This window comes from Polypterus senegalus, chromosome 3 (genome assembly GCF_016835505.1).
Source record: "Polypterus senegalus isolate Bchr_013 chromosome 3, ASM1683550v1, whole genome shotgun sequence".
NCBI classification, from domain to species: Eukaryota; Metazoa; Chordata; class Cladistia; order Polypteriformes; family Polypteridae; genus Polypterus; species Polypterus senegalus.
The window spans coordinates 155,991,128-156,063,216 of NC_053156.1; positions in this window are offsets into that span (position 1 = coordinate 155,991,128).

Sequence of the window (72,089 nt, forward strand, 5' to 3'; positions counted from 1 at the left end):
TAAAGGGTCTGATATTCTGAAGACAGTTTATGGATTTAATTTAGCAGAGACCTTAGAAAATAATACTGTAATAATTGAAATAATGCATTAATAATGTATATAAAGGGCATGTGCAAAAAATACGGTAAACAAAAATACCAAATAATACAAATTATCATCTGGGTGGCATTTGCACATTGTCCCACAATTGTGTTTTGGGTTGGTTTTCTACCAGGTACTCTTGTTTTTTACCCACATCCATAAAGACATGCTCTTTTGTTTGACTGCCAGTTCTCCATAGGAGTGTGATTCTGGGTGTGCACATATGTACAGCCTGTGATGAATAATTTAATATGTTAGTATCATGAAATTAACTGTTCATTTAAAATAAGACACATTTTATAAGGGTGGTGAAATCCATGTTCCAAAGCTGTCTATACATTTTAAAGGGGCACTGAGAAGACAGGAACAAAGCAAAAGCTATCTTGACAGGAGACTGTCCATTGCTAATAAGTTGCTTATGGCAGCAAACTCTGGGCAAATCAGTATATTGATTTTGTTCGATCTTAGTGTAGAATTTGATATTGTCAAGCATGATATTCTTCTGTCCAGAATGGAGAACATTCTCAGTATCTCTGGCACTGTCCTACAATAGTTTAAGTCCTATCTGACTGATAGGCAAGAGCTTGTTAGTCTTGGAAACATCAGGTCCAGCTCAGCACCAGTCACACAAGGAGTTCCTCAGGGCTCTGTCCTCTGCTGTTCTGAATCTACAGCCTTCTACTTGGCCATATTATTAATAGTTTTGGAACTGGCTGTCATTATTATGTAGGTAATGCTCAGATCTATTTCAGCACTAAAGGTGAAAGTTTGCTCCTCTCACAACTTGCCTCAGTGAAATTAAAACCTGGATGGAATACCAAATATAACTCTTTAAAATTAAATTGTAGCCAAACTTAAGTCAAGCTAATTGGAACTAACGCTCATCTTGAGAAAACAAGCTCTTTTCAATCAATTTTGGTGAGGGTGTTATTAGACCTTCTTCTGCTAGGAATCTTGGTATCATTTTTGATTCATCTTTTTCTTACTTTACCCACAGAAACATTATTAAATAACTGTCTTACTGCCACCCCTATAACATATCCTATCTTTAATCATTCCTCTCCATTTCTAATGCTAAGAAAATTCTCCATGCTTTTATTACATCCCACAATGTCTGCTGTAGCTGTGATGTCCTTTGCAATCATTTAGCACAGCTCCAGCTGGATCAAAATCCTGCTACAAGACACCTTACACAGACCCATAACAGCAAGCACATTATATCCAATATTGCTCCACTTTCCTTCTCTGTTTACAGGACTGAATATAAAATTCATTAAATATTATATTCTAATAATAAACTATACAGCTTTAAATAATGCCCTTGCACCAGACTACATTAATAACCTCCTCCATCACTATGCACCTGCTCGCGTACTAAGGTTCACTTATTCTGGGATTCTCATTGTGCCCCATACTAACCTGTTCTCTGTGGGTGACAGAGCCATCAGCTCTACAGCACCGAGGCTTTGCAATGACATCTGTAAATTAATGAGATCATCTGACTCAGCTCATTCTTATATATAACGTAGAACTAATTTTATTAGGAAATCATTTAACTTACCTTAATTTTCTGACACCTGACTTTGTCCAGATGTTTGGGAAGATTTGTGTTTGTATCACAAATTATGTCATTTGTTCATGGATTTCTTGTAGCCTTTGTATTTTGTATCTTATTCTGGTTTATGACCTCTAATTCTGTTTCAATGCTTTGTATATTCTGTATTTATGGTTATTTAGTTTTTCATGAGGATAAAACTTGTATGCATTGCTGTATATGTCCTGTTGTTCTTTCTGAATTTTGGTGAAGTACTTTGAGCATAGGAAAAGGAGCTATAAAAATTTTATGGTAACATTTTAGATAACATACTGCAAAAATGCATCTATTACTCATTTACTCTTATGTAACAAGACATAAGATGCTTTGTAAGTGTTATGAACACTTTGCTAAGGTCTTGTTACATAACAGTAAATGAATAATAGATGCATTTTTGCAGTACATAATCTAAAGCGTTACCGAATATATTATTTATTACTATTTTTATCATTATTTCTACAAGACTTTGTGAAAAGTGCCATTTTTTTAAAAGATGCCAGCTCTATTTCTTTCTTGCCTAAAGACCATATAAACCAAAGAACCCGGGCTCATTTAGCAGCAGGTTACAATTACTGCTAGAAGGGCACACTGACACATTATAGTTTCTCAGAACACATTGAATGTATGTTTAAAAAAAAATGTTATCCATCCATTTTTTTTTTTTAATTTTATTAATTTTATTACAATCCATACATAGCAATCAAGTTTTTACAAAAAAAAGAATTATGTTAAGAACAGATCGATCCATTTTCTAACCCGCTGGATCCGAATACAGGGTCACGGGGGTCTGCTGGAGCCAATCCCAGCGCACAAGGCAGGAACCAATCCTGGGCAGGGTGCCAACCCACCGCAGGACACACACAAACCACACACTAGGGCCAATTTAGAATCGCCAGTCCGCCTAACCTGCATGTCTTTGGATTGTGGGAGGAAACCCACACAGACACGGGGAGAACATGCAAACTCCACGCAGGGAGGACCCGGGAAGCGAACGCGGGTCTCCTAACTGCGAGGTAGCAGCACTACCACTGCACCACCGTGCTGCCCACAAAATGTTATGCGTATCATTATCACTAAGCTCAAAAGCAGAAAAACTCTTCCTACACTGAGTTCAAGTTTATTTATAGCTTTAAGTATGCAAAATGATCTGAAATCCTGCTCTGTTTTCCATCTCTCCCAGCATACACTACTTATCTGTTCAGCCTGACCAGATTTCATTACAGGCTAAAGGCCTATCACCTAAGATGTGTTAGTTTAAAGTTCCCCCAATACAACATCACATCCTGGTAAAGCCTTGCAGAAGGTGGTGAAGGTAGCCAAAACATTAGCACACAGCTTTCTTCAGGACATAAACGACAATCTCTGCCTTAGAAAGTTAAACAGTATAATTAAAGACCTCAGCCATCCTGCACAGTTGCTTTTCTCAGTCCGTCACTGTGTACACTGTGGCATTTGCAGACATCAATTCAGGGACAGTTTCTACTCAAAATTCCTAAAGTAAGTGAGCAGTCAATCACAAGAACAAAAATAATCTAAAAAGTGTTTTGTGTATATACAGTATACTGTCACAAATGGGTGTCTGGGGGTCCCCTGAGACGCTTGAATAAGGTAAGTACTACCACTTCAGGGCGAGAGATGACACTATCACTAATTGTATCCTCTCCTTTCTCCACAGGCTAAAGAAGATGCCCAATGAGGACACTTCCGCCTGGCTGTGATGTCTGGAACAAGCATCTCAAAAAATTACAATACTGTAAAAAAGGTCGTTTTTTTTTTTCGTAATTTACTTCCAAAAGGTAAATCTTCATATTGGCTATATTTATTACATTTAAAGTGAAGTACTTCAAGCCTTTTTTTGTTTTAATGTTGATGATTATGGCAGATAGTTCCTGAAAATCAGAAATCTGTCATCTCAAATTATTAGAATATAACTATGATCGATCAAAAATAAAAGGTTCCAGCCATGGAAGGTGGCATCTGATTGCCAACCAGGACACAAGTATGTTAAATGCTACAGGATGAAGAAACAAAATAACTGCTGAAAGCGCACTTGGTTGATATTAGTATCAGTGTCTTTTCAGTTGTGCATTATGCACTTATGTGTTTTTGTTTTCTGTAATGATTAACATATTGACTGCTGAACCATTTATTACTAGGGTGCTGCGGTATAGGTCTATGCATATTTAAAAAATAATCAGCTCCATCAAACAACATATACAATGTAAAGAAATGCATTACAAAGCAACACTTTTATTATCATGAGTATCTCTGTCAAAAATATAAAGAAACAGCTAATTACCTTATTTTCACCAGCAACACAGCTAAAGGTCTGCATTTGAATAGAGAACTTGAAGAGTGCCACCATGAGTACAGGCTTAAATGTACATGTGTGCCGAAGGTAACACCTTTCCTTGCACTGTCCACACCTACTGCACACAAAACATTGGGAACTGTTCGCTTGCAATAGGTGGCAGAATATCCATGCATTGCCATCCTGAGATGGACGTCTTGTCATGAAGAAACACCTTGGGGGTAACTATCTGCATCAGTGCCAGAACCTACAGGATCCACATCTCTCCATCACCGTTATTATCATTAAAATATTAATCTTGCAATAAATCTATTTGTTCCAAAACAACACCAGCTTTTTTACCTTTTTCATGATGACATAACTGTCTTTTTACAGCACTACTTTTCGCAAAAGTACAACAAAAAAATCCACTAGATGGCAGCACTATAGTAGATAACTGAGACACAGCTGGCTGTGTTTATAGTGGCTGTATACTAACATACAACTTCTCTTGTATGTCGTGTTTTGATAATCTCAATGAGATACGACTTAACTCGTACCTCGCATTCAAAGTGTTAAAAGGGGTTGCCAGGGTGGTACCCCAACATTTCTTGCAGTACCTCACTGCTTCCTTGCCAATGGTGACAATATATTCAGTTCATATTGCTTTTGATGAAATACTATCCAAAACTTTGTAATACTACAAGATTGCAGAAAGCAAAGTGTTACATTCAGTTCCGAGTAAAGCTACCTTTATTACAGGATGTGCTACTGGGTCAAATTATATTTTTACTTCAAATTCTCATTACTCCTACTAATTACCTGTTTGAATTCAAAATAATACAGTTTCCTGTAAAATTGTGGTTTCCAATGACCAGGAAAAGCCACAGTCACAAGAAAAAGAAAGAATTGATCTACTGCATGAATGTTTTACTCCTGGACAATTGTATGTAGAATAGTTCAAGAGTAAGAAGCTCTAAGCCTTTACCAAACTACAATAAGCTGAATTAATTCAAAAATAATACATTGCAACTTCTTTATTTTTTCCTAAGAATGTACGGTTACATAATGTTTATCACTGGACAATTCTATCCAGTGATTTTTGGAGAGAGAATTTAAAGAGGTTTTCCATTTGTCTGCACTAATGAACAATCACCTATTTATTTCATTTTCATGTATTTGATATCACAATTAAAATAATGCATAGTTAAAAGAAATATATGGGGAAAAATAGCTAAGGGCCATACTTACTTTGCTTTCAAATTAACAATCTTGTTTACTGTACTATTTTGCCAAAGAACCTCTTTTAAAAAGTCCAGTATTTTCGAATAGTTTCAGACTGGAAGTACTGTAATAATTAGCAGTAGTCTACACCAAAATATGCACATAGAGCATCAGACAAAATACACAAATTTAATATTTAGATTGAATTACGTGGTTTTTTTTCCTTAAATGCAGTTGGTAAAAAATGTAAACAATGAGTGGCTGATCTTTTCTGAAGAATAATACTTTTAATCTTGATAGCTTCCATGTTCTTTCTCTCCCTTTCTACATCTAACTTATCAGTGTAAGACAAGGGTCTTAAAATCTCCTCTTAATGGGACTGTGTTGGGTTCTACAAGCCAGTACAGTCTATGCCTAGGTGAGATTGTAACAACATTAGAAGGCGATATAGATTTACATAAAATTGTGTAGTGTAACGTCTTTTTTAAAGAGCTGCAGGTATAATGCTTCAATGCAATAGCAAGCCAGTTGTGTATGTTTTTCTGCACAGCACTTTCTGACATCTGCTAGCTAGCATTACATGTATTATTTCAGCAGATTCCAATGAAAACCATATTTGTAAAGTTAGTTTGGGAAATTCAAAAGGCAAAGCTGAAATATATTAGTTATGGTCACTGTCAAATGTGCAAAACAGAAAACAAACAGTGCTTGTTACTAATGAAATAATGTAAGTCACATTCCAAATTACAAGAGTTGAATAATGCTTAATTTTATAATACTTTTTCCATGCCATATGAGAGGAATAAGTCTCAAATAAAGGATAAAAGCAACATGAACAATACAGATCATCATCAAGGACCACATCTGAGATATTTAATATTCTGATGTTTGTTTGTGTACAAATTGAAATGGACAAATGTGTTATGCTTGTTCTGTATCAATTTCAATAACCAGCGTTAGCCATTTTATTTTATATTCAGATCATTAAAAGCCAACAAGCCAAATGCTTCTTAAGAAGTCAATTTTAAAGTCTAATTCAAAACTGCCTTTCCAATCAAACAGAAGAGAACAAGAAAGGGATAATGACAGTAAGATATAATGAACTAAAAAAGCAAAATGGATTATTTATTTAAGCATTACACTTTTGCACAATTACATTCACACTGTAAGTGGTTTCAAAAACACAAAATAAAATGAACTGACCAGCACAAATTGGTTGTTTTAAACATGTAATACCGTTTTGATTTCTCTCTGTATGGAAAGTTGATATATTGTCATGAATGTGAGCCAAAGAGCTTCCCGACCAGTTCAGCCGAGGTAAACAGTTCCACTCCTGGGTGAGAGGGGACGCTGTCATTAATAATCTCCTCTCCTTTTTCCATACTGAGGGCAACCAAGCCCGACAGTAAAGTCAAAATGAAGTTCCAATCCTTCTGGTCCCGGAGACATAAAAAGTGGAATCTTGGGGAGGTGGCATTATCTTCAGAAGGTCATGGAGGAGGCAAGAGCTCATATGAGAAATTATGTGTATAAAAGCAGATTTACATTGCTATTATTTCAGTGTTTTTGAAGTCTGTGTTATTGTATTGCCATGACTGTTTCTGTTATGTTATTGTTTTCATCTTTCTTTTGAGTTAAGAAGCAAACAAGGTAGTATCTCAGATTTTTGCATTGTTTCATCTGCTTCCAGGCCAATGGTCTGGCAAGTCCTGGGGTAGAACAGTTGCAATTTATGGAAATCTACAGATACAAACAAGCATGTAAAATCCACTCATTCTTCTTTTCAAGTAATCTTCAACTAGCAGCATGTTTTTTTTTACTTCAAAATTAAGTACTTTAATTTTAATATGATACAGAGCAGCCATCGGTAACACTGAAGTGTAATATAGCGTGGTACGTACTTAGTCACCATTTTCAATTACATGTCTCACAATCATCAGTTAGTCGTGGATTTGTGCCACCAGTAAGCCCCCAAAATGTGCATCAATTGAAAGTGAATGTGGAAGAGATAAGAAAAAGAAAGTAATAATTTTGGAAAAATGGACTTTATAAAGCTTGCAGTAAGTAAAGAAATATCTTCACAAATTCATAACAATTTAGGCTATAGCTGATCACTGTTTATTTATTAATAAGTACAAAACATTTTTCTGGAAAATAAGTAATTTACACATTTTATACTTTTAGACATTTTCCATTAACTGACATTTTTTAGTGCAAGTGTTGGCATACATACAAAATCAGATTATAAACAGCTGCAGGAATGGAACTTGTTCATAAACCAAGACCCATTTGTATCCTTTCTATTATGTTGGGACCACTGACATTCCTAAAAATAATTTGAAATCACTAAAAGATAATTCATGGGCGAAAGCCCTCAAATGCTTAACTTTTCAAAGACTAAAGCACCAGGGTGGCTGGAATGTTACAAAAACGAAATGCAAGGAATAAAGCAAAAGGTGCAGGTAGAAGTAGTATAAAAATGAGAAGAGGCAGAGGTAAAAGTGGAAGAAGAAGAAGAAGAAGAAGCAAATTCCCAAAAAAAGATTTTGGCCATGGACCATGAAGGAAAGCTAGGCAGAGAGTACAACCAAATTTATAAAGTTTTACTTTGGCCTCAATTATTCAAACATTCAGAACAGAAAAGAGAGGTTCAAAGTACTCATGAAATATTTGTCTTCTCCATCCAACACTACTGTATTATGAAACCACAACAGTATTTTCTAGCATCAGTTTCTCGATTGTGCTGCATACCATATTAAATTTTATATGTAGAGATAACACTTTGTTGTGGGATACTGTAAGAAACGAGATGTAAAATACACAGTTCATGTATCAAAGGTTACTAAAATTGTAAAATTTGAAATACTGTACAATACAGTACTTTGAAAACAGCAGTACCATTAAACCACCAAATCTTGTTAATCTCCTGTCTCACAGTTAACTCCGTTTTTTTGACACAGTTGATAGACAACCACTTTATAAACCTGTGGTAAAGTGCATCAGGGTCTGTATTTTATGTAAAAACAGTGTGGCTCGTGATTTGTGGGTGAGGGTATGGAAGAACAGTGAATGAATAAAAGAACCAATGTGTGTAAAATAGGTTACTATAAGCATGCATAAAAAATGTTTTGGGTTCTACTGCATAATTGTCACCATACTGTGATGCAGACTTCACTGTCTGGTACATTTTTCTCTAATTCAGATAATACATCTACAATATCACCAGACAGAGAGAATATACTGTAACTGCATTGGTGAGGCTGGATTCAAGATAAAATAAAACTGGAGAGGGGGAGTAAGAAATATCATTGTAGAGCTATAGTGTGTATCTCTGAACTATGTCAGGGAAGTAAGACTTTGTGTACAACAATCAGCATAAAATCCACTTTCGTGGTGCAAGCTTTGGCCTCTATAACTCAGCCCATCTATTCACTTTTCTCAGTTATATTGAGAACACAATTTTTCAATTCCCAGTTAGGCCAAAGCAGTCCTTTTGCAAAAAGGAAAACATCGGCTTCATGGAGAACTGGGGTCTTTTCTGAAAGAGTCAATGATTCATCATACAGTATATGAAGGCCTGTCTTTGAAAAGATTCATTAGAACATTCTAGACAAGAACAGGCCACTTAGCCCAACAAAGCTCGCCAGTCCTATCCACTTAATTCTTACAAAATAACATCAAGTATAGATTTGAAATTCTCTAAAGTCCTACTGTCTACCACATTACTTGATAGTTTATTCCATTTGTCTATGGTTCTCTGTGTGAAGAAAAACTTTCCAAATGTACCCTTCACAAGTTTACAACTGTGTCCCCATGTTCTTGATAAACTCATTTTAAAATAACAGTCCCTTCATAATTTTAAACACTTCAAGAATGTCTCCTCTTAATCTTCTTTCGCTTAAATTGAAACGGCTCAGCTTTTCTAATCTTACTTCATAATTCATCCCCTGTAGCCCTGGAATCAGCCTAGTCGCTCTTCTCTGGACTTTTTCTAGTGCTGTTATGTCCTTTTTGTTGCCAGGAGACCAAAACTGCACACAGCACTCCAAATGAGCCCCCAACCAATATGTTATCTGACCTTATTTTATTTTCTAACTGTGTCTTTTATTCTTCTGTTCTTCATTATGTAAAGCACTCTGAGCTACATTTTTTTGTATGAAAATGTGCTATATAAATAAATGTTGTTGTTGTTGTTATTATCACCAGATTTACCTTTAAAGACTTACATTATGATATTTTCTATAAGAATACTACTCTTCGACTAGTTATATACCTGTTTTATAAGATCATATCGATTTGTTTTTTCTTTGTTACTTATTAATTAATATACTTGACTAATTTGATTTTTTTTCGTGCAACTGTCTCTTTGACTTCTTGTAAAGAATTTTGAGCTACATTGTTTGTATGAAAATGTACTATATAAAAAATGTTTTTCTTGTTGTATTCCACACATCAGGCTATATACCCTAAAATTATGTTTGCCTTCTTAGTGGCTTCTGAACAATGTCTGGCAGTTGATAGTGCCGAGTCCATGATGACTCCTAAATCTTTCTCATAAGGTACAGTTTTGATTTTCAGACTTCCCATTGTACACTCAAACCTAACAATTCTACTTCCTACATGCAATATCTTTCATTTACTTAAATTAAATTTCATCTGTCACATATCCGTCCATCTGTAATGATTCAATGAATTCTAGATTATCTGCCTATCCACCTACCTTGGTATCATCTGCAAATTTAACCCGCTTGTTACTTATATTCCTGCTCAAATCACTCAATATATATATATATTAAAAAATAGCACTGACCCCTGTCTGATTCTGATGAGGTTTCTTGCACCATAACCCTCTGCTTCCTGTGTCTGAGCCACTTTTGTACTCATCTACAAATCCTGAACTCCCACTTCTTTTTGTTTGATGTTCAGACATTTATGTGGCACCTTATCAAATGTTTTCTGAAAGTCAAAATAAATAATATCATATGCTCCACTTTAATCATATTCTTTTAGATTAGATAATATTTATTAATCCCATGGTAAAAATTCAAATGCATACAGCAGCAGAAACATAAACAACAGGAACACAGATTCACAGGACAGATAATAATCCAATTAATCAATCAATCAATAAATAAATAAAATAAACTTCATGAGTATATTGGGTACAAGCATTAAATTGCCTGATTGCAGTGGGCAGAAAAGACCCCTAGAAGTGGTTCTTAGCACACCAATGGTGAAATGAGCCTGTGGCTAAAAGTACTCCAACAGAATGCCTCCTGGAGGGGATGGTGGGGATATTTTCATGATGGCATCCAATTTTGCCATCATCCTTTTTTCCACAACAGCTTCCAATGTGTTCAGGATTCACAGGCTTTCTTGATAATTTTGTTCAGGCATTGTTCTTATTTTGTGCTCAGGTTGCTTCCCCAGTAGACGGCAGTGCAGAACACCACACTGGCTAGTATGGACTGGTAGAACATTTCCAGAATTGTTGCACACATCAAAAGACCAGAGTCTCCTTAGCAAGTACAGTCTGCTCTGGCCCTTTTTGTACAGCACCACTATATTGTCAGACAAGTCTAGTTTGTAGTTAATGTGAAACTCCAGGTACTTGTGGCTCTGCACCACTTCCACATACTTCCTCTGAAAGGCGATGGGTTTCAGAGGCTTCTTGGCATGTCAGAAGTCCACAGCCACTTCAGTTTTGTTGCTGCCTCACAGAATTCCAGCATGTTAGCAAAACATGACCTACCTCTTCTGAAACCATGAAGACTGTTCAGTAAGATTCCTGTTCTTGCCATGTGTTACTAAATCTTACCCTTAATAATTCCTTCCATTAATTTTCCTGTGATGCACGTTAAGCTGAATTATATTATGGTCACTTGAACCTAACAGCTTAATCATCACTATATCCTTAATTCTCTCCTGATTATTACAAAATATTAAATCTAAATGGCTCTCTCCTGCATTAGTGCTTTAATATACTTTGTTAAAAAACAGTCACTGGCTACTTCCGCTGTCACGATCTACTATTTGCCAGATTATCCCAGTTAATATTCAGGTAGTTAAAAGTCCCCTATAATATTCCCCTGTAAACTTGCCCTTTTAATTTTAATAAAAAAGATGTTATTTGAAATTATTGTCTGCATTGGGCAGTCTATAACAGACTCTTACAATAAGGCCTCTTTCCCTAATGCTTTCCAGATAATGTCCTCACTAAGATGTGGCTCATCGCCCAATTAAAGATGACTTGTGTTTAAATTCTGTTTGACATAAAGAGCAACCCCATCTCTTTTTCTTTTATGTCTATCCTTCCTAAAAATATGTATCCCTCTATGTTATACTCATCTCCATCTTTTTTATTTTTCCAGGTTTCAACACCTGTGTCCTCTAGATAAACAACTCAAAGCTGATGCAGTATTCATGACTACCTTTATGCTTAGTGTTAGCCATGAACTCATCATAAAATGTGAGAAATTTGCAGTGGATTCACCTGGGAAGGGTCACTACATTGACTTTATAATAAAACAATCATAAATTAATTAAAAAGTATAAAAAAACAGTATACAATGAACATTAATAACATAATTGACATGTCAAGTTTCCTAACACTTCAATTCAGCAGTGTCCTTCCAAAATCCTCAATATAGCTTTACTTAAAACTAGAACATTATCTACCATACTGTATATGCTCACATATAAGTTGGGTCTTAAAACCCAAAAAATTGATCATAAAATCAGACCACAACTTAGACGCCACCTTCAAAAATATAACACTTATTTATTTATTTTTTTTTACATCTTCTTGCTTCCTCCAATCTCGTACTAGTTTCTCAGACGCATCGAATTTTGTTGCAGCAGCACAGTTACAAATTTCTTTTGCCACTTCAACAACTTTAAATTTAAAACCAGCTTCATATTTTCATCTGATTGAATGCTCCATCAAGCGATGATCTTACGTTAAAGGTGTGTGCAAACATCGCTCCGGCCTAGTTTGGGTATTACCGTGTGGTCGCATAGGTACAATACTGTACATAGAAAAAAAAGGCAGTGTGCTCCGTGGTTACTCTCTCAGGTGGGCATTAGCATATTAGGATCAATAGTTTTTTGCATTTGACTGATATGACCGACATTATAAAATACCAGAAATTATACAGTAAAAATAAGCCCTGACTTATTCGCAGGAGAACTTAAATGCGAGTATATATGGTATTTAAGATACTGTATTTTACATAATGATCTTATTACGGATAAGAAAATTATTTTTCTGTTTATGTGTGCAATGTGTATCAGTAGCAATGGTGCTTCAGGTTTAATTTAAATAGCCCTTTTAAATTATAACTTTGTTCATCCTGTTCAAAGAAAGTAAGGTAGTGGCTTAATGAGGATCTTCTGGAGCTGTTTAAACTGTAACAATACCAGTACTTTCATGACTTTTCAAGTGCCTTGCCATAATTATTCAAGAAGTATCACCTTTTAATTGTCTTATGGACTGTTACTGATCTCCAAAATATAATTTGTCTGTTATGATTAAATTGTAAGATTTATTTTTTATGCTGTACATAATAATAATTAATTAGGATAGGTTCTTAATAGTAGGAAATTTCCATTTTTAAGTACAAGAATTTATTAATTTACTGAATTTATTTGATCTCAGTCAACACATCACCCAGCCAACACAAAAGGGAGGGTATATGCTAGACTTAGTTATTTTAAATTGATTTAAAACAGGTGCTATACATAGGTATATCTGGCGATTTCTGCATTTTTTTGATATAGAAATTTAGGGATTAGAACTAAAAAGCAGTGTGTTGTTAAAATATTTTCTTTTGATGTCGTGGCTGCTTCAAGGTTTACTAAGATTCTGTATAGTTAGACTCAATTGAGTCCTCTTCCTAATAGACAGTAATACAAACAGTAAGATGGAAAATTTGCATGGTATGCTGAAGGCAAAAGCTTATATAGTAGTCCCTGTGAAATCTTTTACTATTAAAATACCATGGAAGACCAAAGCATTCTCTATACTCAAAAGAAAATGCCAGAAGGCAGAGAGAAAATGAAGGGAAACAAAATTAACAGTCCATTATGAAATACCAAAAACTCATACAACTTCAACACAAATTCAACACAACAGCCCACCTTGGGAGACAGTCCTGCCTTTCTAAAATTATAAATGAAAATGCAGGAAATCTGAGAATATGATTTTAAACTACTGATCATCAATTAAACCCAGCTACATTGATGAGTTGGCTCCTGAAAACTTGAGAATAAAGTGAGGTTTTGCAGCATTTTTAAAGACAAAATAAATAACATTAGAAGTACTATAATACATTCCTGTAAAACAAGCCCTGTTGAATCTCAGTGAGCTCATTACAGTAACTTAAATTCCTTTATTAAAATAGGAGTACCTAAACTTAATTGAATAATCACTAGGAAACTGTCCTTGGTCCAACAGGCTTTTTGAAAGGTTCTGGTGTGCTGATTGATAGCATGCTAGAAATAGTCACCCGTTCATTAGATTCTGGTATTTTCATTGATTTTGTAAACGTTGTAGTAGTTAAACAACTGCTTTAGAAAGATAATCTTAGCTTCTCTGTTTTCAGTAGTTAAAGATTTACATGAATACAAAATTTGTTCTTAATAAGATTCAGTCAGATTTTAGACCAAATTGTAGTACAGAAACTATGACTTGCAGGTTAATTATGGTACTAACACCTTATCTATTTTCTTACATGATAGAATAGCATTTAAAACCATAGATCATAACATTCTCTTAGTATACTGCCGGATCTCTCCTGCAGTGCCTTAAACTGGTTTCAGTCTTACAGACAGGTAGAAAGTTCTTAGTAAGTTGTGACAATTGTATGTCAGAGGCCCAAGATATTATATATAAATATCAGTTCTTTGCCTGCTGTTATTCTCAAAATACATACTCCTGTTAGGCCAGCTTATTTCAAAACACAAACTACCACAACTATGCAGAGGACACACAGCTTTACTTATAGCATCCAAAGACCCTGAAAATGTGTGTCTGATACAATGACTTCTTATCATTATAGAATGGATGAGTAGTAATTTCTTCAAACTAAACAAGGAAAAAAGTTTAAAAAAATATATAAGGATCTTATATTGAACAGGCTTTTTAAATCAAATCAGAAGTAAAGAATTCAGGTGGTAATATGGACTTGGATCTAAAGGTCAAGTCATATAATTGTGATTGCATTTTTTCATTTAAGTACAATTGCAAAAGTTGGACGTTTTGTAACTTCTCAAGATGCTAAAAAATTGGTTCTTGCTTTTGATTCAGCCAACTGGATTACTACAATGTACTCCTAAAAACACTACCTAAGGGAGATATAACTTAGTTGCAGTTACTCCAAAAGGCAGCAGCAAAATACTCAGCCATCTTACTGGCTTTAGAATTGTATTATTAGTTACATGCAAAGGCACTCATTACACAGCTAAATGATTACTTGAGTAAACATATTCTTGACAAGGTTCAGTCAGATTTTAGAACAAATCACAGTACAGAAACTGCACTGGTTAAGTAGTAAGCTACTTGCAGGTTAATGAGGACAGAGGCCGTATATCTGTTCTTGTTCTCTTAGACTTGAGCGCAGCATTTGATACCACTGATCACAGTATTCTTATAAATTGCCTTAGTCAATGGGCGAACCACTCTGGACAATGTCTTAAATTGGTTTCAGTGTTACTTAAGAGGTAGAAAATTCTTTCTTCGTTGTGGTGATTATACTTTGGAGACCCATATTTTATATTGTGTACCACAAGGATCTTTTCTGGATCCACTGCTCTTTCCAATCTACATGCTACCATTAGGTCAAATTATCTCAAAGCACAAGGTGAGAAACTACAGCTATACCAATAACACACAGCTATAATTATCAATAGTGCCTGATGACCCTGATGCTCTTGGCTGTCTGATCCTGTGTCTTAGTTGTATTTCTAAATGGATGAACAATAATTTTCTCAAACTAAATAAATAAAAAACAGAAATCTTAGTTACTGGCAAAAATGGATATAGTTAGGGTATTAGAAATAATCTTGATCCTTAGGCCAAAAAGTCAAGTCAGAGGTAAAGAATTTAGGGGTAACTATTGACTCTGACCTAAAATTGAAACGACAAATTAATCAGATTACTGGGACTACATTTTTTCACATAAAGAATATAGCTAAAGTAAAACCTCTCATAACTTTACAAGACTCTGAAAAATTAGTTCACGCTTTTGTTTTCAGTCGACTAGATTACTGTAATGCACTCCTTACAGGACTACCGAAGAAAGATGTCAATCGGTTACAGTTAGTGCAGAATGTAGCACATTTCACCAGTTTTAGCATTGTTATATTAGTTACGCCTCCCACGTAATTTAGTGCCTGCCCATATAAGGCCATCCGTCAGTGGCAATTCAATAGAAACACTGCCGATAAATATTCACGGGTGAAGGACTGTGCTTATGCAGACGAAGATGAGATGGTCAGGGTGGTGTTTGGCACAAACTCAGCGAAACTGCGAGAGAAACTTTTAAGTGACGGGTCTTAGCTAACATTAAATACAGCTGTGGACATCGCACGAGATGGCACCAGCACAGCTGGGAACCTTTGATGCATGTACACCGAGTGGCTCATGTGAACTGATGCAGTGCACAGACAAAAAGCAACAGTTCCAAAGAGTGCTGAACAAAAACCGAATTACACAATTGAGAAGGCAGCAAAAAAATATGAAGCGTGTGATACATACAAGCATATTCATAAGTGCAGCTACTGCGGAAACAAAGCACACGGTGGAAAAAGTCAATGTCCTGCTAAAGGAAGACAGTGTAAAAACCCGTGCATGCAGTGTGTCACGTCTCAGATAAAGAGGAAGACAAGCTGTTTATTGATGCAGTAAGAAACAAATCGATGAATGAAACCCGTTATCTTTACAACGATTGACAAACACTGAATGTAACTTGAACACAACACATCCTACAAATACGAACCTGATTGAAAGAAATAATGATAATCAAATCCTTGATGACAACAACACTCAGTAACACTCACAAAACAAATACTGTATATTGACAGTCATGTTACGTTATTTTTATCCGATATGGTGTTCCACAAGGCTCTATCCTGGGTCCGCTGTTATTCTCAATCTACATGCTTCCGTTAGGTCAGATTATCTCAGGGCACAACGTGAGCTACCACAGCTATGCTGATGACACACAGCTGTACTTATCTATAGCACCTGATGACTCCGACTCTTTCGATACACTAACACAATGTCTTACTGGTAATTCTGAATGGATGAATAGTAATTTTCTCAAACTAAATAAAGAGAAAACTGAAATTTTGGTAATTGGCAATAATGGATTCAGCGAGGTTATCAGAAATAAACTTAATGCACTAGGATTAAAAGTTAAGACGGAAGTAAAAAATTTAGGGGTAACCGTTGACTGTAATCTGAATTTTAAATCGCATATTCATCAGACCACTAGGACAGCATTTTTTCACTTAAGAAACATAGCTAAAGTTAGACCTCTTATATCATTGAAAGATGCTGAGAAATTAATTCACGCTTTTGTTTTCAGTAGACTAGATTACTGTAACGCACTCCTCTCAGGACTACCCAAAAAAGACATAAATCATTTGCAACGAGTGCAGAATGCAGCTGCTAGAATCCTAACTGGGAAAAGAAAATCCGAACACATTTCTCCAGTTTTGATGTCACTACACTGGTTGCCTGTGTCATTCAGGATTGACTTTAAAATACTGCTTATGGTTTATAAAGCCTTAAATAATCTCGCTCCATTTTATATATCGGAATGCCTGACACGTTATATTCCAAATCGTAACCTTAGATCTTCAAATGAGTGTCTCCTTATAATTCCAAAAGCTAAACTTAAAAGAAGTGGTGAGGCGGCCTTCTGCTGTTATGCACCCAAAATCTGGAATAGCCTGCCAATAGGAATTCGCCAGGCAAATACAGTAGAGCACTTTAAAACACTGCTGAAAACACATTACTTTAACATGGCCTTTTATAACTTCACTTTAACTTAATACTGATACTCTGTATGTTCAATTCTTCATAATAACTATTCATGGTGGCTCTAAAATCCATACTGACCCCTACTCTCTTCTGTTTCTTTTTCCGGTTTTTTGTGGTGGCGGCCTGCGCCACCACCACCTACTCAAAGCATCATGATGCACCAACATTGATGGACTGAAAGCCAGAAGTCTACGTGACCATCATCATCAGGTCCTTCCATGAAAACCCTAAATACAAAGAGGACTGTTTGACTTATGTTAGGTAGAATGCCCAGAGGGGACTGGGCGGTCTCTTGGTCTGGAACCCCTACAGATTTTATTTTTTTCTCCAGCTTTTGGAGTTTTTTTTTGTTTTTTCTGTCCACCCTGGCCATCGGACCTTACTCTTATTCTATGTTAATTAATGTTGACTTATGTTTATCTTTTATTGTGTCTTCTATTTCTCTATTCATTTTGTAAAGCACTTTGAGCTACATTTTTTTGTATGAATATGTGCTATATAAATAAATGTTGATTGATTGAAATGTTCCCTTTTCTTTTTCATAACTTCTTTAACCCACTACTTCTCCGCTGGAGCGGTATATATATATATATATATATATATAGTTATATATATATATATATATATCTATACTAATAAAAGGCAAAGCCCTCACTGACTGACTGACTCACTGACTGACTGACTGACTCATCACTAATTCTCCAACTTGCCGTATAGGTAGAAGGCTGAAATTTGGCAGGCTCATTCCTTACAGCTTCCTTACAAAAGTTGGGCAGGTTTCATTTCGAAATTCTACGCATAATGGTTATAACTAGAAGCTATTTTTCTCCATTTACTGTAATTGAGTTGAGCTCGAAAGCCGTGGGGGGCGGAGTTTCGTGTGACATCATCACGCCTCCTACGTAATTACGCAGTACGTAGAAAACCAGGAAGTGCTCCAAAAAGCGCTTAAGAAAACATGCATTATATAATTAAGAAGGCAGCGAAACAATTAGAAGCGAACGAGTGACATATAAAACCATATTTAGCGGCTCACGTGAACTGACGCAGTGCGCAGACAAAAAGCAACTGTTCAAAAGAGTGCTGAACAAAAACCGAATTACACTGCTACGCTCAAATAGATAAACCACATGCCGTGGCGCAATAGTAGAGGCTTCACCTCTAACGCCGACGTCTGAGGTTCGATTCCCGAGAGGGGATGCATTGAGTATGTACGCACGCATTTTTATTCATTTTAACTTCGCATCCCCTTGGTTCGAGACGTATGAAAAAATATGTGGTTAACGCAGAAAGACAGATCACCAATTGAAGCTTTATGAATAATGGATACTTTATTTGCGATCAATGATTGTTTTGGTAAAGCCATACTCAGTGTATTCATTAGATGAACGGTAAAAAAGTAAGAGCGAAGGGAGGGTAACTTATTGAGGCACGCAGGCAAAACCACAATAGCACGCGGGCTCGATGTACTGTAGTGCGCGTCAACTCGATCTGAATTGAGCGATCACATTCGAAAAAATATATCTTTTCAAGTTCTACTTAGTCCATATGTGTCAAACTCAAGGCCCACGGGCCATATCCGGCCCGGCGTGTAATTAAATTCGGCCCGCGAGATCATTTTATATACTGTATTATTGTTATTAATGGCCTGGGGAGATGAAGCGCTGGTAACACAATAAACTACAGATCCCATAATGCAGCACTTCAGCTGCCTTGCCGAACACTTACTGTAATGAGTGTATTCCTTTAAGAAAACGTCATTACGTCATAACGTGTGTTGTTAGTAAGTCGGAAGCAAGACTAGCTGTTCTGTTCACATGTGCTCCGTTTCGAGTGAAAATAAAGTGACTCCTGAGCTCTGTTAAGACAAGTGTGTGTGTTCATTCAAAATCATTACATGGTGTCAGAAGTGCTTGACGAGCGCATTCCCTCGAAAATATGGCGTATTTCAATCCTCCGGAATGTTTTTCATTTGATCGTCCGAATGAGTGGGCTGACTGGAAGCTACATTTTGAGTGCTTTAGGAGTGCTACCAAACTGGATAAAGAAGACGGTGAAGTCCAGGTCAGTTCATTAATCTACGCCATGGGTAACAAAGCCGAACACATATTTAAATCATTCGCCTTTGATGAGGAAGGTGACAAGAAGAGATTCGACGTTGTGTTAAGAAAATACGACGAGTACTTCTTCCCTAAACGGAATGTGATTCACGAGCGAGCCTGTTTCTATCAAAGAGTACAGCGCCCGGGGGAAAAGGCAGAAACTTTTATTAGAATTCTGTATGATTTATCAGAACATTGTGACTTCGGAGAATACAGAGATGAACACATTTGGGATCGGATAGTTGTGGGCATACTCGATAAAGAACTGTCACGCATGCTGCAGTTAATGTCCGACCTCACGTTAGCTCAAACTATTCAAAGCGTGCGCCAATGTGAAGAGGTAGCGCTCCAAGTTCACCAGCAGGGGGAGGCGTGCGCTGCAGTACAAGAGATAGCACAAGGGAAAGCAGCAGACAGAGGAAAACAGAGATGGAAACCTAAAAGAAAAATTGACAAAGAGCAAGGAGAACCAAAATGTGGAAGATGTGGGAAGATTAAACACAAGTATCAGGAAAAATGCCCAGCAATAAAATCAACATGCAATAAATGTAAAAAAGTGGGTCACTGGGAAAGAATGTGCCACAATAAATCAGTGAGAGAAGTGACAGAAACTGTTGCACAGACACCATATTTCCTGGGAGCTGTTACAAATTCACAAAATAATGATGAGCAGTGGACTGTGCAAATTTCCATTGGAAAGACACCAGTTAAATTTAAAATTGATACTGGTGCAGATGCAAACATCATGTGTGAAGAAACATTCTGCACGCTTAATCCCAAACAAAATGGGACAAAATGTGAACAATTTGTTAAGCCGATCCACTGCATCCTCAATGGGAGTGGTGAAACGCATTGAGGAAATTCACAATGCATTTGGTGAGCATGGAACTCTTAAAACAGAACCTGCTAAAATCCAGCTTAAGGACAATGCTCAGCCATATGCGGTACACATAGCGTGCAGAGTTCCACTGCCTCTCATACAAAAAGTAAAAGAGGAGCTTCAGCGCATGGAAGAGAATGAGGTCATTGAGCCAGTGACCGGTTGCTTAAACAGAACGGGAGGGTTCGCATCTGTGTAGATCTGAAAAAGTTGAATGAAGCTGTAAAAAGGGAAAGATATGTTCTTCCAACTGCAGAGAAGATAATTGCAAAACTGAGTGGTGCAACAGTCTTCTCATCTTTGGATGCTGCCTCAGGTTTTTGGCAGATACCGTTACACCCAGAAAGCAGCAAACTAACTACTTTCATAACACCGTTTGGAAGGTACTCCTTTAAACGTCTTCCTTTCGGCATCACCAGTGCCCCAGAAATATTTCAGCGGAAGATGATGGAAACTTTACAAGGGCTTGATGGAGTATCGGTGTATATGGATGATATATTGGTGTATGGAGACGCCATGGAACATCATGACAAACGGCTTACCAATGTATTAAAGAGAATTGAGTCTGCTGGGTTGAAGTTGAACCGTGAAAAGTGTCTGCTGAGACAACATCAGCTTCACTTCCTTGGTCACTTGATCGACGAATCAGGTGTGAGACCCGATCCTGAGAAGGTCAGAGCAGTCCGTGAGCTGTCACCTCCATACAATGTTCAGGAGCTAAAACGGGTACTGGGGATGTTTAATTACCTAGGCAAGTACATTCCTAATTTGTCAACAGAAGGCAAATCACTGTATGACTTGTTGAGGTCAACAGCTACATGGACCTGGGCCAGTCCCCAGGAGACAGCATTTCAGCGCATTAAAGACATCCTTTCTACTTCTCCATTTTTGAAGTTCTATGATGTGACTCTACCTACTGCTGTGTCAGCTGATGCCAGCAGTTATGGCATAGGTGGTGTATTATTGCAACTGCATGAGAAAGACTGGAAACCGGTAGCATACTGCTCACGCAGTTTGTCTGAGGCAGAATCCAGATATGCCCAGATTGAGAAAGAATGTCTGGCGCGTCTGGGCTTGTGAAAATTCAAAAGTACCTAATAGGCCTTGAAAACTTCAAGTTGGTAACAGATCACAAACCGTTAGTGCCTCTTATGAATAAGAAGGACTTGGACAGTGTTCCATTAAGATGTCAGAGACTACTTATGAGGCTAATGAGATTTAAACTGACAGCAGAATATTCTCCAGGAAACACTTTGGTGGTGGCTAATACACTATCCCGAAGCCCACTAGCATACAAGGAAAATGATCTCAACACACACACCGACGTGGAGTGTTACATTGCTGCTGTTGCTGAATGCATGCCTGCAAGCCCACCAAAACTTGAAGCCATTAGGGCTGCTACAAAGGCTAACAATAACCTGCAAATTGTACTGAAGTATATCAGGTCAGGATGGCCAAAATATATAGACAACGTTCCAGTGGCAGTTCAACAGTTTTTCCATTTCAAGAACGAGCTGTCTAAGAACAATGGAATACTGACAAGAGGAAGCCGTATGTTAATTCCAGACATCTTGAGAGCAGATATTCTAAACAGGATACATGATGGACATCAAGGTCTGACAAAGTGTAGGGAGCGGGCCAGAATATCAGTGTGGTGGCCAGGCATCTCGTCAGAAATAAAACAAAAGGTTCAGTCCTGTCAAATATGCCTTGAGATGAAACAGACACAGCAAAAGGAGCCTCTCATCTCGACGCCCCTTCCAGACAGACCTTGGAAAAGGCTAGCTATTGACTTGTGTGAGTATAATAAGCACACTTGCCTTGTTGTGTCAGACTATTTCTCTCGATTTCTTGAGATCCTTCACATGCCAGCAACCACTACCTCAGAAATAGTGTTAAAACTGAAGGCACTATTTGCCAGGTTTGGCTGCCCTGATGAAATAGTTTCGGACAATGGTCCTCAGTTCGTGAGTGCCGAGTTCCAGGAATTTGCAAAGGAATTTGACTTTTTGCACATCACATCCAGTCCACACCACGCTCAAGGAAATGGACATGCAGAGAGAGGGGTGCAGATTGCGAAGAAAATTCTGCAACAGAAAGATCCTCTTCTGGCTCTGATGAGTTACAGGGCCACACCTTGCACCACAACGGGTGTGTCCGGCTGAACTCCTTATGGGCAGAAAGATTAAAGCAACACTTCCATTGCTTGAGACACATCTTCAGCCTCAGTGGCCAAATCTTGAAGATGTGAGGAGAAAAGATTCCATGGAAAAGCAAAAGCAAGCTTTCTACTTTAATCGTCACAATGGAGCTAGACCTTTGCCATCGCTAAGGTCAGGTGATGCGGTGCTCACAAAGTTGGATCAACAAAAGACCTGGGGAACAGCTGCTGTGGTCAGAGGCGAGAGTACAACTCCTCGATCTTTTGTCATTGAGACACATCAAGGAGCAACACTGCGACGCAACCGTCGTCACTTGCAGCTCTGCCCTGCCCCAGCGGAGGGAAACCAAATTCCGGTTCAACTAGAACAAATATATGAACAGCTGCCTACGTCTACAGTGCATATGGGGACAACTTTGTCTCAGGCCCCAAAGACCCACAAAGGACTATTCGTGACTAGATCTGGCAGACTGAGCAGACCAGTGGACAGATTAGATTTGTGAAGAAAAAAAAAAAACAAACAGATGGTGAAAGGTGAAAGGTAATATATTGGTCATAAGGGTTTATACATTTAAGTAACAATGTTCTTCTATGGGGTTAGAGTAAGCAGTGAGAAAACTGGAAATAAGGTTTTGTTGGAAGGTGTTGATAATTTATCAGTAGCCAGGAATGTTAATATTTAATTCCGTTCTGTTAAGAAAAAGAAAAACTGAAAAGGGGAGATGTAATGAGTGTATTCCTTTAAGAAAACGTCATTACGTCATAACGTGTGTTGTTAGTAAGTCGGAAGCAGGACTAGCTGTTCTGTTCACATGTGCTCCATTCCGAGTGAAATTAAAGTGACTCCTGAGCTCTGTTAAGACAAGTGTGTGTGTTCATTCAAAATCATTACACTTACCGCGTTAATCAAGTCTAGCTTATGATGCTGCAAGTTATTGCGAAGCTAAGCCCACACGATGCCGAAGAGAAAAGGTGATTCTGAACATAGAGCCTTTAAAAACCGATGGGAGGCTGAGTATATGTTTACTGATATTGCTGGTAAACCCGTGTGTCTCATTTGTGGAGCTAATGCGGCTATAATTACAGAATTTAATCTAAGACGGCACTATGAGACAAAACATCAAGATAACATAAAAGACCTGAATGCAATGCACAAGATACACAAAGCAGAAGAGTTACAGAAGAATCTGACACTTCAGCAGAAGTTTTTACCCGTGCAAAATCACAAAGTGATTTCAAGTGAAGCTACTTTTATGGGAGACACAAATGCACCAGTGCAACTTGCCCCACTTTCCCTGTTGCCAAGTAATGTTGAACCAAGTCGGCACAACGGTGTTCCCAAATACGCATTTTGCCGATAAACTGAGCGCACTGCGCACTGAGTTCGCACGGCGCTTTGGTGACTTTAAAGAACAAAAAAAGAATTTTCAGTTGTTTCGCAACCCATTTGCTGTCGATCTGGAAACTGCGCCTGTGCAGATTCAGATGGAGGTGATTGAGCTGCAGTGTAATGGCTCACTGAAGGCAAAGTACGATACTGCAGGGCCCGCACAGTTTATTCACTCCATTCCCGCACAAATGCTCCAGCTCTGTCTACATGCGGCTCTAACCTTGTGCATGTTTGGTAGCACATATCTGTGTGAGAAGCTCTTCTCAGTCATGAAGACTAACAAAACAGCACACAGGAGTCGCCTCACTGATGAGCACCCGCAGTCCATCCTGAGAATCTCCACAACACAGAACCTCACACCAAACATAAACGAACTTCTTGCCAAAAAAAAATTGCCAGGAGTCCAGCTCTGATAAAATGACATAAGAGCAAAGACACCTGAATGATTTTATTTGTTATTGCTGAAAAGAACAAATTTTATTTATATTTCCAGGTTTTGTTATGCACCATGTTCATATTTGAATTTGTATAATTCTGAAAGGATATATTTTTATGGAGAGCAAAATCTTTTGGGATATTTAAAATTTAAGTTTATTTTTTATATAAAATTAAATAAGAGTAAAGAAATTTCAATGTTTGTTCTTTTAACGTTTACTTTATTTCTAACTTGTATAATTTAGACAGGATATATTTTTATGGAGAGCAAAATACTATAAATTATTTAAGGTTTGAGTTGATTTATTCCGGAATAATATTCTGTCGACTAAATAAAAATTCCTTCTATTTAAAATTTAAATAGAACTTGAACAGAAACGATAGTTTATAATATCCACGCAGACTTGCATGTAAGAGCGGGAGTCATTCGTTTTAACAAGCAGCGTATTGCACTGTTACAAAATAGCCTGCCTATTTAATTATTTAGGAATGGATAAATAAATTAAGATTTTGTACAAATAATGTTTTTCATTTTTCTTCCTTCATGGATTCTGGCACCCCCAGCAACAGTTGCTCGCACCCCAGAGAGTGTATATATATACAAATATATATCACTCACTGACTCATCACTAATTCTCCAACTTCCCGTGTAGGTAGAAGACTGAAATTTGGCAGGCTCATTCCTTACAGCTTCCTTACAAAGGTTGAGCAGGTTTCATTTCGAAATTCTACGTGTAATGTTCATAACTGGAAGCTATTTTTCTCTATAAACTGTAATGGAGTAGAGCTCGAAAGCCGTGGGGGGGAGGGGGGGTTCGTGTGACATCATCACGCCTCCCACGTAATCACGTGAACTGACTATCAACGCAGTACGTAGAAAACCAAGAAGAGATCCAAAAAGCGCTGAAGAAAACATGCATTATATAATTGAGAAGGCAGCGAAACAATAAGAAGCTGAGCGACTGACATATACAACCATATTCATGACTGCTGCTACTTCGGAAACAAAGCACGGTGTAAACCTAAAGTTTAAATTAAGTTCATAGAAAGGCTGCTGCTGGCGTTTGTCATGCCCACAGGTAATGCGGGATACAAGTTTAATGAGAGGACGCAGGATATAAACGAGAGTTTTGATCACTTTGTAACTAAGGTAAAATTGCACGTGAAGGGCTGTGCTTATGCAAATTCCAAGAGTGTGTTTGTGGGGGATTGACAGTTAAGGCGGGTGGGGGAGTAACATCATCATCTCCCCTCCCATTCACCTCATTTCGCTGTGAGCTGAGCTCTTTAGCTAACGCCGTCTTGAGGAACCAACTTTGTGACGTTGCCACCAAATACTCACAGAAAAATCCACAAGTTAATTGTCTCTAGAGTTTCTTCACACTCTAAATTCTCCAGGCACTACTTACAAAAGGTTACATTGACAATCGTGTTACATTATTTTTAAAATGTTTCCTTTTCTTAGCACAAGCACAGCTGAGAAGCTTCGATGCATGTGCTCCATAATGCGTTAAAAAATAATGCATTTAATCACACTTTGCATTCCAAACAAAGGGGAACTTTTGTCAATGCATATTTCCTGGTACACAATTACATTGATCATCGCTTCTCGATTCATTTTACCCTCGCACCCCCTTGGTTTGAGAAGAAGTATGAAAAAATATGAGGCTAACACAGAAAAACAGATCACCAATTGAAGCTTTATGAATAATCGATTCGCCATCAATAATTGTTTTGGTAAAGCCATACTCAGTGTAATCCTCCTTTCATTTTATAATTTTTCCGCCACTAGCCATGATTAAATGAACGGTAAAAAAGAGCGAAGCGAGTGTGACTTATTCAGGCAGGCAGGCCACAGCTCAATAGTTCGAATTTGGATATAAGTAGGTTCTATTTAGTCGCCAGAAATATCTTTGGTTGGAATGGAAGTTGAATTTAGTCTTTAAATTTCTATGGTATAGAAAAAGTTATGCAATGATGACTAAATTTAACTATATAAAGTCAAAACTTGTATATATAAAGTCGTTCCTGAATATATAAAGTCAAATCTTGAATATATAAAGTCAGCGTTGGAATATATAATGTAAGTGCTGGAATATATAAAGTCAAAACTTCAATATATAAAGTCAGCGTTGGAATATACAAAGTCAGCGCTGGAATATCCATCCATTTCCCAACACGTTGAATCCGACCACAGGGTCACGGGGGTCTGTTGGAGCCAATCCCAGCCAACACTGGGCGCAAGGCAGGAACCAATCCTGGGCAGGGCACATGCATCATTTTCAAAACATTAACCGAACAGTGTTTTTTTAATTTATTTTTCTGAATACATTTTTGTTCACTTAGTTCAGTTCAGAGTCGTTTCAATCAATAGATTTTGACTTTCACTTTATATATTCAGGAGTGAGTTTATATACTCCGATGTTTACTTTATATAATCAGGAATGACTTTATATATACCAACGCTGACTTTATATATTCAAGTTTTGACTTTATATATTCCGACAGTGACTTTATATATTCAAGTTTTGATTTTATATATTCGGGGATGACTTTATATATTCAAGTTTTGACTATATATTCTGACGCCGACTTTATATATTCAGAAAATCAATGTATTTGCCTGTTTGGCAACCCATAGTATATGTGTGTATGTATATATGTACACATGTATGTATATATATATTTATAAATATACTGTATATATATATGCCAGCAACACTCATGACAATGACAAAACAGTTACATTGTCAATCATGTTACGTTATTATTAAAATGTTTACTTTTCTATTTACTTCTCCGCTGCCAAGCGGATATTTATGATATATATATATATATATATATATAGATAGATAGATTGATAGATATATATTTATATATATATATATATATATATATATATAGATATGACAGCAACACTCATATCAATGACAAAACAATTACATTAACAATCATGTTACGTTATTTTTAAAATTTTTCCTTTTCTTTTTCATAACTTCTTTAACACACTACTTCTCCACTGCGAAGCGCGGGTATTCTGCTAGTATGCTAATAAAAGGCAAAGCCCTCACTGACTCACTCACTCACTCACTCACTCACTCACTCACTCACTACTGACTCATCACTAATTCTCCAACTTCCTGTGTAGGTAGAAGGCTGATATTTGGCAGGCTTATTCCTTACAGCTTACTTACAAAAGTTAAGCAGGTTTCATTACGAAATTCTACACGGTCATAACAGTCGATAACAGTCGACAACATCCGCCATGTTAATCTTTCTTATTTATGGCCCCATCACGAAATTTGGTAGGTGGCTTCCCTGCGCTAACCAAAACCGATGTACGTACTTATTTCGATGGTATGACACCACTGTTGGCTGCCATATTGAACTTTCCAACGTCACTTATTTTCCAACTTCCCGTGTAGATAGAAGGCTGACCCCATCTTCACGAAATTTGGTAGGTGGCTTCCCTGCGCTAACCGAAACTGATGTAAATACTTATTTTGATGGTATGACGCCATTGTCGGCCGCCATATTGAATTCTCCAAACGTCACTAATTCTCCAACTTCCCGTGTAGGTAGAAGGCTGAAATTTGGCAGGTTCATTCCTTACAGCTTACTTACAAAAGTTAAGCAGGTTTCATTTCGAAATTCTTTGCGTAACGGTCATAACGGTCAACAACGTCCGCCATGTTGAACTTTCTTATTCATGGCCCCATCTTCACGAAATTTGGTAGGCGGTTTCCTCGCTAACCGAAACCAATGTGCATACTTATTTCGGTTGTATGATGCCACTGTCAGCCACCATATTGAACTTTCCAACGTCACTAATTCTCCAACTTCCCGTGTAGGTAGATTGCTGAAATTTGTCATGCTCATTCCTTACAGCTTACTTACAAAAGTTAAGCAGGTTTCATTTCGAAATTCTATGCGTAACGGTCAACAACGTCCGCCATGTTGAACTTTCTTATTTATAGCCCCATCTTCACAAAATTTGGTAGGCAGTTTCCCTGCGCTAACTGAAACCAATGCCACTGTCAGCTGCCATATTGAACTTTCCAACCTCACTAATTCTCCAAATTCCCGTGTAGGTAAAAGGCTGAAATTTGGTACTTATTTCGGTGGTATGATGCCACTGTCGGCCGCCATATTGAACTTTTCAACAGACTTTGTTACTTATGGGCCCATCTTCAAGAAATTTGGTACACGGGTTCCCAACGCTAACTGAATCCTACTTATGTACATATATACGTCCATAGCCTGCAGCTTGGTCACCTTGTGAGGCGGCATTGGGTTCCCCATCCCAACGCCTCCCACGTTGTTGGCTGCCTGCCTATATAAAGCCGTCCGTCGCTCCAGTCTCTACATTCCCTTCCTTGCTTCACCACGGGATTCACGTCTCCCTGCTGATAACTACAGTACAGCCTTTTTATTTAATCCACGGCTTCTCTGCTGTTTTATTGTTTATTTATTACGATTATAGTTATTGTGTAGGTATTTTAGACTTACTTTACATTGTTCAGGTACCCATTTCCTTTATCATTCTAACCGTACCCGCATTAACATTTCTATCGAGGTGATCACCATCGATCAAAGAACTGTCACTTACCGAGTGGTTTCCATGCCCGGAGATGGCACCTATCTTTTCCATTCTCTTTGTTACATATTACACGGCCATATCAGGCTAACTCTTGATATCTGGAGGAACATTGTGTCTTATGTATTGAATGACTGGGACAGGTTCAAGGTGTGGACTGATGATGGTACAGGAGATAATTATACTACAAAGGAGCACTATAAGAGTGAAATGCTTAAGCCCTTCACCTATGCATCTGCATGTGAGTTGATGGCTGCCGTTGAATTGTTCGGTTGTCGCTTTCAAGTGTACCGAAATGACCAAATATTTTACACCTTTGGACAACTGCCAATGCCTCTTAAACATTATAGATTCACAGGTGACAATTTCAGTAGTGGACACTTTGATGTTTATGAATGTTTAAACTCTCAAAAGCTGGATGTGAAGTTATTGATTAAACTGGTTGTATACTTACAACGCTTGACAGATGCCGAATGTCACTTCAACACAAGTCCTACAAATACTGTCGTATTACTATTACTACTCGTAATTGAAACAAACCATGAAACTCAAACCGATTATGACAGCAGCAATCCAAGCTATGAGATTTGAAACAAGAGTACTGTTCACATGGCCAACTGTACATTGCATGCTCAAGAGTAAGCTCAGTGCACAGCTTGGTCATATTACAACCGGAGGGCCGAACTGACAATGTGGTATACAAAGAGATCCTTAAATAATTATTGGCATATTTTCCCTCAGTTTAAAAAGGTTTAATTTTCTTCTTAATAAAACTTTTAAGGCAGTACTTAGCTCGTGGGTGGGTATTTTATATATATATATAGATAGATATAGATATAGATATAATATTTGTGTGTATGTGTGTATATATATAAATAGATAGATAGATAGATATAGATATATATATAATGTGTGTGTGTGTGTATGTACAGTATGCATGTGTATATATATAGAGATATAAATATATATAGATATATATATAGATATTACATATATAGATATAGATATAGACATATATACTGTATATATAATGTGTGTGTGTATGTATGTATGTATGTATGTATATATATATATATATATATATATATATATATATGACAGCAACACTCATAACAGTGACAAAACAATTACATTGATGATCATGTTACGTTATTTTCAAGATGTTTCCTTTTCTTTTTCATTACTTCTTTAACACACTACTCTGCTGCGAACCGCGGGTATTTTGCTAGTATATATATATATATGTATTTGTGTGTATATATGTGTGTGTATGTATGTATGTGTGTATGTATATGTATGTGTGTATATGTATATATGTATATATGTGGATGTATGTGTATATATATATATATATATATATATATATATATATATATATATATATATATATATATATATATATATATATATATATATATGAATATATGACAGCAACACTCATAACTCACAACAGTGACAATCATGTTACGTTATTTTCAAAATGTTTCCTTTTCTTTTTCATTACTTCTTTAACACACTACTTCTCCACTGCATAGCGCGGGTATTTTGCTAGTACTGTATAATAATGCTGCCTGTTTTACATTAATTTCTCTTTATTTCATTTTGTAAAGTACTTTAAGCTAGTTTGTTTTTATGAAAATGTGCTATGTGACAGATAGGGGGTGCTGTCGTGCCCTAAAACCCTCAGATCAGACGACAGACACCAGATAAAAGTCCAAAAGTTGACTTTATTAAAGCAATAATGTGCACAAAGCACCCTCCACTCCACTATACTCATACAAATCACAATCAATACTCCAATAATAATCAATAACCAATCCTCCAACTCCCAGACACATGCCACCCTTCCTTTCGACTCAGCTCAGCTCATCCGTCTGGAATCTCCCACAGTCTTTTATAGTCCGTGACCCAGAAGTGCATCTGAACCTGCAGATCAAAAGTCTTCTTTTCATCCCGGAAGCACATCATTTCCCATGTCGCTGTGACTAAGATGTACTTCCGGGTTATAGGGCATGTAACAGTCCCTTAGCCTCCCTGCAGCGTCCTCTGTTGGCCTCCAAGGTATCCAGCAGGGCTGTAATGGAAAACTCCAATGTCCATGATTCCTTGCTGGCATTCGGGGCACCTCCATGCTGCAGGGAAGGTTCCATCTGGCAGCCTGGGGGTATTGGCCGAGATGACTGGCCGGCCATAGTCCACAGCTATATAAATAAATGTTGTTGTTGATGATGTGTGCTTTTGAACTGATTTTAAAATACTGTAATTTGTATATAAAACTCTGAAAAGTCTTGCTCCTTCTTACTGTATATTTTGGAGTGCCTATCTTCTTACATTCATAATCATAATCGTAGACCCTTTAACACTGATTTTTTTATTATTCCAAGAAGCAAGCGTAAAAGAAGTGGTGAGATGAACTTTTGCGGTTATGCACCAAAAATGTGAAATGCTTTACCAGCAGTAATATCCCAGGCTAATATTATGGAATAAAAAAAACGCCATATTAATCTGACTTTTTCATAATTCCTGTTTTTGCAATCTTTCTAATAGATTATATGTATTTTAATCCTAGTTTTTTTAAAGATCTGCAGTCATTACCAACCTCTTCTATTTTCTGTTTTACAGGTTTCTGAAGTGGTTTCTTGTATCACTATGATCTGATCAAAGTTCACTGCAATAGCCTTTATTGTAAGAAAGCACCTAGTCTTTGTCAAAGTAATAATGAACTATTTTACCACATTTATGTTTAGTATAATTTGCAGTAGGGAATGGACAGTCTTTTGGCCTTAGAAACAATGAAAGTTTATTTTCTCCCACTGGAGTTATTTTATTGACCCACCTGGCCATCTGGCCATAGCATTGGATTTACTATTATAACCGTTAGAAACATAAATGTTTTTAATAGTAACTTAATTCATGCTTAAGGACTCTGCCATTTAATTTACTTATTTATTTGTAATTTGTAAGTTTCTATTTAATTCCTTTTTTTATCATTTTTGTAATTTGCTTATTTTTTAGATATTTCTTGCAACTCTGATTTTTTTTTTCTTTCATGTCTTGTAAAGCACTTTGAGCTACAAATTTTGTACAAAAATATGCTATATAAATAAATTATGCTTCATTTCATCATTTGGTACATGGAAAATGTTCTTATTCAGCAAGCACTTTGTCTATCAAACTTGGTATGTTTCAAAATATAAACTGTATTTAAATGTTCTCAGGTTGCACACATGCATTATTTTTCACAGTTCAAAGGTATTCTGTTTGTCACACGTAGAATGAGTGTCCACATTCAAGAGGTGTACTGACTGATAGTGGTACAAGTTTTGCATGCAGGTGGTGCATGAAGCTTTCTTGATAGTCATGTTTTTTATGTTATCTGGAGCAGAAAACAAAGTTAGGAATTAAAGGTAAGCCAAAAAATATGAAAGACTAGCAAAATACCCACGCCTCGCAGCGGAGAAGTAGTGTGTTAAAGAAGTAATGAAAAAGAAAAGGAAACATTTTGAAAATAACGTAACATGATTGTCACTGTTGTGAGTGATGAGTGTTGCTGTCATATATTCATATATATATATATATATATATATATATACACACACACATATAAACATATATATATACATATCCATACATATATACATACATATATATATACATATATACACATACATCCACATATATACATATATACATATACATACATATCTACATATATACATATACACACACATATATATATATATATATATATATAGTCACGCACGCTGAGTAGGAGACCCATGGACGGATTCGAAAGCATCTGGGAAAACATTCGCGGCAGGGAATGGCGGGTATTAACTTTCTCCTCTGCTTCCTTGTAGGAAAAAGACCTCCCTCCTCCGTAGCCGGGTTTGACCGCAGTGCGGTACTTCCGCCCTTCCTCCGCCATCTTGCCCTGACGTCATCCTTCCCATCCTCCCTCACGGACCTTCCCAGCATTCCTCCACTTCCGGCTCCTCCCCAATAAAATGGCCGCGACGCCGAGTTATGAACTGCTAAAGAGTTTATGATTTTGACTTGTGTTTTCTTTTGTTGTAGAATATACGGGGCCGGAAACCCCAACACTTTATGCTGTCTCTGTTCGTCTTTTACATCTGGCGTAGTCGGCAGGATTCGGAAATCCCGGAAATATGACGGAGGGACAGGACCTGAACACCGTGCTGCAAAACATCGACGCCCGGCTCCAGGCACTGCAGCAGGCGCAAGCCGCCACCACAATGGAGTTGGAAGCCACGAAGGCCAGGCTGACAGAGGCCCAGCGGGTAAGGCCAGACCCGCCCAAGCAGACGCCTCCTCCTTTGGTCCCGATGGGTGCTTCTGAGGACGTCGAGGCCTACCTGGGTGTTTTCGAGCGGACGGCCACCCGGAACGAGTGGCAGCGGGCCGAGTGGGCGTCCATTTTGGCGCCCTATCTGAAGGGACCCGCTGCGGGCCTATTATGACCTCCCTGAGGAGGAGGCCGCCAATTATGACCTCCTCAAACCTGAAATACTGGCACGCTACGGCATCACCCGGGCCAGCAGGCGGCTGAATGGCGGAACTGGGTCTTTGACCCCGAAAAGCCTGCCTGCGCCAGGCGTTCGAAGTTCTGGGGTAAGATGGGGCGCTGGCTACGCCAGAAGGACCCCAAGCTCGGAGAGTGGTGGAGCAGGTGGCCTGTGAAGGCCTGGTCAACTCGTTGCCCAGTTCCCTCGCCCAGCAGGTCCGGGGACACGCCTATAAGGATATGCCAGGCCTCCTGGACGTCCTGGAGCGTCAACTGGCGGTCCTCCGACTCGGCGGGTCAGAAAGGCCTGCTCGGGGGAACCGACAGGGACGGGCGGCCACCCCCGAGCCCTCTCGGCGTGCTGCGGAAGCACCACCGAGAACCAGAGAGAAGCCGGGTCCGCCGCGCTGTTACAAGTGTGGCGAGACCGGCCACCTGCTGCCAACCTGCCCCCACAACATCGCTCCAGAACCCATGGATTGCACCTGGACGTCGTCGGAGAGGTACTGTACCCCGCCGCATCCCTTGGCGAGTCCGAACACGGGAGTGGTGTTGTTAAATAGGCACGCCGTTGTGGCTTTGTTTGATTCCGGCAGCAACATTACCATTGTAGCTCGCCGTTTTGTCTTACCGCGACAGTGGATAAGCCAACGCTTGTTGGTCACTTGTGTGCATGGGGGGACTAGGTCATATCGTTCCGCTCGCTGTTATCTCACCTGGAGGGGGGAACCAACTCAAATGACGGTCGCGGTGCTACCGGAACCCCTTCCCAGTGATTTTGGGACAAGACTGGTCTAAAAGGATCAGCGGTAAGACATCCACCGCTCCCGGGGCCTTGTTGGATCTTGTTATGAGGGGCAGTGGCACCCCTCCCGCGGTCTCCACGCCGTGCACAAGGGCAGGCCCTAATGGCGCTGGTGCCTCGGGGACCTTTCCTGCTACGGACCCGACCGGAAGATTCCGCCGGGGAAGGGACTAGCCATGGAACTCTTCCCGGGCCCAGGCCACAAGACCCTCTCGGAGGCCTGGACTATCAGTTCCGGTCCACGCCTGCCTCCTTTAAGAGGGAGCAGTGGAATGATGACTCCCGCGCTTCGCCCGGAATGCTGTCGTTCTGCCTAACAGCACACAAGCAGACGGTTCCACACCGCGTGAGCCCTTCTTTGTCCTTGAGAACGATCTGTTGTACTGAGTGGCAACCCATGAGGGCGAGGTGCGGAAGTTGCTGCTAATTCCGCGTACCTTCCGGAGGGAGGTATGCGAGTTGGCGCACGCTCACCTCCTAAGCGCCCACCTGGACTGGAGAGGATTAAGCTCCGGTTTTACTGGCCGGGGATCAATGAGGAGGTCCGGCGTTTCTGTCAGTCATGTCCGGACTGCCAGATCCGCCAGATTCCTAGAAAGGACCGTGCTCCTCTCGTCCCTATACCCCTCATCGATGTCCCCTTTGAAAGAATAGGGGTCGACTTGGTAGGCCCCTTAGAGCCCTCAAACCGTGGCCACAAGTATATACTAGTCATGGTGGATTATGCTACCCGGTACCCAGAGGCGGTTCCCCTGTGCTCCGCTAATTCTAAAAGCATCGCACGGGAATTAGTTAACGTGTTTTCCCGAGTAGGCATACCCAAAGAAGTCCTCACGGACCAGGGTACACCCTTTACTTCGGATACGTTCAGGGAGGTAGCCAAATTACTGCAGATAAAGCACCTGAAAGCGTCTGTCTATCACCCGCAAACGGACGGGTTGGTGGAACGTTTTAATCAGACGCTTAAACAGATGCTCCGCAAGGTGGTCAGCGCGGACGGCAGGAACTGGGATCAGCTCCTCCCGCTCGTGCTTTTGCCTATCGGGAGGTACCTCAGGCCTCTACGGGCTTCTCCCCGTTTGAATTGTTATATGGGCGACAACCCAGAGGAATCCTCGACATCCTAAAAGAGGGCTGGGAGGCTGAGGCCCTTCCCTCCTCCAATATTTTAGAGTACGTAGCGCAACTGCGCGATCGACTCACAAAAATCAGGCCCCTCCTAAAAGAACACGTGACTCGTGCGCAAGCAGCGCAGGCCCGGTGTTACAACCGCAACTCCGTCCTCAGGGAGTTCCGCCCAGGGGACCGGGTTATGGTTCTCATCCCTACCTCACACTCTAAGCTGCTCGCTCACTGGCAAGGGCCTTACGAGGTTAAGGAGAGAAAAGGACTCGTCGACTATTTGGTGAAACAGCCCAATCGTCGACCGAGTGAGAGGATCTATCATGTTAACTTGTTGAAACCTTGGAAGGATAGGGAGGAGCTGCCCGGCTCCCGTAGGTCACTCTCCCTTTTCTCAAGCACGACTGCCCTCAACCTCGTGAAGAGCTGACACCCAAGCAGCGGCAGGAGTTAATCCAAACACTCCGAGCCATCCCCGAAGTGGTAAGCGAATCACCCGGCCGGACCTCGCTGATTGCCCACGATATAGTTACGGACCCCGGGGTAATCGTCCGGGAGAGGCCCTATAGGCTCCCGGAGGCAAAACGCGCAGAGGTTGAACTGGAGGTGCAACGTATGTTGGACATGGACATAATTGAGGAGAGCCATAGTCCCTGGTCCAGCCCTGTTGTCCTCGTCTCCAAGCCGGACGGCTCTTGGAGGTTCTGTAACGACTTTAGACGTCTGAATCAGGTCTCCAAGTTCGATGCCTACCCGATGCCCCGCATTGACGACCTTCTGGAGCGGCTGGGCATGGCTCGGTATTTGACCACCCTTGACATGACAAAGGGGTATTGGCAAATTCCCTTAACGGCATCCGCAAAAGAAAAAACAGCCTTTAGCACCCTAGCGGGCACTGGCAATACAAGGTCCTCCCATTTGGGCTGCACGGGGCGCCGGCCACCTTCCAACGTCTGGTGGACAGAGTGTTGAAGCCCCACCAGTCCTATAGTGCCGCCTACCTGGATGACGTCGTCATCTATTCCGGCACCTGGGAGGAGCATCTATTGCAGGTTGCAGCTGTCCTCAGAACACTGGCTAAAGCCGGCCTCCGCATAAACCCCCGAAAATGTTTCTTTGGCTTAAAGGAGGCCAAGTATTTAGGCTACCTCGTGGGACAAGGACGGTGCGCCACAGGGCTCCAAAGTTAAAGACATCTTAGAATGGCCCGTCCGAATACCAAGAAGCAGGTGCAGGCTTTCTTGGGGCTTGCGGGTACTACCGCCGGTTTGTTCCCCGCTTCTCCGAAAGAGCAGCACCCTTGACCAACCTGACAAAAAAGGGCGCTCCCCTATACGTAGTGTGGACCGACAAGGCAGAACACGCGTTCAGTGACTTAAAAAAGGCCCTAACGTCGGCACCTGTATTGCGGACGCCCGATTTTGGGCTCCCGTTTATCCTCCAGACCGACGCTTCGGACACAGGCCTGGGTGCCGTGCTGAGCCAAAGCGTTGATGGTGTTGAACACCCTGTGATGTACCTTAGCCGGAAACTGATGGACCGGGAGACTCGGTATGCGGCGGTGGAGAGGGAGGCCTTGGCCATTAAGTGGGCAGTGACCCACCTCCGTTATTACCTACTGGGTCGCGAATTCACTCTGGTGACAGATCACGCTGCGCTTCAGTGGATGTCCCTACACAAAGAGTCGAACCCGCGAGTCACTAGGTGGTTTCTGGACCTACAGCCGTATAAGTTCACTGTCACTTATCGGCGGGGTACCCTTCAGGCCAACGCCGATGCCCTCTCCCGTATTCACGCCCTCTCGGTTAGGTCCGCCCGACCTGACGGTCCTGGGCTAAGGGGGGGATCGTGTCACGCGACGCTACGAGTAGGAGACCGCGAACGGATTCGAAGCATCTGGGAAAACATTCGCCGGCAGGGAATGGCGGGTATTAACTTTCTCCCTCTGCTTCCTTGTAGGAAAAGACCTCCCTCCTCCGTAGCCGGTTTGACCGCAGTGCGCACTTCCGCCCTTCCTCCGCCATCTTGCCCTGACGCCATCCTTCCCATCCTCCCTCACGGACCTTCCCAGCATTCCTCCACTTCCGCTCCTCCCCAATAAAATGGCCGCGACGCCAGGACTCGGCGTCGCGTTATGAACTGCTAAAGAGTTTATGATTTTGACTTGTGTTTTCTTTTGTTGTAGAATATACGGGGCCGGAAACCCCAACACTTTATGCTGTCTCTGTTCGTCTTTTACAATATATATATATATAGTGACGGACAGCCGGGTCCCATGCCTGGTCGGGATGCCCCTGCTACATATGTTCCAGGGGAGCCATCATGGACAGCTCATTACCTCCCCCGGGACGCTAGGTGGCAGCCTCCCTGGCCAATGTTCATTTCCCACTCTCCCACCTGGCTCCCTGGGACATGGAGTCCTCTACAGCCTGGTTGGGAGAGGGGGTGGCCGCTAGGGGGCGCTGCTACAACTCAAGAGCCTGGCTGGACGAATCTTCAGCCCCACCTTGAGGTGCAATTAGGACCAGGTGGTCAAGCACCTGGAACACTTCCGGGTGGGGTATAAAATGAGCCAGCCTCCACCACTGGGTAGCCAGAATCGAGAGGAAGAGGACGAGATTGCCTGGGAGGAGTGGTGGTACCAGAGAGGGAAGAGTATTGCTTGTGCTATGGAACTGTGTTTGGGCTGTGTGGCACGGGGAAGACGTGTCACACAGCTGAAGAAAAATAAAAGCCTGTGTGTTTTTGTACACGTGCCTCTGCGTGGGCTGTGCCGGGTCAGGTGCTATATAGCGCCTTTTACAATCTATATATATATATAAAATACCCACGCTTCGCAGCGGAGAAGTAGTGTGTTAAAGAAGTAATGAAAAAGAAAAGAAAACATCTTGAAAATAATGTAACATGATCATTAATGCAATTGTTTTGTCACTGTTATGAGTGTTGCTGTCATATATATATATATATATATATATACATACATACATACACACACACATTATACACTCACCTAAAGGATTATTAGGAACACCTGTTCAATTTCTCATTGATGCAATTATCTAATCAACCAATCACATGGCAGTTGCTTCAATACATTTAGGGTGTGGTCCTGGTCAAGACAATCTCCTGAACTCCAAACTGAATGTCAGAATGGGAAAGAAAGGTGATTTAAGCAATTTTGAGCGTGGCATGGTTGTTGGTGCCAGACGGGCCGGTCTAGGCATTTCACAATCTGCTCAGTTACTGGGATTTTCACGCACAACCATTTCTAGGGTTTACAAAGAATGGTGTAAAAAAGGAAAAACATCCAGTATGCGGCAGTCCTGTGGGCGAAAATGCCTTGTTGATGCCAGAGGTCAGAGGAGAATGGGCCGACTGATTCAAGCTGATAGAAGAGCAGCTTTGACTGAAATAACCACTTGTTACAACCGAGGTATGCAGCAAAGCATTTGTGAAGCCACAACACGCACAACCTTGAGGCGGATGGGCTACAACAGCAGAAGACACCACCGGGTACCACTCATCTCCACTACAAATAGGAAAAAGAGACTACAATTTGCACGAGTTCACCAAAATTGGACAGTTGAAGACTGGAAAAATGTTGCCTGGTCTGATGAGTCTCGATTTCTGTTAAGACATTCAAATGGTAGAGTCAGAATTTGGCATAAACAGAATGAGAACATGGATCCATCATGCCTTGTTACCACTGTGCAGGCTGGTGGTGGTGGTGTAATGGTGTGGGGGATGTTTTCTTGGCACACTTTAGGCCCCTTAGTGCCAATTGGGCATCATTTAAATGCCACGGGCTACCTGAGCATTGTTTCTGACCATGTCCATCCCTTCATGACCACCATGTACCCATCCTCTGATGGCTATTTCCAGCAGGATAATGCACCATGTCACAAAGCTCAAATCATTTCAAATTGGTTTCTTGAACATGACAATGAGTTCACTGTACTAAAATGGCCCCCACAATCACCAGATCTCAACCCAATAGAGCATCTTTGGGATGTGGTGGAACGGGAGCTTCGTGCCCTGGATGTGCATCCCATAAATCTCCATCAACTGCAAGATGCTATCCTATCAATATGAGCCAACATTAGAAGAAGATTACAAGAATGCTTTCAGCACCTTGTTGAATGCCATGTAGAATTAAAGCATTTCTGAAGGCGAAAGGGGGTCAAACACCATATTAGTATGGTGTTCCTAATAATCCTTTAGGTGAGTGTATATACAGTGTATATATATCTATATATATATATCTAATATCTATATATCTCTCTATATATATACATACATACTGTACATACATATACACACACACACATTATATATATATCTATGTCTATCTATCTATCTGTATATCTATATCTATATATATATATATGTACACATACACACACATATTATATCTATATATATATATATATATATATTTATAGTAAAATACCAGCTTGCGCGTGAAGTACTGCCTTAAAATTTTTATTGAGAAGAAAATTAAACCTTTTTAAACTGAGGGAAAATATACCAATAATTATTTGTTAAGGATCTCTTTGTATACCACATTGTGAGTTCGGCCCTCCGGTTGTAATATGACCAAGCTGTGCGCTGAGCTTACTCTTAAGCATGCAACGTACAGTTGGCCATGTGAACAGTAATCTTGTTTCAAATCTCACAGCTTGGATTACTGCTGTCATAATCGGTTTGAGTTTCATGTTTTTTTTCAATTACGAGTAGTATTAGTAAAACGACAGTATTTGTAGGACTTGTGTTGAAGTGACATTCAGCATCTGTCAAGCGTTGTAAGTATACAACCAGTTTCATCGATAACTACACATCCAGCTTTTGAGAGTTTAATCATTCATGAACATCAAAGTGTCCACTACTAAAATCGTCACCTGTGAATCTAAGATGTTTAAGAGGCATTGGCGGTTGTCCAAAGGTGTAAAATATTTGGTCATTTCGGTACACTTGAAAGCGCCTTTGTAGTATAATTATCTCCTGTACCGTCATCAGTCCACACCTTGAACCTGTCCCAGTCATTCAATACATAAGACACAATGTTTCTCCAGATATCAAGAGTGAGCCTGATATGGCCGTGCAATATGTAACAAAGAGAATGGAAAAGATAGGTGCCATCTCCAGGCATGGAAACCACTCGGTAAGTGACAGTTCTTTGATCGATGGTAATCACCTCGATAGACATGTTAATGTGGGTACGGTTGGAATGATAAAGGAAATGGGTACCTGAACAATGTAAAGTAAGTCTAAAATACCTACACAATAACTATAATCGTAATAAATGAACAATAAAACAGCGGAAAAGCCGTGGATTAAATAAAAAGTCTGTAGTTATCAGCAGGGAGACGTGAATCCCGTGGCAAAGCAAGGAAGGGTATGTAGAGACTGGAGCGACGGACGGCCTTATATAGGCAGGCAGCCAACAACGTGGGAGGCATTGGGACGGGGGACCCAATGCCGCCTGACAAGGTGACCGAGCTGCAGGCTATGGATGTATATATGTACGTAAGTAGGATTCAGTTAGCGTTGGGAACCCGCGTACCAAATTTTTTAAAGATGGGCCCATAAGTAACAAAGACTGTTGAAAAGTTCAATATGGCGGCCGACAGTGGCATCATACCACCGAAATAAGTACCAAATTTCAGCCTTCTACCTACATGGGAATTTGGAGAATTAGTGACGTTGGAAAGTTCTATATGGCGGCTGACAGTGGCGTCATATCACCGAAATAAGTATGTACATTGCTTTCGGTTAGCGCAGGGAAGCCGCCTACCAAATTTCGTGAAGATGGGGTCAGCCTTCTACCTACATGGGAAGTTGGAAAATAAGTGACGTTGGAAAGTTCAATATGATGGCTGACAGTGGCGTCATACCATCAAAATAAGTATGTACATCGGTTTCGGTTAGCGCAGGAAAGCCACCAACCAAATTTCTTGAAGATGGGGCCATAAATAAGAAGGTTCAACATGGCGGACGTTGTCGACTGTTATCGACCGTTATGACCATTACGTGTAGATTTCCAAGAGAAATGAAACCTGCTTAAATTTGTAAGTAAGCTGTCAGGAATAAGCCTGCCAAATTTCAGCCTTCTAACTAAACGGGAAGTTGGAGAATTAGTGATGAGTCAGTGAGTAAGTGAGTGAGTGAGTCAGTGAGGGCTTTGCCTTTTATTAGTTTAGATTAATACACAAGAATAGCAGAAGAACTGTGAAAAAATATCTAAATGGATTTAAATAGATCTTTACAGCACTTGAATAAACAATATAAACGATACTGGAGGAAAGACAACTATTAACATTTTAGCAGTGTTGTGTTGCATTCAAGGCTGATCCCAAAGCTTACAGTACATGTATTTTCTGTATTAAAGTTTGTTGTCATTATTTAAGTATTATTTTCCATCTATTTTTGTTTTTATATGTTTTTGCTATGATTGTTATGTTTGTCTGTTGTTTAGTATATATGTTTTGTGTGTGTGTGTATGTTTACATTTATTCCTTGTTTTCTGTGGGTAGAACCCCAAGAGGCAGGGCTACCATTATACCATTATGAAGAGACGGCCTTCAGTCTATGTATTTCAGGCTGGAGAGTGAGTCACTCAGAGGTTCATTGAGGTTGGTGGAGAAAACATCCATTTGTGAGTACAGAATTGAGTTTTCTATTAATCTTTTTTCATTGTTTATGGATTGTGACCATTGAGTTGTTGAACTGGTTTACTCTGGATTGGCTTTCAGACAAGTAATTTAGTTTTATTTTGCCATTTTATCCATTTGTTGTTCTATTTTTGTTTGTTCAAATAAATACTTTGTTAATAAAAATTCTGTATGCAGACAAAAAACTGTCTGGTTGAGTTTGGGGTCAGCCTGTCTGGAGTGACACTCATCACTAGGTAGGCCATTGAAAGTCCTGGCCTGTTTTGTGGGTCTTTTGCAGGGCCATTCACTCTTTATGCTATATTTATGTCTCCTTTTCCCAACAAGCAGCAATGGTAATAACATCAACCATAAGGCCTAAAAATACATGGTAATACAAAAGATAACTGACTGTGGTGGGACTGTGACAATGCAGGTTCGCTTCACCTTCCTGTCTGGCTTCTGGGAGCCCTTGAACCCATCACCGTCGGTAATGTTACTGATGAGCTCAGCAGTGAGGCACTACAATGGAGCAAGGGGATGGTGTAAAAAAGTGCTAAGTGCTGTCTATCTATCTATCTATCTATCTATCTATCTATCTATCTCATATCTGCAGCTGACCTTCTTTCCACGTAACTGTTCTGGTGGCCTTCCAATCCCTGGCTCCGGTTCAGCTCACCTAGATCAAGACTTTGCTTCCCTGACGACCAGGACGCTCATGACAGGGAATTCACCGCCCAAGCCTCCCGACTCCCACTGCCTTCCTGGCCTTAAGCAGCCAGCCATCCTTCTGCCGGTCACTCCCGTTCCTTCATAAAATGCTCAGAGGGAGCGACCACTTCCAACTGCCCTAGGTGTTGGCCAAACACCCCTGCTGGGGCTCACTGTCCAGCTGCCTAGGAGCGCTCATTTGCTCGTTCTCTCTCGCTCTTGCTCATACTGGCTCTCTCTCCTCGCTGCTTCCTGCAACCTCCGTTCTTCCTTTTCTTTCTCTTTTTTCTCCTCCCCAGCCGCCTCACGCTACTCTTTATAACGGGGACGTGATTCACCTGTGACAATCAGCGGCTCCTGGGAATAATTACAGATGTGGACCACTTCTCACTTGTGCACTTAGGTGAGAAACGCCCACTTCACAAATACCCCAGGACTCACTTCAGCCACACAACCACGCCCCCTCACTAAGCCGCAAGTGCAGCGATTATTTATTTAAAACTGGCATTTTTGACAGGAGCTGTGGACCAGCTATACCACAGGGACAGTTTATAACTAGCAGCTAATCTGACATGCATGTCTCTGGGGTTTTTGGAATAAAAACTGAAGTACCCCACAACAAAAAAATGCCCAACTCCACATGGACAAAATCTGGAACTCAGCCTGCATTACAGTTCCAGCCCCAGGGAAATGCAAAATTTGAATACTTAATTATAGTACTAGGGTGTTGTACAGTGTTAGCCATTAAGAATGTAGTGAGAAATCAAGCAAAATGACACCTTTTATTTGCTAACTAAAAAGATTACAATATGCAAGCTTTCAAGGCTAAATAACAAAATAATCATCACATTTTAAATGTATGGATTTCAGGATGTTTTAAGTTAGACAACAATGGGTTAGGGTTTTGCATCAGCAATGTTCTCTATCTTCAAGAAAGCATGTAGAGGATATTCTGGAACTCCAAGTACCATTAGCTTACAGTGCTTTATTGGACATGCCATTAGACGCCTGTGCTCTTACATGGTATTACCAGTTTCCACATATAAGGCCCATTCTGGACCAATAAAGTGTTTGTCATTTAATCATTTTTAAATACATGCACTCTGCTGTGTTAATTAGTTTCAAGCTAATTACAGTAAAACGTCTAGGTTCAAATGTTTTCTGCTGCAAAATTCATATTGTTGTCATCCATGTTTTAACGGTAGAGCAGATATGCTGAGGTCTTCTGTGGGTTTTTTCCTCTTCCTTGTATTTTATACTGAAAACCATTCATTGAAAAATACCTTTCTATTTATCTTCCATTTAATTAATACATTGTCTGCTTATTTGAAGAAATTTAAATAAATTGGCATGTCAGGAAATTATGCACTTAATCTGATAAAATGCACCTGCCAAGAAAGATTTTTATATTCTTTGCAAAGTACCAGTCACATTCAGGTCAAGCAGCCTGCTTCTCTGAAATTGAATGCTACATTCAGCCCGTATATTATTCTAATTGTGCAGACATAATAATTTGGTACAGCAAATTACATGTCATTATAACAAGAAAAAAGTCATAGTCCTCCTTGCTCTCATTTTGAAAAGTATTGTAAAACATATTTTAGTGTAATGGATGGTAAGTACAAATCTGGTAAAATTTTCCGATTAATTCACTGATAATGAAATGTGAAATAAAGTGATGAAATCGGGGCACGTAAGTCTTTTCTACATATGTTAAAAGAAACACAATTGAAATGTAAGAACAAGAAATAAAAGCTTTATAAAGACACTTTTTGTTCAAAACATTTTTTTTTTCATATAAATTCTGCCCTAAAACTGCCTTAGGCAACTGAAGACCATATGTTGTTATAATAAAATTTAACACAAGCATTGCATGCTCTTTGAGACAATGACATTGAAAATATTACCCATTTACTTTACTAAAAATCATCTCAAGTGTCCTATATAGCCCAGAGCTAAAGCCCCTTAGGCAGTATTCTTCTATCTTGCCCTGGGCACTTGTTCTGTCTTTATGATACACTAAGTGTGTCTTGTCAGGAAACATTAAGCCTATAACAAAAGTTTGTGTTAATAATGCAGTAATGTTGTTAGAATGGACTGTAACATAATAAAGTTGTCTGTTTTGCTCATTAAAATTGGGTTTGTTTAACATAAAGAGACAAACAAATTTATAAATCATTTTAACATTTTCTCAGGTTTCTCCTGAATACCTCTTTTAAAGTTTTAATGTGTTGTATTTTACCTTGCATTAATGTATAAATTAGTCCATCTTTTTTAAGTGTCTAAGTAAAATAAATTAAGGGGAAAATATTTGTAAAGTTTAAAACTATTCAGAACACAGGTTGCAACACACATGCTGTAACAACTTTGAATTGTCTTTGATCACTTCTTTTAGCCCCTCTCCTTTTCCAGTTTGGTTCAGTGCAAACAACATACAGGTTCATAGGGAGCCAGACGTCACCTTGGCAGCACTGGGTAGAAGCTGCAACCAACACTGTGACATATCTTCTTGGCGTAGCCGGCAGGATGAAGAAGCCCCGGAAGAGAAGGGGACAGGACCTGCAATGTACCCAGGTGGGAGCATACTGGGGCCGAGTTTTCAGGCAGGGAGGGTGTCTCATGGTTCGGCGTGACTCGGTACGGGCTTGGCTACCGGCACACATAACTAGGCCACCTAGAGAGGCTAGGGAGTGTGCGGAGGGGCTCATAGAGTTGGGCTGATCCGGAAGGGGGAGACAAAAGGGGCTTATTATGCTCTCTGTTTCTCCCTGTGAAACCAGAGCCCCAATTACCAACTAAGGGTGCCCCTATAACTATAACATGACGTAAGCACAAAAGCCGAAATGTGCTTACGCACAGAAAAATCCAGATGCATAAATCTGTGCATTCGCCCACTTCCGCGTTCTTCCGCTACATAAATCCCAATCAGCATGAACAGTAACGCTTGTGCATGCGCCTGCTGTCCCACCCGTCTCCTCCCAGAATTACGCCTCTTTGAATATGCAAATCAATATAAACAGCCCTTAAACTCAGCATTCTGTGAAAAGGCAATGGCAAAAACATGAGGGAAAATATAAGAATTTCAGCGAATACCAAGTGGAGGCAAAGAAAAACATACTATTTGTTGGTTTAAACAGTGGTATAAACAACAAAAGGAAGTTGATCGAGTGACATAGACTGTCGGAGAAACTCAAAAGCTCAAGTTCACAAAGTCGCACAGTGCTCGAAGTAAAAAAGAAATTGTCACATATCAAAGTCGCCGTGAAAAGGAGAGTAGTAGCCCACCGTCTGAGTGTCATATGAAACCTTATTAGGGTACAGAGGAAAAAAAAGGCATACAGTGTGAAAAAAGCACAAAATGTCAACTTTAATCTTGAAATTTCCACTTTAATCATGTAGTTTATTACTGTCATTAAAGTAGAACATCATAAACTTCATCTTAAAATCTTTTAATTTACTAGTTTCTCAAATCCCATCGTAACTAAAGTAGCACATTAAATGCTTTGTTTTGTTTTTGATCTATGTGTGTGAATCACTACGTGATTCTTAAACGGGTTTTCTCTTCGTCCGTCAGGACACAGAATCTATTACATTCATGAAATTATAACTCTCTGAATAATTAAAATACTGGGAAGTATACGTGATATCATTTTCAAGATGATAGGAGTTAAAGCATGTTATTAAACATAGGAACATGGTGGCGCAGTGATTGTTCATGTCTCAACGGAAGATGCTTGCTGCGCCGTGCGTGACCTGCGATGAAATGCTTTATTATAGAAGTACTGTCTTTTTCAAACGTACTAACCTCCAATTCCTGTTCTTCCTTTTCTTTCTCCAAATACCCAATCGCCACACAATCAGCTCTGTAATGGATGTTAAACCATTTGTAAGCTTAGAACGCAGATTTTTCAAAACTTTTAAGGAACATTGAAATATCTTCGTAGTACAAGTTTAATTATTCTGTCCATCTATCCTTCCAGTGTCGCACCAGTCCCAGTAAGAATACAGGCAGGAATATACGTGAGGCAGGAATAATCTGTGAACGGAGGGCCAGCGGCTTGCTTTAGCGCCGCGACATCGTGTCCTCATTTATCAACAATATAGATTATTTAAATGAAGTTAATAGTTCAGCGTGCGTTTATACTTGAAATGAAACTGTTTGTAAACCGTGAGGTCCAAACAGGAAAGGCTCTGAAGCTTTGGTTGAATGAGAACAGTTCAAATAGCGAATGGTTGAGGCTTGATGCTGTATCCCAATAATTATCTTTCCGATCAGCTGCTGCTGTGATTCACACGCAGACACAGTGATATAAATACTCTGAGTGATGCAGTGAAAGTAATATGGAAAAAGATGATCTGCTGTGGCAACCCCTAACGGGAACAGCTGAAAGAAGAAAAAGAAGAAGAAGGTGCAGTGAGAGTAACAACGCTAAAGCAGCTATTGTATTTAGAATAGTTTGACCATTCTGTGGACCATTATATTGTTAAAGGTTAATTACAATCAGATGCATTAAACTAATAAACAATATGCATTTAATTTCAGTGTATTTATAAAGCCGCGTCAGGGATGTGAATCTGAAAAAGAAAGGGTAACCACACAGGAACAGTAGCACTGCTTTGACGCTGGATGCCGCCAGTCTGCAAAACTGAGCGGAGAACTTGCGTAAGACAGGGTATGAGGTATTGTGGAAATGTGCGTGACTTTGCACCAAGTTTAGGTTTTAAGCATCACGAACTGAATGTGGGAACATTCTTACGCAACATTTCTGTGCGTACGCACCGTTTATACATGAGGCCCCGGGTATGCAGCGGTGGAAAGGAAGGCTTTGGCGATCAAATGAGCGATAACTCAGCTGAGGTACTACCTGTTGGGCTGGGAATTCACCCTTGTCATGGACCATGCACCTTTACAGTGGATGGCCCTGCACAAGGAGTGGAATCCGCGGGTCACACGCTGGTTTCTTGACCTCCAGTCGTACAAGTTTTCACTCGTTCATCACCGGGGCGCTCTTCACGCCAATGCTGATGCTCTTTCTCGGATTCACGACCTCTTGGTCAGGGTCACCTGACCCGATGGGTCTGGGCTGGGGGGGGCCTTGTCACACACATGCGCATGGGAGGCAGCTAAAGGGCTTGAGTAAGGGCAGTTCCGAGGCATACTGGGATGTGGCAGAGTGCACTGACTCTTTTTCTCCTTTGCCTGCAGATCATTCACGGGAGATTCCACCTGGTTCTCTTGACGTCTCTTTCGAGACAGAGCCTATCGCAGTAGACCTTGCCGGCTCCTGTGATGTCACATCTGGGCTCGAACCAATGGCTGAAGATGTCAATGAGCCCAACCTCACTTCCTGTCTTCCCCTTTAAATGTCTGCACCTTTTCCCTAAGTTCTGTTTTGGACGGTTTTGTGCACATCAGTGCTGTATACTATATTGCAACTTTGCAGCCAGGAAACCATTGCACGGGTGGCTGCCCCAAACGTTTCCATGACTCCGTGTCGAGTTTGTGACAATATATACAGTATATATATATATGTATATATTGTATATATATATTACATAGTTTACTGTCAAATAATGCAAAGAGTACGCAACACATGTTTCACCCTTATTTGGGCTCATCAGGCGTACACACTCCACTGCGCCCCTCGAACCTCGGACGTCAGTGTCAGAGGCAAAGCCTCTTTACACTGGGCCACGGCGTGTGGTTTGTTAATTTGGCAGCCTGGAGATCGGAGTAATTACATTCATAGCATTCGTAGTCTTAGTCCCCCACAGTGTCACTGAGAGGGCCCGTGGCAGATGTTTGCCGACTGGCAGACCAACCACATGCGTTACCAGGTAGGCAACCATTCATACAATTAGACTGGGACTCAGACTAAGAATGCTATGAATATATATATGTATATACATCCATTTTCCAACCCGCTGAATCCGAACACAGGGTCACGGGGGTCTGCTGGAGCCAATCCCAGCCAACACAGGGCACAAGGAAGGAACCAATTCTGGGGCAGGGTGCTAGCCCAGCACAGGACACACACAAACACACCCACACACCAAGCATACACTAGAGCCAATTCAGAATCGCCAGTCCACCTAACCAGCATGTCTTTGGACTCTGGGAGGAAACCGGAGTGCCCGGCGGAAACCCACGCAGACACGGGGAGAACATGCAGACTCCACGCAGGGAGGACCAGGGAAGCGAACCCGGGTCTCCTAACTGCGAGGCAGCAGCGCTACCACTATATATATGGAGTCTATATCTTCTATACTAATAAAAGGCAAAGCCCTCACTGACTGACTGACTGACTGACTCACTCACTCACTCACTCACTCATCACTAATTCTCCAACTTCCCGTGTAGGTGGAAGGTTGAAATTTGGCAGGCTCATTCCTTACAGCTTACTTACAAAAGTTAGGCAGGTTTCATTTCGAAATTCTACGTAGAGAGAAACTTTTAAGTGCCGGGTCTTAGCTAACATTAAATAAAGCCGTGGACATTGCAAGATCACACAAGAGAGGGGCTCACGTGAACTGACTGTGAACGCAGTACGAGTGATCACTTCGATGAATGAAACCTGTTCAAAAAATGTATTACACAATTGAGAAGACAGCAAAAGAATATGAAGCGAGTGACGCATACAAGCATATTCATGAGTGCAGCTACTTCGGAAACAAAGCACGGTGTAAACCTAAAGTTTAAATTAAGTTGATAGACAGGCTCCTGCTGGCATTTGTCATGCCCACGACGAATACAATATTCGCGAGATACAAGTTTAATGAGAAGACGCAGGGTTTAAACAAGACATTTGATCACTTTGTAACAGAGTTAAAATTGCTGTAACAGAGTTTAAATTGCTGATATGCCAGGCCTGAGCTAACTTTAAATAAAGCCGTGGACATCTTGAGATTGCACGAGATAGCACAAGCACAGCTGAAAAGCTTCGATGCATATACTCCAAGTGGCTCATGTGACTTTACAGGACTGGGAAAGGTTAAATTAAGTTCATAGGCACGCTACCGCTAAATATTCACAGTCAAATCCACAACTTAATACCGGGAATGCCTGTTAAACATCTTAGATTCACGAGTACCAATTTGGGTAGTGAACACTTTGATGAATGAAACCTGTTATCTTTACAACGGTTGACAAACACGGAATGTAACTTGAACACAACACATCCTCCAAATACGAACCTGATTGAAAGAAATAATCAAATCCTTGATGACAGCAACACTCACAACAGTGTCAAAACAATTACATTGTCAATCATGTTACATTATTTTTAAAATGTTTCCTTTTCTTTTTCATTACTTCTTTAACACACTACTTCTCCGCTGCGAAGTGCGGTTATTTTGCTAGTATACTATATATGTCCTGTAAATTGGAAAGACATCCGTCCATCTTGCATCTGTGTCCTTGCTGGGTGTAATGTCATCCAGCATCAACAAGGGGGCAGAAATGTCTGATGAAAAAAGGCAAATAGCCGGCACAAAACAGTAAACTGTGCGTTCGTGCTTCCAGGCATCACTCCATCCATAACAGGGACAGGATGTCTGAAAAAGAACGGCAGTAAAAAGCAAAAAGAGGGTTAGCATATCCGGTGGACAGAGGTTCATAAATGTAGGATGCAATCAAAACCATTGCACCATTAAGCTTGTTTTTATAAACAGGCTTTCACTATGATGGCTAACTTATACAAAGGCCAACTTATAGTCAACAATCAAACTAAATTTCATGTTTTTGGAATATCAAAGAAGACAGGTATGCTAGGAGGAAACCAGTGTGAGGAAGGGGAGAACCTGCAAACTGTACATTAACAGTGATTTGAATCTATGCCTCTTGAGCTGTTAGGCAGCTCTAGTGCTTATGTGCTATCCAAACTACTTCTGATATAAGTAAAAATTCTTAAAGCACTATGACCTACCAGGACAGAAACGAAAGTCTCCTTGATGTACTGTAAATATAATAATAATATAATATATAATATAAGAAGTTTGTTTTTAAAACATGAGAAGGATCATTCAGTTCTTCAAACTAGTATGCTTACCTAAATTAGTTCAATTAGCCTAATATTTTATCCAGATACCATTTAAAAGTTGTCAAGATTGCAAATTCAGGTATATGAATTGATAGTTTGTTTCAGTTTCTAAAAACTCTTTTTGTAAAGAAATGATTTCTTCAGTGTTCAGGCTCCAGTCTTCAATGCACATCCCCTTAATTTCTTCTTCTGTCCTCGAGTATGCAATTCACTGTTGAGAATTCAACTAAATCACCTTTATTGATGTCTTGGAGATTTATGAATACCTGCATTAGGTTCCCTTGCAAACTTCTCTTCTCAGGACTAAAGAAGTGTAATACATTCAAAGCAAAATTTATACCTGAAGCATCTATGTCACTGCAAGGGTCTGTTAGATTGCATGTGACATAAATTTTGCTATGGGTCCTGGTATGTGGACCCGTGTGATGCCTTCAGAATTCAAGAGCTACTGGAAGGTGGGAAGATCCACACTAGACAGGGAACACGTGACCTTCACTGTTCACTAGAAGGTGTGGAGGCCCACACTATATGTTTCTCATCATTTTGTATAGTATATAGGTATGGATATTGATCTGTACTTAAGCATAATCAATCTTATAGGTAGACAGTTCTTTTTTTGTCATCAGCAATGACTGGGAAGAGTAAATCTGGCTGCTTACAGGTGTTAATACCCTTACTTTGACTCTTCATCTTTTAATAGACCTTGCATTTCTGAAACCGTGTTGTTATTTGAAATGTCCATTAAAATGAATTTACTGTTACTCTAAATGTGAATGTTTGGTATGCTTTCATGACAATAATGCTATTATTTACCCTGTACTTGTGTATACAGTCCAATCTTTCCTGTCATCTATATACAAACTCGAGCCCAGTCCATAGGTATGACATTTGTGTGGCGAGAACAAAGAAAGAAAGAAGGATAGATGCTGCATCTACACTCTTCAAAAACCATTAATTTGTTTTTTCCAAAACTGCCACTGACGATTAAACGTGGCTGTTCCAACCTGGTACCCAAATGCTTTGATGTTTTCCTTCAAAATACACAGTATACTCTACATGCTATATAACATGTTATAAAAAACTTTAAATATAATCTGAAAATATATCATTATTATTAATTCAATTAAACAATTTAAATTACATTGTAATGCACAACATTATTATTTGTTAATAGAAATATTTCAGGCTAGTACTGTTGAATTCGATTCAATTTCTTTTTTAGTATAGTGCAGCCAAACTGTAAAAAGTGAACAGGTAAAACAGTTACAAACTTTACAATTTACATAATACACTCATCTAAAACTACAGAATAGTTTAATTACCCAAACAAAGCAATTTCAAACTGAAACAGCTGAAGAAAGGAAAACATAAACACCATTCAGCAGCATCTCTACAAATAATAATCCTCTGGGTTGTCCATGGTAACATATAACAGAAAGTCTAAAGACAAGGTTAGACACAACCACAGGGTGGTCCAGATCTAATTATGCAGATCCAGATCGTCTGGATGACTTTGATTTATGCGGGGACAATTCCAGTTCGGCGTGAAGACGATTCTTAATGTCATCAGTTCCCACACTTCTCGGTGGTCTGGGATTTTTCGGGTGATTTTCTATGTAATAAACTTAATAAGTTATAGCGTAATGAAAATTGCATAATTAGATGTAGACCACTCTATACAGTTCTGAAGACCTATGGCCAACTGACTGCCCAACTCCTACTCAGCATTCTACAATGTAAGTTTATGGTGGGCAGGCTCTTAAGAAGCCACAATATTTTAATCCTTGGAGTCATCCTTCATTCATCTCTAGGGAGTAGGATACCAAGAAAAGAAACAGAATTAAAAAAAGGATGTGCTTCTTACTGCAAGCAAGTTAAGACTGACACCTGCGGGATAGTACACATTCTGAATTTTAGGTAAGTACCTGGCTTTATTGAAGATGCACTATAAAAATAATGTAAAATCTCAGGCACTAGTTCAACAAACCTGTACTTTGATATAGGGATCGGGGCTCCAATTAAGCCTCCTGGGACTTTTTGTTATGGTTATGACCTGATAATACTTACTTTCACAATGGAACACTCTTGGGCACTCTTGGGTTAAGGTTTATAAGGATCTCTACCTCATAAGTCAGATGATCTTGAATTCAGGAGAGGAGCCAAGGTCGGAGCTTTGCTGGCTAGCAGAAAGAGGAGGAAGATGGAGAAGAAGAGGTGGCAGGTGTATGGCTGAAGATGAAGACTGGGTGATGGTAAGAAGAGTTATTGGGATGGACAGATAGATAGATAGATAGATAGATAGATAGATAGATAGATAGATAGATAGATAGATAGATAGATAGATAGATAGATAGATAGATAGATAGATAGAACAAATGAACCTTATATGTCCCCAGAAGAAATTTGGCTTTTTATAGGAGTTTTTTAAATAAATACATAAACAGATAAATATACATACTCCTGATCAAAAGTTTTAAAACATCTCTGTTTTTTCAGTTTTTCTGGAAATTCACACAGTTTAATGTCTTAATGTTTTATGAAATCAAGACATAGAAGAAATAAACAATGGCAAATAAAAAAATAAATCAAGGAATCATTAAGCGTACAAAATTTTTTTCATATTTTCATATATATCAAAGCAGACAAATCTTGCTGACATAACAGGCAAACTGTGGTAACTCTTTTGATACAGAATGCCAGTCACTCTATAAGTCACCAACTCTGCCTCCAGCAAAAGAACCCCAGACTATTACACTTCCTTCTCCATGTTTGCTGTTGATTTCACACACTGAGGAACCATCCTTTCACCAACCGCTGTGCAAGCACCCTGCGTGATGAACTGAAGATTCATTGGTCCATAAGACTTTTTTCCAGTCTGGAGTAGTCCACAGCTAGTATTACAAGGCTCTATTTTGTCCTTTAAGGAATGTCTTTCTTATGCCCATTCACCCTGTCAAACCTACAGAACAAAGTTTCCTCTTCACAATAGAAACCATTACTGGCATTTTTTGAGGACTGTAAAGCTGTGCTTGAAGCTGTTGCGCTGTGAGGTGCCTATCACGCAAGCTGGTGACTCCACTGGGGAAAGGTGTATGCTTCTAAGGCCGGGTTTATTCTTCACGCAATGTGACACATGCTGCATTGGACACTCCTGCTACGCAAGCGTTTTACTGTTTATTCCTGCGCATGTACTTTATGTACATCTGGAGGAATCCAGCAGGTGGCAGTGCAAGATATTATCACGGTGAGAACATGTTCAGCTTCTCTGTGTTGTGAATTGCCTGGAACACCCATTAAATTCCGATGACACCTTACCGCAATATCTCTGAAAAGGATGTTTATTGATTAAATCCATCAATCCAGGGATGTCTCGATTCCAGCAAGCACTGGGCACGAGGCAGAAACAATACCTGGATTTGGCCTCAGCTCATCGCAAGGTGAATATAAGCACACACATACACTGGAGTCATTTTAGCGGCACCAAATCCCCAAATCTGCATATCTTTGGAAGGAAACCAGAGCACAGTGTGGAAACCCAGCAGGAAATGCCAGCGACGTGACTCCCTGCAAGAAAGCACTGCTACCACTCCGCCACCGTGTCACCCCCATGTGTGTAATTATTAACAGTATTCATTATTTAAATGAAATTAATGATTTATTTGTAAAATGTAACTTACATATTTTATTGCATTTCATCATGAAGGTGATATCAAGTATAAATCTAAAGATTCTAAATTTGCAGAGCGTTAGAATATCATATATTTAATGTGTTCTGTGTGGCGATCTATTGCTGCCTGCCACTGCTGTCAGGTCCAAGAAGCTCGTAGCGATTAAAAACTGGGATGATGTTTATGACGGTCTGCTTTAATGATAAAGTAAACTACGAGGTTAAAGTGGATATTTCGAGATTAAAGCCGAAATTTCCACTTTAATCACAAAATACATGTTTTCACCATGTCCTTAATTTTTTTTTCTGTGGCTCAAATACAGCACTGTACATTATGTTGTTGTTGTGAAGTTGCAAAAAAAAAACACGGAACATAAGATGGTATGTGAGACTTTTAAAATGTATCGTGTCATTACGATCGGGAATATGCAATGCTTGAATATAAAAACACCACAAATTAATCTGTATGTCGGCATTTTGCTTCACCTCATCAAACCATTCATCAAACATCGAAGCGCACGCATCGAACCTACTAGGATCCGCATAGTGGCTTTCTGTCATGTGTAGATAGTAAATAGAGACTCTGACGTCACGTTCCAACTTTTATCACACTGCATCCAACCTTTTGCTGGTACTGCAACTCGCGCACACGTCGCGTTAATTCCTGAGGACCTGCTCAGAGGAGGCGTCAAATGAACGCTGGGAACACGTGGCAGCCATGATGCGTGCGCATACACGTTCTGAACGTGAAGTATAAATGAACCCTAAGAGTAATAATGCTGTGTTTTGTTTCATTTGTTAATTGGCTTTTTCTTGACATTACCACTGGTATTTACAACTTTGGGGATTGGTGGCAGAATTGGCAATCTAGCCACCATAAAAAACCTCACATTCCATTCCATCTGAGTGTGGTGCTGAGATGTCACCCGTTGCACGGCTGCACTCGCGTCCTAATCTGGGATCCTGAGTTGGTTTGTCATGTGTTGGGTGTGGCAATGTGCTGTATAAGTGCGTGCTAATAACTCTAACCCTCTCTCTACAGTGTAATATTGTTCAAGTAATACTTGACAGAGTATAATAACAGTCTGTGCTTTAAGACAGAGGGTTTTTAAGTAATCAACAAAAATTGGGACACCTGTGCAAATTGTTTGCTTCATCTTGAAAGGCTTAATTTACTTTAATTGCTGCAGATCATCTATAGGTTGTAACGTTTTTGTTGTTCCTGATGAAGGCCCATTTGTAATATTCTGAAATTCCCTTTTTTCAGAATTTGCTAACCTAAATTTAAAATTTAAACCTCTGGCAGTTTACTACTTTCACCATTCATTGCATTTCGACAGATTAAATTTGAAGAAAAACTGGAAAAACTGAGGTGTTCTAAAACTTTTGAGTGGTAATTTAAAAGTGTATATATAAACTGCTCAAAAAATTAAAAGAAATTAAAGAATATGCCTCCCCAGACCATCACTGACCCACCACCAAACCTGTCATGCTGAACGATGTTAAAGGCAGCATAACGTTCTCCACAGCTTCTTTAGACCCTTTCACGTCTTTCACACATGCTCAGGGTGAACCTGCTGTCATCTGTGAAAAGTACAGGGTGCCAGTGGTGGACCTGCCAATTCTGGTATTCTATGGCAAATGCCAATCTAGCTCCACGGTGCTGGGCAGTGAGCACAGGGTCCACTAGAGGACATCAGGCTCTCAGACCACCCTCGTGAAGTCTGTTTCTAATTGTTTGGTCAGAGACATTCACACCAGTGGCCTTCTGGAGGTCATTTTGTAGGGCTCTTGCAGTGCTAATTCTGGTCCTCCTTGTCCAAAGGAGCAGATACTGGTCCTGCTGATGGGTTAAGGCCCTTCTACGGTCCTGTCCAGCTCTCCTAGAGTACCTGCCTGTCTCCTGGAATCTCCTCCATGCCCTTGAGACTGTGCTGGGAGACACAGCAAACCTTCTGGCAATTTCACTTATTGATATCCCATACTGGAGAAGTCAATATATCGCCTCATGCTACCAGTAGTGGCACTGACTGTAGCCAAATGCAAAACTAGTGAAAAAACAGCCAGAAAAGATGAGGAGGGAAAAATGTCAGTGGCCTTCACCTGTTAAACCATTCCTGTTTTGGGGGTCGTCACATTGGTGCCCCTCTAGTGCACTTGTTGTTAATTTAATTAACACCAAAGCAGCTTTTTTTGATCATTGCATATATATATATATATATATATATATATATATATATATATATATATATATATATATATACACAAACACACACACTATGGTCTGAACATACACCATAATGACTAAAAAGTAAAACAATTAAAAAGAAAAGTTCTGTCATGGCTGTCACAGTCATAGTGAGGCATTATGCAGGCATGTTGCTGTTGATATAAAGGAGTCCCAGTAGCATTTCTTCCACACTTCTGCTTAATAATTCATTGGCTGCAAGTACTCAGTGTTAGTGTGTCAGAGAGAAGAGGCTATGCAACATGTTTCACAATGGAACTTAGTTTTGTTTTAATTCACTCCTTTCCTTCTACGAGCCTCAAAGGAGTCCAGAGTGTGTCCCATAACTCAGCTTGTCCTTTTAATTAGCTTGTAAATTCAGTGGGCCTGTCTTGTAGCAGTGTTACCAGTCCAGCAAAGCTCAGTATAGAACTGCACTGGCCATCACAGAGTTGTAGAAGATGTGAAGGATGTCACTTATACATTGTATACACTGTATAAGTTTAGATAAACAGTCCTGAAGAACGCAAACAGACCCCAGGGGTGACAAACTCTGTTATTTTTTTATTGTAACTTCCTTCCATTCAACTTAACTTTAAAGTTGTGGGTTATTTAATTATTTGCTCTTCCTATCATTTATGTAGACTTTATTGGTGTCTTTCTGAGTTTGAGGGTCACTCCTGTATGCCCTTAACTTGTCAGAGTGCTGTAGAAGTAAATGCTGTTTTCAAAGTATTGAATGTCATATCCTCATACCCTGACCGTGCCGGTCCCTATGTCATTTGCCCTCCATTGTATGACTTCTAGCCTTCAATATAAATTGTAAGCTGCTTCTGATGTCACTTTATATTCTATTTCTTTCATTGTTAGATCATTTTATGTTTTTACTTTGTTTTACTTGAATTGTTGGCTCTGCCTAGTTATGGACCTTCCATAGATGTATAACAAAAAATGGCAGTACTACACTGGTACCAAATCAAAGCCAACATTCACACCTCTATGCAGTTTTATTGCCATTCAAGTGACAGATCCGTTACTTATTATTTTATTAATGACTGAAGGCAAGCTCTAATATCATTTGATTTGTCATACTTGGATTTCCCTTAATAGTCAGCTTATCCATTCAGGTACAGAAGCTGGACTACTGATCAAGTCTAGCAGGAACTTTCTTAAATTATCTCTATCAGACACTACCTTTGTGATTGTGAAATGAACCTTTCGTTTACTGCATGTTAATGAGAAGTCTTCCACACCTCTGCCATCTGTATAAAACAAGCTGTCAGGTCCAATCCAGTCAGTACAAATTTGCAAAATGGATGATGACAGTTACATTGCATGAAAAGATTTACATTTTTGGAGGTCTATGATTGAAAGCTTTTCAGAAAATTTCCCTAGTTATTCAGTGCCCTACGTACTGTGGGAAAAATAATCAATACAAACTTTGAAAATGTAAAGTTTATGGCAATCAAAACATAAAAAAATATATTCCTCCATGTTTTGCAAAGCATTAAAAAGTAAACAAGAATGAAACTACTGGTAACAGGAAAGCTGTTATTTAAAGGAGTAAGGTCGATTTCCTCCTTAATGTTATAATGACCTGGGAAATGAAATGTGAGTCAGACAATTGTTTGTCATTGTTTCTAACACAAACTGTTCATACCTCATTAAGTTACCATTAATTCTATATGAAGGACAGTTAGTCTCTGGCACCATAGGGTATGTTTCCTATCAGAGGAAATTATTCTTCACTTAGTGGTAATAAAATAACACAGTGTACTAAAGATGTAGGCATGTGGTTAATAGATGCACAGGTTTAACTACAGATAACATTAACAGCTATATTTGTTATAGACATAAAAACTATATATAACTAAAAAACATAGAAGTGGTTATTTAAACTATATTCAGTATGGCCATAAGGTGGAATCCATGCATGCACAAGCATTTTAGTGGTATTCACAGCTGCATGTAGAGTATTCTTAAATACTGAAAAGGGACATCACATGAGGAATCAAACAAATATGCTAATCCAGGTTACTCCTAATCAGTAGCTGGTAAAGTCTTATTACAGAGTTCCACAGGAGCCTTGTGTTCTTGTTAGCATCCCAAAAAGAAATAAAAGAAGCTTGTTTAGACATTAAGAATGTCATGAAATGTTAAAATAAATGTAAATGAATTGTATTGCAGTATTACGGATTAAGTGCCTATAAAAAGTATCAACCCTTTGGTAGTTTTCTAAGTCAGAGTAGTCGAGTCAGAGTCCACATCGCAGTTAAATTGACAAGTTATTGCTGCACTTAAAAGAAGAGGCCATTCACTCACAATCCCCAAGCAGCATGACAGAGCTAGACTAAGATAAGGAAAAATTGCACTGTCTTGATGTGCAAAATTGGTACAGACCTGTGTAGACAGGCTCAAGGCAGTCATGGCGGCCAAAGGTGCATCTGACTTGAAGGGGGTAAAAACCTACATGGTCAGTTGTTTTGTGTTTTATATGTTTAATTAATGTATATCACTTTACAGAAATCTGTTTTCACTTTGACATTAAAGAGACCTTTTCTTGTTGATCAATGTCAAAAAGTCCAAACTAAACCGACCATGATTCAGTGTTTTATGTAACAATAAAATGTGAACACATACAAGCGGATAAATACAGTTGATAGGTGCTTGTTGTGATGTGGGATTTTGCCTATAACTTGATAAATGTTTTGTATGTCTTTATTTATAATTTAGGCAAACCAAGTGGTGATCGGTATTCGTGTTTGAAAACGACTGTCTCTTTGTAATTTTATGACAGGATTTGGGGGGATGTGTCTTAAACCAGTTTGACGAGTATTTCTCTGCTAAAGTCTTTGTCTCATTCCCCACACAAAGCCAGGTTAGCTTAACATATGGTCTTGGGGGGGTTGAGGTGTTAAAATGTACTATTTCTCTCATTGGTCTGAGATATGGCTGTTTGGAATTGGCTTGTCCCAGAGGCCTTTAAGTACCATGATGTCCTATTGGTTCTAGGAATTGGAGAGAACCTATAAATTTGCTTACTCAACCACATTCTCTCTCTCTAACCAAAATATGATGAAGAAGCATCTCTCTTGCTAACCTGTAATGATGAAGACAACACAATGAAGAGCACAGCTCAGCAGCCATATTGAACAGACATGTGGCTGAAAGCTGAGCACCAGTGACATTTTAAGTAACTACAAGTCTGTGTGCCACCTGAATTACACTTCACCATTTTATCAGGTTGTATGGTTGCCAATATTCAAATGTACTTTGCATTTTGTTATTATTTATGAATATTATCAGTGACACATTATTTTATGTGTAACTTAACTCCTGCTTGTCTTTTTACTACATCTAATTGCCTGAGGTTATAGATATAGAGGGGAAGGTGGGGAGAAGTTATATAAAATAATATCTTATAAACAGTGGTAAGTCTGTGAGATTAGGCATTCTAAGGCTGCATATTAATAATACAATAGGAGAATGTAGAGCAATACATATATTACTCTACCAAGATAAAACAATTGGCGTAGTCAACAGGATTTTGCGGTAACCAAGTTTTGCACCCTGTTTGCAAAATTATTTTGATGTATGTTTGTTTATGTATGTGAATTTTAGGGCACCCAGTGTACAAATGCGGTGGAAGTAAAACTTTGTTTGGTTGCTGAATTGAATATAACCAACAAAGTGTAGAGACTTCATGTGTGTCACAAGGACACCCGCATGTTTGTTAGTGCTGGTGTAGTGAGTCCCTAAATAAAGTGCTAGGGAGTGGTGAAAGATGCATGCATCATTCATACGGTATTTAAGTGGTTAAAGTGCTAGGGAGTGATGGGACATGCATTCATTATTCATATGGTACTTATTCGTTTAGGATCTTTGTGTATGTATGTGTATGTTTGCTTACAGGGGCAAAAGTAGGCCAACCCATAACGAATTTGGCAAATTGTATTTGAGTAAAATTGTAGACTCAGAAATGCCTAAATTTATATTAAAGTCAGCCTTCTTCCACTGGAGTGGCAGAGGCAAGCAGGCTAAAGCTAGGAAACCTGTAGTGCAGGTAGAGAAAGCAGAAGCTGAGCTGAGTGTGCCACAAAATGAAAGGGGGCTGGAAGGATTAAAAGCAAGAAAACAGAGATCAGGTTTAAAGAAGACAGCTGCTGTTATAAGAGGTTTACTAGCTTGTATTACTGGTAATAAGGAAGATCATGATAAGGAAGAAAATAGCAAAGTGAATGAAAGTGAAAGTTATGGAATGTTGAGTGAGAGTTTTGAAAGATGTAACAGTTGGTGTGATAATTGTGAAGTGTTAGCATGTAGAACACCCACTGCTAAAGTAGAAAGCAGTGAAAGAAGTGGAAAAAAGAAATGTAAACCGCCAATGGTGAAAGTTAGGGCAATAGTAACCAGATCAGACTGGAACCCTAAAACATGGGTGGGTGACTTACATGAGACAGATATGTGCTCAGATAAAGAGTGGGAATGTGAGTGTGAGGAAAAGGAGAGAGATGAAAGGAAGGGAAAACAGCAAGGGTGTTTTCTTCCTTTATTCTCCACTGCACCACAATCTCCAAGTAATTCTGAGGCCTGTCCAGTATTTAAAGAACATGCTGGTGAGTGTGAATGGCAATTGTTGACTAGAGGACATGAAATGTATAATGGCTTAAGAATACTGAATAAAGAAAATGTGGAATTTAAACAAGGAATAATGGAAATGAAAGGGATTAAAGTGCTTGTGTGTGAAAGGTCCGAATGTGCTAGTGCAAGAATGGCTGAGTTGGAAAGAAAGTGCACCAGTTTAGGAGTTGGTTTGAATGAAACAGGACAAGCCAAAGAACAAAGGATGGGGGATGGTGCAGCAGGAAGCTCAGGTCCTAACAGCTGTGCTGGGGTCAGCAGTAATTAAAAAGCACACACACTTAGGTTCAGTAATTCAAAACCTGACTGACCAGTTGTTTAAAAAGACAGCCTATGAATCTCCATGCAATAAAATGGAGAAAAGTGAGCTGGTCTTTAGTAAAGAACACAGGTCAGTTTTAGGAGCGATGCTGGATTTAGCACTTGGATTCTGGAGAGGTTTTAGCCCACACTTTCAGGTAGCAGTTACCATACAATAAAAAAAGACACACAGGCAATGAAAAAAAATAGAAGGGTAGCGCAGGAAGACAGGAAAGGGAAAATAGTTATTTCTATTTCAATTTTCTGGCCTTGTGCAATAGTGCTACTTCTATTGTAAGGTTTTATGGACTTTGGGTTGGTGCAGGTAATAAATAGTGAAGGCAATTAGCAGAGTAAAATCCATGCAGGAGATTGGGTTACCATTAGCACATTGGAGCAAGTGGCAGTGTGGCCATAGTGGCCAAACTGTTCCAATGAATGCCTGGAAGCAAAGTTTGAGTGTTGGCACCAGGTCGACAACTACGAAAATGAGATGGACAGAACCTGCTTTGTCACCTTCCATTTTGCAGACCTGCCTACATGGCAGAATGAAGAAAAGACAACATGTAAAGACTAAAGACAAAGACATGAAGAAGAACTGAAGAGACAGCAAGGAAAAGACACTTACTGGGGTTTAAGTGAGTAACAAGTCCACAAGTCATGCAATAATAGGACTAGTCACAATAGCTATAGTTTAAAAGGAAAGGTTTGTTCAATACTGCAGCAAATTTATATTCCAAGGGGTGGAAACTGAACAAACCAGTTAGGAATGCCAAAATAAGGGGATTCATTTGGGGCTCATAAAGTATACATCCTGGGTATTAATTCATTAAGTGTGATAATTAAAAAAAAGAAGAGGTATACTGAGCAAATTGGTGAACTTTTCAGGAAAGCAGGTGCAGCTGATACATTTGCAAGTCATATGGGTTCCGATGTTTAGATATAGTCTAATTGGGAAAATACGGAAGCCCTGCTGAGATTGTCGGCTGTGATACAAGCACAGGACCAGTGGGCCAATTCTAACCTGAGGTGTTTAGCACAACGAGTATGCATATGGTGAGCAAACAACTCTAGGGGTGGCCTACGGGGGGAATGATGAGAGTTGCATAGCTGTGATGTCTCATGGTGGTGATGCCAGCCTATACTGGTAAAGGCTGATGGCAGTCAAGAGTTGCACCATGGGTAGGAAAGCACAAGAGGCAACTAAATCAACCCCAAATGTGTGCAGAGGGGCCACAGATGTTGGTTTGTGAACAGTTTATGCAGTGGCACATGTGCTCTCACTTGGGCAGAAGTGGTTGTACTGGCACCTGTGGCATGTTACCTTTCAAATTTTGATGTTAATTGTACAGCTGCATATGCTTAAACAGATAGTTTGGGACAGGGGTCTAATTAGCAGTTAGACACAAAACAAGCATTGATTAAAAATTCACACAATAGACTAAATTGTAGTGGGCTAGTTTAGTGGAAGGTGTGGACTTGTCTCATTTTGAACCACCAGATCTGATGACATATGATGAATGCAGAAAGCTAAATAAACAGTTGAAGCAAGCCAGAGCAGATACAAGTTATCAGGAGCGCTTACAAGTTCTTCAGATTGTCTTTGAAATAAAGAAGATATGTAACGGACAAATGGTCACGGACAAATTTTAACACTGGAAGAGCAAATACTGCCAATCAATGCACAAGTTATGCATCAGACTCTTTAATCAATTTAAAGACATTGTTTATAAAGACATTTTACAAAACATTCATCGGGGTGGAGTGTTGTGATGTGGGATTTTGGCTATAACTCGATAAATGTTTTGTATGTCTTTATTTATAATTTAGGCAAACCAAGTGGTGAGAGGTATTCGTGTTAAATCCCCTTTATGACTGTCTCTTTGTAATTTTATGACAGGATTTGGGGGATGTGTCTTAAACCAGATTGATGAGTATTTCTCTGATAAAGTCTTTCTCTCATTCCCCACACAAAGCCAGGTTAGCTTAACATATGGTCTTGGGGGGGTTGAGGTGTTAAAATGTACTATTTCTCTCATTGGTCTGAGGTATGGCTGTTTGGAATTGGCTTGTCTCAGAGGCCTTTAAGTACCATGATGTCCTATTGGTTCTAGGAATTGGAGAGAACCTATAAATTTGCTTACTCAACCACATTCTCTCTCTCTAACCAACATATGATGAAGAAGCATCTCTCTTGCTAACCTGTGATGATGAAGACAATACAATGAAGAGCACAGCTTCAGACATATTGAACAGACATGTGGCTGAAAGCTGAGCACCAATGATGCCTTAACTTGAGACATTTTAAGTAACTACAAGTCTGTGTGCCACCTGAATTACACATCACCATTTTATCAGGTTGTATGGTTGCCAATATTCAAATGTACTTTGCATTTTGTTATTATTTATGAATATTATCAGTAACACATTATTTTATGTGTAACTTAACTCCTGCTTGTCTTTTTACTACATCTAATTGCCTGAGGTTATAGATATAGAGGGGAAGGTGGGGAGAAGTTATATAAAATAATATCTTATAAACAGTGGTAATTCTGTGAGATTAGGCATTCTAAGGCTGCATATTAATAATACAATAGGGGAAAGTAGAGCAATACATATATTACTCTACCAAGATAAAACAGCGCTGTTGTACTTTTCAGCTTGTGAAGGCAGTTATGTGTGTCAAGGGGTAAGCTTACTGTCTCAATATTTAGGTTCCTTATTAATGAAACTACTTATTCCACCATAAAGGTGGATGTGGCCACAGTATTCCTGCAGATACAAGGCAGGAGCAACTGAAAAGGCTGCCTGTCCATCAAGCAGCACACTCACTCATACCAGTCAAATTTACAGTTGTTAGCCTAACTCAAGTAACTTAGGGATATGGAAGGAGACACAGAGAAAACAGATGAAGACACAAGAACATGTGCAAACTCTATGCAGACTGTTACCAGACTAAGATTTGCTCTACTTGGCGCTGCCCATGTAATTTTGACTTGTTATGGTAAAAATTAACAGCTAAACAAAACAGAGTGCAGCACCATAGTATAGTGGTTGGGGTGCAGCTTGTTCCTGCATTCTAATGTCCTGGATTCAAATCATGATTGTGTCTGTTGTGAAGGTGTGTTGTAAAATTTGCACATTCTTCCTGTTTGTGTTCACTTTCTCCACTCACATCCTCTAGACAGTTGTATTAGATTAACTGGAGATCCTGAACTGGACTTGTTTGAGCATATGGACATAAGTAACCCCTGTAGCAGACTGGCATCCTGTTTAGGGTTGGTTCCCTTCTCAGACCCAGAGCTGCTGGGATACGTTCCACTCCAATGTGAATAGTTGGAGAATGTTAAATTGAAGAAAGTGGTCTTTAGTATTTGTTTGAAGGATAAACGTTTTAGTAACTTCTGGTAAACCATCATTGTTAAATCTTTATTTTTTATTGATTTTGTCTTCCAAAAATTCTAAAATCATGGGCTTGAAATTAAATTTGCTGAAGCTAGTAATCCAACTCAGGAAATATTCCGTTCTAAAAAAAATGCAGGGGTTTATTAAATCTAAGATGGTAAATTACAAGATGTTAGTTTCAAATATTAGCCCAAGTAAATGTAAACACGGCGAATGTATTGTACAAATGAAAAGTGTTTAAAATTGTTTGTGTTATCTATGGAGCAATTACACTGCAATGAAAGTTTACCTTAATTCATTTAGACTTCTCAAGAAATGCATTATTGGATTAGTCAGACTACATTTAATATTATATACTGAAGTAATACACTTTCTTTCAATTTTATAGAGATTCTTATTGTTACTGAAACAGACAATCGGTAATATTTTAGTCCTTCATATATTACTATTTAATGAAATGCACATTTTCTGCATTTATTTTGAAAGACTTCCAATATTTGCAAATACCACAGTTCTAAATGTTATTATATGTTCTTTATTAGTTTGTTTTCTTTTCATACTTTTTATTTTCTTTTAACATTCGGAAATCCTATTTCTGTGAACTTTGTAAGCCAGGCTGAGAATAACTTCAGAAATTCAGAGAGATTTCTAATACAGATGTTGCTGTCAAAACAGGAAACTGAAGATGCTTCTACAATAAAAAGCTTATACTTAACTAAATTAATAAATGGGAGAGGAAAAAACAAGGCAAATAATGTCTTGTTCTAAAGTTTATCACTATTCAAAATATATTTTGATTTAACTGCTTCTTTTAAGTAAATGGAGTAAACTCAAAGATTAACAATAACTTTGTATAATAAATTATGTCATATATTAGGTACGCTCATGTTGATCTTGCAGTACCAGCATGTGCAGAACAGTATCTTTTTTAACAGTTTTCCTTTATGTAGGCACTGCAGAGCAAACAAACTCTATGAAGCTTATTACCTACAAGCATCTCTTATTTTTTACTGAATCCAGCATTTGGTGCCGTCTTATAGCTCCAGCAGACTGCAGTTGCATTTTGAGCACCTTCTCTGCCTGTGTGCAATTTTCATATTCTCCCCTTCCCATTCAAATTGATGATTCATCTAATAATACTGCCAAGGAGTTTCTGAGTATCTTGGAAACTTTTAGTTTCATCCAACATGCATCTGGCCCCAATCACCTTACTGGACATACATTAGACCTGGTGCTCACTTATGGTGTTATCCTTGATAACTTGCACACGAATGAAGTTACTTTTAGTGATCATAAAGCAATGTCTTTTAATGTCTCATTTAGCTCAGAGTGTTTCACTAATACATGTACTAAGTATAATCACCTTATTGATGACTCTGTTATATCTGAATTTTCTTCTCTTTTTAATTTGTCTGGTTCTTATGATAATGTCGAGCTCCTTGTTAATTTTTTTAATGATAATTGCAAGGACATTCTTGATAAGGTTGCCCCTTATAAAATTAGTCATCGTTCTGCTGTTCCTAACCTACTTTGGCTTAACAATCTTACTCGTGGCCTTCAACGCTCCTGACAGACAGCAGAGCATCTATGGAAGTCTACTCTTCAATTCATCAATGAAAGAGGCTAGGTCTGCTTATTTTGCAAATCTCATAACTCACAGTAAAAATAACCGTATGGTATTATGCACTACCATTAACTTCATTGTTACACCTTCTCTGCAACATGTTTTGTTTCTCTCAGATGATGAATGCAAAATATGTCTTAACCATTTTGTGAATAAGGTGATGAACTTAAGATCCAAAATCCCTTTATGACGATATCACTCAGTGCCCAGAGTCTTTTACTTCGTCCACTCAGATTCCACTTAATGATCTATTCACAATAGGTGGCAGGATGAAACCTTCATCATCTTTTTTAGAGATATTACCTCCTTCTGTTTTACTTGGGGCCCTCACCAGCATTGTTCCATCTTTGCTGTCTATAATCAATGGCTCTCTGAAGTAAGGGTATGTTCTCTCCTATTTTAAACACACCAAGGTAATTCCTTTACTAAAAAAACCTAACCTCGATCCTAGCTCTGTGTGCAATTATCGGACAATTTCAAAATTACATTTTATTAGTAAAACATTATAAAAGGTTGTTGAAATCCAATTTAAATTTCCATTACACAATTTACAAATTTGTGATCCTTTACAATCTGGTTTTCAAAAGCAGTACTCCACTGAGACTGCTCTTTTAAAGGTCTATAATAATCTCCTAATGGCTTCTGATGATGGGAATTGTTCCATACTCGTTTTACTTGACCTTAGTGTGGCTTTTGATATTGTAGATCATAACATTCTATTTAAAAGGCTTAGGCAGTTGGCTGGTATTTCCAGCTCTGCCTTAGACTGATTTTCATCCTACTTATTAAATAGGAGCTTTTCTTTTAGTACAAGTAAACTTTCTTCTGCCACAGCTCCTCTAAACTGTGGGGTTCCCCAAGGCTCAATCCTTGGTCCATTGTTATTTTCATTTTATATCCTTTCTTTAGCAGAGATCATTCAAGCTTTTAAAGGCATCTCTCATCACTTTTATGCTGAACGTATTTAGCTGTGTATTTCTTTTAAACAACACTAGCTTGATAAGTTTTCCACCCTAGCTGAGAGTGTCTCTCTAGAAATGACTTGATTATGGCTTCCCCGGATAATTATCCTTAGATTAATCGGGCGCTTGAAATCTTTCTGCATGACTCTTAAGTCCAGTGTTCGACACATTGGAGTTATATTTGATTCCTCTCTGAGTTTTAGTTTGCATGTTAAATCCGTTTCTTGTTCCTTTAACTTTCATATAAATAACATGTCAAAACTGCATTCTATAGTGTCATCATTTAAACTAGAAATAATTGTCAATACATTTGTTTCCTCACGGTTCGATTACTGTAATGCATTATTTACTGGCTTGGACAAATCATCACTTTTGCGTTTTCTAGCTATACAAAATGCAGCAGCCAGGGTGCTAATGGTCATATTACACCTATTTCATACTCTCTGCATTGGCTTCCGGTGGATTTTAGGATATGTTTAAAAATTCTTGTACTTGTATACAGAGCATTGAATGGACAAGCACCAGTCTATTTATCCAATCTCCTTCTCAAACTTACTGCCTCTCACACACTTAGATCTCAGGCTCACAATCTATTAGTTGTTCCTTGTATGAGATTAAAGACAACGGGGAATAGAGCCTTTCAACCCTTTGAGCCAAAGATTTGGAACAATCTCCATCTCCACCTTCGTATGGCTGACTCTGAGGACTCTTTTAAAAAAGTTAAAAACCTTCTTGTTTAGTTAGGATTTTGCTTAGAGTATTATTGTTATTAATTTTAATTTTATTTTAATTCTATGTATTTTATTTTAATGTACTTAATGTATTTGCTAGATTTTACTCTATTGTATATTTTAATGTGTCTATGACTAGCCTTGAGTCAGCTTTTTCTTTTATTTTTCTGCTTTGCTTTGTGACTTCTTATCTGTGATAGACACTTTATAAATAAACTTTACTTACTTACTTACTCCACTTGACTAAATGGGTTTTCACTAGGTACTTCAGTTTTCCTCCCACATCCTAAGGACAGGTTAGGTTGACTTTTGACTAAAAACTGGCTGTGTGAGAGAAAGCATGTTAATAACTGTATTATGAGCATATTAGTGTCCTTATCCAGGATTTGTTCCTGCTTGGGCCCACATGCTGCCCACACAACACCATATTTGAATAAGTGGATTTCAAAAATGGATGGAAGGTTCAATTTATACTCCTGCTGCATCTACAGAAGCCCGTCCCTTCTGTGCTTTTCTCAAGTCCACTTAACAATTTATATACTGTAATATTTATCCTTATTTGAGGAATAAATATTTCAAATAAGATCAGTAAACAAACCTAGTTAAGTTGCATACCAATGTTCTGTTTGTTTTTTTTTTTCTGTTTTAAACACCAATCGTAGAAGATACAGTTCTATACGGTTCAAACATCCTCAGTGCAGCACTATGCCGTCAGTCTAGCTGAAGCCAAGTTCAAATGAATATGGATGCTCCACTGCAGGATTGCACCATTGTTCAACAATGCACTGTGATGAGATCTCTTTACAGAGCATTGAACTATACACGTTCAAACTACCCATTGTAGTGTGTAAGCAAATTAAAAAAAAAAATAACAAAAATAATATTTTGGCAAGTCTATCAACAGTCTTTTGACTAAGCTTGTAGCTAAATTATAATGCTGAACAGCACATTTGATTTTCAAAGGTGTGGCATAAAATGCCAAAATCTACACTTTGTGATTTAATAAAAATATAAACCAAGTATGTCGCCAAACGGACGTCAAAAAATCCTAACACAAATATGTGACAGAATCATGGGTAAGTATTTAATACAATAAAAATAAATAAAGAATGAAAAAGTGCAATTTTCATAGACATGTCAGACCATCAGTATGATAAAATTAAATATCTATCAACAGGCATCATATTCTGAAAAGAAAAAATCTAACCATGTACAAAGAATGAATTTATTTGTGTATGTATCAAAAGCCACTAATAGAAAAATGTGTAACCTTTGTCTATTTTCTATATCTGCATCCCTACTGGCTACAAGACACCTGGACCAAATACAAATAAACTGAAGTCAAGTGCTACAAAATAAAATATTAATAACTGCAGATGTGGTTGTGGCAGCAGGGGCTGTTGGGAGAGTGGCATGGTTGCCATGGTCTGACAAAGACTGATTAACAATTCCTCATCCTTTAGGAGTTCAAGTCTGCTAGTACATTCTATTAGATGAGAGGTTTCCAATAATAAAATATTGGTGCCAGTTTTTGTACATGGCCAAGCATATGTAACTTGGTCTAGAGCAAACTCAAACTCGAACAGAAGTTAGAGTAAAGGCTCTTCACACAGAAATTCAAGGAAAATTAATTCTTAATGAAGACAGTGTTTACTCAGAATATTGTGTTTGAGGAAGTATTTTCTGCTTAAATGTGTTATTTAATTCAATAAGAAATTACACAAGCATACAAGTATATATATAATAAGCATTTAAACATACAAGGTACATGCATATATAGAAACATACAGCATACAGGTTATTTATCAATTTTCTCATTCTTCTTTTGTAATTATAACTTGTGAAGCCGACCCGGACACAGACAGGCGAACATGTTGTTCATCACCACCACACGTATTTATTTACAGTAATATTTACAAATAATATGGTCACTAAGTCCCGTGCACAAACCCCAATAATCACAGTCCTGGCAACAAATGCCTTCTTCTCGGGCTGCCTCCACACCTCTTCTGCCTCGTCCTACTTCCACTCAACTCTAGCCTTGAATGAAGGGAGACAGACCCTTTTATTCATGACCCGGATGAGCTCCAGGTGCTTCTGAAACTCCCCCGTTGGCCACGCCCCAGCGTGGCGGAAGTGCCGACTGTTCTCCCGGCAGCTCTCCGGGTATCCTCCTTATTCTTCCCCCGAGCACTTCCTGGTGTGGCGGAAGTGCTGAGGTAACAGGTCCCCAAGGCATTGGGGCACCTCCTGGCGGTGACCACGGGCCCCTACAGGGTGGAGCTTCCATGCCCTCAACCCGTGGCCCCCAGAGCAACCAGGAAGGCGGCCCCCACGTGATCCAGGGTGGGCCTTGACCCTCTTCCGGTCCCTCACGGCGTCCCGGCCGGGTTGTTGCCCCTGGCATCCCTGACAAACTGTAAGCGCTGTGCCCATATCAGATATTACAGCCTTCTTTCCATGAACAGCAGAATTGCTATTATGGCTAGTATGTTAATATTCCTTGCTTCTTTCAGAGCCATTCTCTTCCTAAAAGTTAACTATTACAACACTTATTGACTAATTAATGGTCACTATATAATACATTTGGTTATTATTTATTCACCTGGCTGTACTAACACAAAACCTTTATTTTAAAGTATATAGCACTATGCCAAGGAATACATCTGTTATGTATATGGCATGGATTCTGTTCAGTAATACAGGAACTCATGCGCTGAAATCTCCAGGGAAATACACAAAGCATAACACAACAAAATACTAGAAACATTTTGGACATTGGTGATGAGCTGGCTCAGCAACTAAGGCGGGTGAGTGATCATCCGTAATAGTAAACTCTGCTGCACATATAAATATGACCTCTGATCTAACAGAGTTGTTCTATCCATTTAATGTACAACACCAGCACTGTCCATGAGATGGCCTGTTCTAGTTAGAGTTTTTTTTGGGAATTCTACTTAACAGCTTTGCATTTGCATTTATCTCTGAAAAATTTGGCTTTAGGATTCTAAACATCTTAGCATAGACCTACTAAGACAATGAGAATCAGAGGCTTTAATATTGTTAACAGATGGATGTAATTGCTAAATGGATTAAGTAAAACATTTAGATGGGCCTGGCATTTTTTCAAATTAGAAAGCCGAGATAAAAAACAATTTTTGACAACTTATTTGATGAAATGAATCAATGAAATAATACATTCAAAGCTCAAAATATCAAACAAAATAAAACAAAAAAGAACTGAAATTATATAGTTATCAAAAACTGCACACACCTTAAAATGAGAAGGAACACAAAATCCACACAGTTGCAAATGTATACTAATGTCACAGCAAAGTGGATGTGGCTGCAGGTTGTCGTGTTTAGTTTTGTTATTTTATTTTTTTCTGAGACTTGAAATTGTGGAGAATTAACTATCATTTATATTTTTTATCTCCATTTTGGATTCTTTATTTAATTGTACAATTGTTACTTTGTTACTATCATGACATTGTTTAGTTTTTCATGGGCAACACTATTTTCATCATGGGTCACTAAGAAAATAGCATTGCTACTAACAAATACATTCTTAATGGCACAGTCGTGCAAATAGCAGTGTATGATGTCATCAGCACAAGGGTATTTAAGCCACAGCTGTGTTGTCACCTCTATCCAGGATTTTGGATAAACTGAAGACCTTTTTAAATGTCCTCTTTTTTGGTTGACGCCTTCTTAGCTAGTCCCTTTATGATTTCACTTTAGTTCCACCTTTTGAGGTTGGTTACTGATTTAATTTATCCTCCTGGTTTTGACCCTCTCTAGATTTTTGAGTTTGTCAACATCTCCTAGTTAATGCTATTTGCCGTTCTGACCTGCCAATTTCACATTTCTGGAGGTGCAA